The sequence below is a fragment of the Sciurus carolinensis genome, chromosome 12, assembly GCF_902686445.1.
Source record: "Sciurus carolinensis chromosome 12, mSciCar1.2, whole genome shotgun sequence".
In the NCBI taxonomy this organism is placed as follows: Eukaryota; Metazoa; Chordata; class Mammalia; order Rodentia; family Sciuridae; genus Sciurus; species Sciurus carolinensis.
In genome coordinates, this window is record NC_062224.1 from 66,278,741 (window position 1) to 66,350,829 (window position 72,089).

At 39.3% G+C, this 72,089-nt stretch overlaps 4 pseudogenes; all 4 read right to left on the reverse strand.

The window, feature by feature from the left end:
• Nucleotides 1–1,748: 1,748 nt before the first annotated feature.
• LOC124961471 (refilin-B-like) lies at nucleotides 1,749–2,382 on the reverse strand (annotated as a pseudogene).
• Nucleotides 2,383–15,949: 13,567 nt separating this feature from the next.
• Nucleotides 15,950–16,484, reverse strand: LOC124961051 (astrocytic phosphoprotein PEA-15-like; annotated as a pseudogene).
• Nucleotides 16,485–23,994: 7,510 nt separating this feature from the next.
• Nucleotides 23,995–24,283, reverse strand: LOC124961385 (DPH3 homolog; annotated as a pseudogene).
• Nucleotides 24,284–24,645: 362 nt separating this feature from the next.
• LOC124962273 (ribosome biogenesis protein BOP1-like) lies at nucleotides 24,646–26,880 on the reverse strand (annotated as a pseudogene).
• Nucleotides 26,881–72,089: the final 45,209 nt, after the last annotated feature.

Consider the following 72,089-nt stretch of genomic DNA (forward strand, 5'->3'; position numbering starts at 1 on the left):
ACACCAGACACAATGGCTCTAAGAAGGCCCCAGTGCCTTTAAATGAGAGCAATTATCATGGCACCTGCTTTCATCATAACAAAAACCCCTGCTGTGGCTCCAGGGTTCCCAGAGAGCTCTCAGTTCTGCTTTTTAGAACACAAGGAAGCCATCCATAAAAACCTGGATATAAGGGGGAAGCAGAGCTTGCGGAGCTCTGTAACCCTGGAGCACTTGACATAATTTGGATGTATTCAAAGGAAATCTGTGTGGTTTGTTTTTTCCAATATTGGGGGGGGAAATCCATCTGCCACTTTCTATTCTCCAGCCCTGCAGAGAATGGCAGGAGGTTCTAAGAAGCAAGGGCTGGGGCTGGGGGACAGTGGGGTGGTGGTGGTGGGAGGCAGGTGAGGAGGGGCCGCCTGGTGCCACTTTGCTCCACCCAGCACCATGCCTGCTGCAGCGGCTCAGCTGCGCTCTTGAGGTTGCCTTGGGAACATCTTCAGTTCACACCCAACCCCCATGGTGGTTACTTCCACGGACACAGTGGCAGGAAAGAAATATCCACTATGGCTACAGTAGCTGGGTTGTGACATTGTTCCTTACACTAAATTCACTGAAGCATAACCTCAGGGGATGTTAAGCAAGATTCCTCATTTTTTACAATTTCTCTGCAATTTGGATACCACCAAAGTCCTCAGCTTGAGTCCACTTAGACAATCATGATGACCCGGATCACCAGAAACATCTACATCTGTCTCCTCCTGGTGGCAGTGGGTCTTAGGCATGGCAGACCTGAGTGGAAACCTCCTACTTGGAGCCCCAAAACATTTTCCAAAGCATTCTTTTAAAATGCGTCTCTCTCAGAAGAGCCCTCTGCTATGTTTTCCTTTATGAAAAAATTTCCTTTATGAAAGTATTTTTGAAACCCCAAAATACCTACCAGGAGAGTTACACAAGATGTTAACCAGATGCCAAGTGTGCCAGGCCACTGCCAGAGCCTGTGCCTGCAACCAACCTGCAGGGAGCAGACGGAAGCCACTGTCCCCAAAGTGGGCCATCTGTCCACCTGACCTTCTGAAACAGGAAAGAATGCAGTGAAGTGGTTTTTTTTAAGGCATCTCTTATTTTGGTTTGGGGTTTTCCATATCCTGAAAAAGATCTAGAGGATTCCAAAAGTTTTGGTTAACAGGAAATACAAATGGAAGTGGCAATGAAGCATGGAATGGAACTCAACTCTCCACAGACTGAACACATATGAGTGTCACAATCTACTGAAACAGCTCCACTTTCAGAGCAGGGAAGACACCTGTGACTGAAAGGTCTTAAAACTCACTTTTTCTATCCCAGAGACTTTTCCAGTCTCTTTTTTTCAGACACACTGACAATGGAGGAAGAACTGTCCTCCTCCCCTACACTGGTTCAAATTGTTGCCACCGTTCCTCTGCTCTGGTTATCTTTCTATTTTCTCCTCAAATCAAGACTTTCGGGAAACTCTGGAAATAGACTCCTTCTAAAGCAGCAAACCAGGAAAAAAATAGTCCTTTGAAAGATAATTTGAAAATTAAAAAACCAAACCAAGTATCTCAATACTTGCAAGATGCAGTGATTTTTTTCCCCTCTTCTTCTTCCCCAGGCTGGGCCCAGAGGTATCCTCAGGTCAGCCTGGGGCTGGAATGATAAGCAAGGGCAACATTGTCCTGCTTGCCTGGAGTGGTCTGGGGACCAAGGCAGTGGAAGAGGTGGCTCAACCTGAGCCTCCTGCTCAGTCAGCACTCATCCAAGAGGCAATCGCTGCCCAGGAACTCTGTGGCCTCGAGCTCCACGCTGGACAGGAACCTTCTCAGCTTCTTGGGGCAGTTGTACTCCAGGGTTGTGGTGTAGATGGTCTTGGGGTACTTGGGGTAGACGAAGGTGGTGCTGAGGAAGCCTGTGGGCTTGTGGAGGGGCTCAAAGCGCACCTCAGCCTTGTAGGTGCGCCATGTGCAATTGGGGATGCAGGAGACCATCTGGCTGCAGGAGGCCACTGCCAGGCCCAGTGGCAGCGGCATGTCATCAATGAAGTGTCACTCTGAGTCGTACTGGACGGAAGAAGTGTACCTTACTTCCGTTGGTGGTAAGGGGTCAAACTCCACTCCTTCGCCAAAGGACAGCGGGCACAGCTTTGGTGAGCACTGATAGCCAGTGTGCTGGGGAGAGATGCTGGGTTCAGGGCGCTGGGGTCACCGCCTCATGGGACTCCAGCCTCCGGGACCGGCGCGCTCCCCGCCGCTGCCTCCACCCCGGCCGACGCCAGCCCCGGGCTGGGGGCAGCCCCGAGTCCAGGCTGTCCAGGACGCCATCGCCTTTCTTCTTCGTGTCCACGAGCTCGGGCACATCCTGCAGGCTCAGCCGACGCACCATGGCTCTGCGCGTGGCGGGCCCGGGAACCCGGCGCGGGGTCGCGGATGGGAGAGCGCGGAGAGGGGCGCGCAGGCCGGCAGGCGCCACTGCCCTCGGGGCCGCCCTCCCTGCCCGCCGCCCGCGCGCCGTCCAGGTCTCGCCGGCCTAAAGGATTTCTTATGAAAACTATTAAGAAGAGATTTTTTAATGTTAAATATAAATATAAGGGAGGTATAAAATGGATGAATGATACTCCTTTCCTAAGTTTATTACTTTCAAGGAAATTATTAGCATAGTGGCAAAAATTGTCAATTGTCTTAAATGAGATATTTACGAACATTTTAGTATATGGTAAGTGTTCAGTAAAGATTTGTTGAATCTCACTAAACTTTAATTTTTCAAAGCCTAAATTTAAAATATTTTCCTTAGAATAATTTTCTATGTACTTTTTTTATTTTCCAGTTTGTTCTTTTTTTATATATTAATGTTCCTTTTATTAAAAAAAAAAAAAACTAATTTCATTGGTACCATGTCTCCTTCGTTTACTCGTTTCCTCATGTTTAGATGTTTGTCTTCCTTTCATGTTGATTTTCCAATCACTAATCCACTCTTAAATTCATATTTAAAAGAGACTAAAAATCAAGCCAGGAACTGTACAAGAGTGGCTTTTTGACTCAGAGGCTTTATTGCACTGTGATATGACTTTTAATTAAGACGTCCTTGTAGGTTGAGACTTCAACTGATGTGTCTGGGAGTTCTTAAGTTTTCTTAATATACATAAGAAATCTATTATACATAATCTAACATACATAAGAAATCTAAATATCTATCTATTGATACAGTCAGTCCCCTGAAGCACGTTAGTGCAGCTGCCAGTTCATGCAAGAGATGACGGTGGGTAGTTAAAATCGTGTAATTCCATCTGTGCCTGCCATTGACTTTGTACTGTATCTGCTTTGCCTGAGACCTGAGTTCTTTTTGTAAACTCACGTGAGAATTGGCTCTTCTTATTGATACATAGACAGGGACAAGGACCTGGGAGTTTATTCCGGATATAAACTTTTCATCTCTTTCCCTCACTCTCACTTCTGCAGTAACTTAGCTTCCGTTCCCAAGCTTTTCTGAGGATCTGTAGGACACATTGCCTTTCTGGGACCTCTCTTTCCTTTGGTACTTAGCTTTCAGTTTTAACTCTTCTCTACCATTTAGGAATTTGCAATCTTCTTGCCACCTGCCAAAATTTTGCTGTTATTTTCACCTATTATTTCTTATCTTCTGCCTTATCAGATTTTTAAAATTCTTTTTATGTCAGTGGGTTCTGGGAGGGATTTACACAATTGACCAGGTTACACACACACACAAAAAATCACAATCATAGATGTTCTGTGAGAGTTTGTAGGATTTTAAAACCTTAATTTTTCCTTTATTTTGATTATACTAATACCTAAAGGTAATAATAATGATAATAAAAATAAGGATTGACATACATTTTACTTCTATTTTACTTCTACTTTTAGCAGCACCATTATTTATTGGACTCTTGTTCTTTTTCAGCTTCCATGTTTAATGTTTTATGTATATTAAGTTTTTCATCCCTTGTATCAACCCTGTATGGAAGTAATGATTCACAGAGATCAAGTAACAGTAAGGGTATAGAGCTAGCAAAGGTAGAGCTAATACATGAATATGTCTAGCTGACTCAAAAGCCCCATTATTCATCACCCTTGCCAAAAATGTCTCCATTTTGGTGGTGATTTAAGTTTTTAAGAAAATTTATTTTAATGAGAATTGTCTGTACTGGCTATTTCTTTTTTTGAAGGGGATCATCCCATTTTAGTATTAAGAGTGTTTTTACTTACATGATAGATTTTGAGTAATTTGGTGACTTTACTGATAAGTTCTTTACTTAACATTGTCTAAATTTGAAACTTTAAAAATTCCATGAGGAAAGTTTTACTTCATGGAAGTTAGTAACACTGATAGTCAAAGGCAGAGGTTGAAATGGAATCCAGGGATTCTGATCTCAAACTATGAATTATTTTTACTATACTATTCTAATGTTTTAGATCACATGTGTATAGAAATCAATTTAAGAATGTTCCTCAATATTCTTCCAGGTTTTTTTTCTGTTTTCTTCTTACCATCAAAAAGATGGTAAGTATACCCCATCGATTCATTCATCAAGCAAGTATGGCCCTGATTCTTATGGAGAAAAACAATTCCCAAGTGAAAATCCTAAAAAATGGATCTGTGACAAGGTGAATTAACAAAACATTAAAAAATGGAGTAAAAATTCACATTACCTAGAGCAAGTATGAATATTTTCATTACAATTAAGACCTTTATGGTTACAAAATTATTTATAGCTGTGTTATATAAAGATAGTACAGCTGACTTAAGTCACAAGATATTTAAATTATTTTTCACTATTGTGTTCTTATGTGTTTTATGGTCATATGCCCTATGATCAGTGACATGGAATATTGCCTTTGGCATATGACCAGGGTCAGGGCTTGAATGTGAAGTAACAGAAAGGAGTTAATTCTGGGGCATAGCAGCAAGTACTTATTTGTTTGCTTTCAATCTCTGTGTGTAGGCATACAGATGGGAGAGAGAAAGAAAGTTGTGAGATACCTATTTTTTCTTTTATTTTGATTATACTAATACTTAAAGGTATTAGGTATTAGTATTTTATATACATATACATATATGTGTATATATATGTGTATATATATATATAATGTATTCCATACATTTAATGTACATATATGTCTGTGTGCAAACACATTTATGATATGCACATGTATAACAGGTATATTTGTGGCCAGGCTGCAATAAAGAAATACCATAGATTTTATGACTTAATAATAGATATTTATTTTCTTATACATATGGAGGGTGGAAGTCTGGGATCACAGTACCAATGTAGTTAACTTCTGGTGAGACTTCTTTTTCTGGATTATAGGCATCTGTCATCTCCCTGTGTGATCATATGACCTCTTCTTTATAGTCAGAGAGAAAGAGGCTCTCTATGTCTCTCCTTATAAGTGTTTAAATCTCATCAGATCATGATCCTACCTTCATGACTTGACTTTAATCCCCTTCTGAAAGGCACTATTTCCAATATAGTCACATTGGGGGTTAGAGCTTCAATATATAAATTTCAAGGATACACAAGTCAGTCCATAGCATTCCATCTCTGCCCCACCCCACCATGTTCTCTTGCATGCCAAGTAATTCCTTCCATCCCAATAGTTCCAAGAGGTTTAAAACATACCAGTATCTACTCTCTCATGAAATATCATCTAAACCATAGGAACATGACATGGATGCCCACTATGACTACTACTCTTCAGTATGGTTCTATTGCAACTATTTAATTTCATGTTTTGAATGTGAATAAAATGATCTGTATCTCATTTTCTATTTGAAATAAACATTTTTGCTTTTGTGTCTCCTCACCATTCTATTTAATTCAAGGAAGTGGATCTTCCCTTAAAATATAAATGACATATCTGGAGTATTAAACTACTTAAAGGAAGAAATGTTCTTGTGCAGAATTTGTTTCCTTAAATAAAATAGTACTTCCTTTTGTTTTTCTGCAATAGATTCACTTTATATATTGTTTATGTATTCCAACAATATATTATATGGAAGAAGCAAATTAATGAAGCTTTTAGACACTCACTAAAAGGACAAATAGTTTATTTTGGAGGAATCATTGGGTTATTTCTGTATACCAAAATTAATACTAAATAATTGTTCTTCTATGCCTTGAAAAATGAAGTAAAGTGCAGGGATTCTTTAAATCTTAATAAATCATTGGCCTAACTAAACAAAATTGTATATAAAATAGTAAATTCAAGTTTACATTCCTGCCTCCCTCCTAACCTTCCTTCATCCTTCCTCCTTTCCTCTATCCCTTTCTTATTGCATCCCATCTTCCATCTTATCTCTTCAAATAACCATATTAAATAAACAAGTTAGCCCTCTGTGTGACTAAAGATAATCTTCACATAATACAGAAAGAGTCCATTTGTTGGTTGATTCTATGTAAAATCATAGAATTACTTAAAATACTATGTTTTGATTTGTTCTTAGGTGACTTGAGTGAAACTTGCAGCCAATAGGTTGCCAAAAGTAGGCTTATTTTTACTTACTTTTATAAAACTTTATTTTTTGATCCTGCAAGTTAGATGGTATAGCTTATTATTACTGGATTAAAGATAGTCTCAGGGAACCTAGAGCTGTTAATTTTGAAATGTTGAAGAAAGAAAGGACTGACATTGAATTATATGAAGATAGAGTACTCACACACGTTTAAATGCACATAAGTTTAGCTGAATTCAGTAGGATTGATTTCAGCTAAGAAATAGCTCAAGTAGGTATATTTGGGTCTTATTCTCCACCTTTCCATTAAGTTTTAAGATTGCCTGTATGAATAATTTGCTTTCTCTTATCATCATTAAACATGGAAGTTATACTTTTCAAATTATTTGTTAACTAATTGTGTTGAAGGATGTGGGTTGCCAGAAGAGAAAATATTTAATATTCTTTCTCTAATCACATTCATATTATATCAATTAATATATTTAGTATCATTTAATATTTTGTTTTATTTTTAATGATATTGATCTGAAAAGCACTGTACAAAGAAATTATTGAGTCAGCCCACCAAGAGCAGATAATACCATTTTCTTTCTGAATGTATGAAAATCAATAATGAAAAATAGCATGTACATAATTTTTCCAACAAGTGGAAATAATAATAAAATAACACACATATTATGTAATTACTCATAGTTCTCTGATCTACCCAAATTAAATTTAGACTCTAAGTTTGGGTTTTTCAGCGGTCAAACTTTTAAGTTTGGGTAAACACTTTGTATTTATAAATTCAGTATTTAAACTAGACATGAAATTAAATAAGGAGAGCCTATCAGTCAGTCACTATTAATTTAATCTATTTGGGTAGGTCTAAAAGAGTTGGACAGTAAAAATTCAGTGTACTAAAAACATTCTTTTGGTTGTCAAAACATTCACATATGTTCATATTTACTGAAGCAGAAATTATAGTCTTAGGCCTTTACCTGAATTGGAATGAGTTTCCATATGCATTTTCATCATCTGATTTTAATGGAACCATTTCATGTTTTTCCTTGTTTGCAAAAATCAGGAAGAGACTCTTTTAAGTTGGTTCATGTTGATAGCTCCTTTCCTCACATGCCTTATTATAGGCGAATTATAACAGTGGATCAGGACTTTTCCCTTATTTTCACAAGCATTTTTGGTCCTAAACAGGATTTTATAAGCTACAAAGCATAAAAATATCCAGTACTCCAAGAATCAATTTAGAGAACCTAAGCATTTTGCACAGAGCTTAAAGTTGACCTTTACTGTCTACGGCTTTTGGAATGGAGTGGGATGTGGAACACATCATAGATTTAATGTGGCACATCGTTGTCTGCATAAACTTGGGTGGGACTGTGACTGCTTACCCCTTGCACCCGGTGATTGAATCTGCTGTCACCAGCATCCTGATAATAATGAACATTCAGCTTAACAACCGTGATTATGATTATCATAATTGATGTGCAAGTGTAGTGTGTGGGGATCACTACAGCTGAACTGTATGGCAGAGAAACATGCCTCAGTTATGGATAATTTTACTTTTATGCATTAATTGGTATAAAATATGCTTTCTATTTAAACAGACCAGCTTCATACAATTTTAAGAATCTTTCTGTATGTGCTGATTGATGATTATGCATTTGCTGAAAAACAACCCCTTACATTTGTTTGTTTTGTGTTGTTTCATTTCATTAGTAGATGTAAACAATTAAATAATTAAGTGTAATTGAGGGAAAATAGTTTGCTTATGAGGATGGCCTTCAATAATCAAATATTCTGTTAAGTGTTTCTCTTTCTCCCTGTCTTTCTTCACTCCCTCTCACTCAGTAAAAAAGGGACTGAAATTCTTATTTCTCTCACTGACTACCATTGTTTAATCTTCTTAAGGTTGGTAGGCTTCCAGAAAATATAAATTTATATAAAGTTTTATTATGAAGCTAAAGATATTTATGCATGTATATGTATATGTATATATACTCTATTATGCATTTAAGATACTAGGGTAGAACTAATATTGCCTCATATTATTTGTTAAAATAATATTTAACCTATAGACAGTTTAAAGATGTAAAGTAAGGATATATAAATTTATGCAATCTTTGTTTTGTAATCACTGTTTTATTTCTGATCAATTTGTTACATTGTTCGGTAATTTTCAATTATAGTTCTAATAATGACTTCAACAGAGTTTCTGGTTTGAATTTTAACTTGTGAATAAAAATAAAATGTGCAGTAATGTATCCAAGATTTTCAAAACATTAGGGCTGACCTCGTTAATCTATGATCATTAACCTAAGGACTCGATTTGCATTTCCATGTATTTTATTTGAGCGATGAACGAACATAAAGAAAGCATTGTAAGCCACTTTAAAAAACTTTATAATTACAGTAAAGTCTAAAATTGAGAGATTCTCAATCTGATTATTAATAACTGAATATCTCTAAAGAGATTCTGCTACATGTTTCCTTTCAAGATCTGTAAAATTTACATCACCCCAGGTGAAATGCTTGCCCTAGATGTGCAGCTGGACGCTGTGGTGGAGGACAAAAGCTTGGTTTGACAGTGAGAGGTTTATAGCTTACCTGTAAAATTTTCCATCTGAGATTTTTAGACAAATGTGACTCGTAAACTTTATTAAAAAGTTTCCCTTGAAGGTTTTAAGTCTCTAAAAATTCAACATGTGAGAGTTTTCCCTGCATTATTGATTATCTAGAGTAGCAAGAATTAAATTCTTCATCTGACAAAGATCAAAGAATATGTTATTTCTGCACTTCTCTGCAATTAAACTCTTGACCTTATTGTTTTTAAATGTAAGGGCCTCAGTTTGCTTTCTTGTGTTGTTGGAAACTAGGTCCAGCCCTCTGTGGGGATTTTGGTCTCTGTACCTTAGTGCTCTCATCTACATGTAAGGATCATTGCTTCAATTTCTTTCTGTGCTGTCCTTTTCTTGATTTGACTTGGCAAAAGAGCAAGTTTACCAGATTTGCAGGGCCCTAAATGACTAGAAATATAACTAGGAAATAGACATGCTGCTGTAGAAAGAGACTCGCTTTGATCTAAAGAACCTTGGAAGCACTCCATGCATTTTGTGAATAGAGTAGTTAGCATTAACTGCACTTAGCTGACTATCGCTCTGGCTATGCTGGAGGTTCCATGTGGAGAAGTAAAAGGAATGTGGGTGTGTCCTTATAGGAAGGTTCCTAAAAAACTGCTTAGCACCAATGTTTCGGTGTTGCCACTGAGATGAACATTCTGACACGTATGTTTTTGCCTTACTTAATTTCTTTTTTTTTTAACTTTTTTTTATTATTATTGTATACAAATGGGATACATGTTGTTTCTCTATTTGTACATGGAGAAAAGGCATACCATTTGTGTAATCATGCGTTTACAGAGGGCAATGATGTTTGATTCATTATTTTTTTTCCTTCCCCCCACCCCTCCCACCCCTCTTTTTCCTCTACACAGTCCTTCTTTCCTTCATTCTTACCACACTCCTTATCCCTAACCCTAAAACTAACCCTAAACCTAATGATAACCCCTCCCACCCCCCATTATATGTCCTCATCCGCTTATCAGCGAGATCATTTTTCCTTTAGTTTTTTGAGATTCACTTATCTCACTTAGCATGATATTCTCCAATTTCATCCATTTGCCTGCAAATGTCATAATTTTATCATTCTTCATTGCAGAGTAATATTCCATTGTATATATATGCCACAGTTTCTTTATCCATTCATCAACTGAAGGGCATCTAGGTTGGTTCCACAATCTGGCTATGGTGAATTGAGCAGCAATGAACATTGATGTGGCTGTACCTCTGTAGTATGCTGATTTTAAGTCCTTTGGGTATAGGCCAAGGAGTGGGATAGCTGGGTCAAATGGTGTTTCCATTCCAAGCTTTCTGAGGAATCTCCACACTGCTTTCCAGAGTGGCTGCACTAATTTGCAACCCCACCAGCAATGTATGAGTGTTCCTTTTTCACCACATCCTCGCCAACACCTATTGTTGCTTGTGTTCTTGATAATCGCCATTCTAATTGGGGTGAGATGAAATCTTAGGGTAGTTTTGATTTGCATTTCCCTTATTACTAGGAATGTTGAACATTTTTTCATATATCTGTTGATTGCTTGTACATCTTCTTCTGTGAAGTGTCTGTTCATTTCCTTAGCCCATTTGTTGATTGGATTATTTGTATTCTTGGTGTAGAGTTTTTTGAGTTCTTTATAGATTCTGGAAATTAGCGCTCTATCTGAGGTATGGTTGGCAAAGATATTCTCCCACTCTGTAGGCTCTCTCTTCACATTGCTGATAGTTTCCTTTGCTGAGAGAAAGCTTTTTAGTTTGAATCTATCCCAGTTGTTGATTCTTGCTTTTATTTCTTGTGCTATGGGAGTCCTGTTAAGGAAGTCTGATCCTAAGTCAACAAGTTGAAGATTTGGACCTACTTTTTCTTCTATAAGATGCAGGGTCTGTGGTCTGATTCCGAGGTCCTTGATCCATTTTGAGTTGAGTTTTGTGTAGGGTGAGAGATAGGGGTTTAATTTCATTCTATTGCATATGGTTTTCCAGTTTTCCCAGCACCATTTGTTGAAGAGGTTATCTTTTCTCCATTGCATATTTTTGGAACCTTTGTCTAGTATGAGAAAATTGTATTTATTTGGGTTTGTGTCCATGTCCTCTATTCTGTACCATTGATCTACCTGTCTATTTTGGTACCAATACCATGCCGTTTTTGTTACTATTGCTTTGTAGTAGAGTTGAAGATCTGGTATTGCAATACCCCCTGCTTCGCTCTTGCTACTGAGGATTGCTTTAGCTATTCTAGGTTTTTTATTCTTCCAGATGAATTTCATAATTGCTTGCTCTATTTCTGCAAGGTACATCATTGGGATTTTAATTGGAATTGCATTGAATCTGTATAGCACTTTAGGTAGTATGGCCATTTTGACAATATTAATTCTGCCTATCCAGGAACATGGGAGATCTTTCCATCTTCTAAGGTTTTCTTGAATTTCTTTCTTTAGTGTTCTGTAGTTCTCATTGTAGAGGTCCTTCACCTCTTTTGTGAGATTGATACCAAGTATTTTATTTTCTTCGATGCTATTGTGAATGGGATTGTTTTCCTAATTTCTCTTTCTGAAGATTCATCACTTATGTATAAAAATGCATTGGATTTATGAGCATTGATCTTGTAACCTGCTACTTTACTGAATTCACTTATGAGTTCTAAAAATTTTCTGGTGGAATTTCCAGGTTCCTCTAAATATATAATCATGTCATCAGCGAACAGGGATACTTTGAGTTCTTCTTTTCCAATTCGTATCCCTTTAATTTCTTTGGTTTGTCTAATTGCTCTGGCTAGAGTCTCAAGGACGATGTTGAATAGAAGTGGTGAAAGAGGGCATCCCTGCCTTGTTCCAGTTTTTAGGGGGAACGCTTTCAGTTTTTCACCATTTACAATGATATTGTCCATGGGCTTAGCGTAGATTGCCTTTATAATGTTAAGGAATGTTCCCACTACCCCAATTTTTTCTAGTGTTTTGAGCATGAAGGGATGTTGTATTTTATGGAATGCTATTTCTGCATCTATTGAAATAATCATGTGATTCTTAACTTTAAGTCTGTTGATATGGTGAATGACATTTATTGATTTCCGAATGTTGAACCAACCTTGCATCCCTGGGATAAAACCCACTTGATCATGGTGCACTATCTTTTTAATATATATTTGTATGCGATTTGCTAAAATTTTGTTGAGAATTTTTGCGTCGATGTTCATTAAGGATATTGGTCTGAAATTTTCTTTCCTCCATGTGTCTCTGTCTGGTTTAGGTATCAGGGTGATATTGGCTTCATAGAACGAGTTTGGGAGGGTTCCCTCCTCTTCTATTTCATAGAATACTTTGAGGAGTATTGGAATGAGTTCTTCTTTAAAGGTTTTGTAGAACTCGGCTGAGAACCCATCTGGTCCCGGACTTTTCTTTGTTGGTAGGCTTTTGATGACCTCTTCTATTTCATTGCTTGAAATTGGTTTATTTAAGTTGTGTATGTCCTCCTCGTTCAGTTTAGGTAATTCATATGTCTCTAGAAATTTGTTGATGTCTTCGAGGTTTTCTCTTTTTTGGAGTATAGACTTTCAAAATATCTTCTAATTATGTTTTGTATTTCACTTGTGTCTGTTGTGATGTTTCCTTGTTCATTTCGAATTTTAGTAATTTGAGTTTTCTCCCTCTTCTCTTTGTTAGTGTGGCTATGGGTTTATCAATTTTGTTTATTTTTTCAAAGAACCAACTATTTATTTTGTTAATTTTCCCAATTGTTTCTTTTGTTTCAATTTTGTTGATTTTGGCTCTGATTTTAACTATTTCCTGTCTTCTACTACTTTTGGTATTGGTCTGCTCTTCTTTTTCTAGTGCTTTGAGCTGTAGTGTTAAGTTGTTTATTTGTTGATTTCTACTTCTTTTTTTGAATGTGCCCCATGAAATAAATCTTCTTCTAAGTACTGCTTTCATAGTGTCCCAGAGATTTTGATATGATGTGTCTTTCTTCTTGTTTACTTCTAAGAATTTTTTAATTTCCCTCCTGATGTCTTCTGTTATCCATTCATCATATAATAGTGTATTATTTAATCTCCAGGTATTGGAGAAGTTTCTGTTTTTTATTCTGTCATTTATTTCTAATTTCAATCCATTATGATCTGATAGAGTACAAGGTAGTATCTCTATCTTCTTGTATTTGCTAACAGTAGCTTTGTGGCATAAAATATGGTCTATTTTAGAGGAGGATCCATGTGCTGCTGAGAAGAAAGTGTATTCATTCTTTGTTGAATGGTATATTCTATATATGTCTGTTAAGTCTAAATTGTTGATTGTGTTATTGAGATCTATGGTTTCTTTATTCAGTTTTTGTTTGGACGATCTATCCAGTGGTGAGAGAGGTGTGTTAAAATCGCCTAGTATTATTGTGTTGTGGTCTATTTGATTTCTGGAATTGAGAAGGATTTATTTGACGTACGTGGATGAGCCAATGTTCGGGGCATAGATATTTATGATTGTTATGTCTTGCTGATTTATGCTTCCCTTAAGCAGCATGTAATGTCCTTCTTTATCCGTTCTGACTAGTTTTGGCTTGAAGTTCACATTATCTTAAATGAGGATGGATACTCCAGCTTTTTTGCTGTGTCCGTGTGCATGGTATGTTTTTCCCCATCCTTTCACCTTTAGTCTATGGGTATCTCTTTCTATGAGATGAGTCTCTTGCAGGCAGCATAATGTTGGATTTTTCTTTTTAATCCAATCTGCCAGTCTATGTCTTTTGATTGATGAGTTTAGGCTATTAACATTCAGGGTTATTATTGTGATATGATTTGTATTACAGTCATTTGACTCATATTTGTTTTTTGACATGATTTGGATTCTCCTTTATTTGGCTATTCCTTTAGACTAGTGCCTCCTGTTGCTGATTTGCATCGCTGTTTTTCATCTTTTCCTCATGGAATATTTTGCTGAGAATGTTCTGTAATGCCAGCTTTCTTTTTGTAAGTTGTTTTAGCTTTTGTTTATCATGGAAGGATCTTATTTCATCGTCAAATTTGAAGGTAAGTTTTGCTGGGTATAAGATTCTTGGTTGGCATCCGTTTTCTTTCAGGGCTTGATATATGTTGTTCCAGGCCCTTCTAGCTTTTAGGGTCTGGATTGAAAAATCTGCTGATATTCTTATTGGTTTCCTTCTGAATGTAATTTGATTCTTTTCTCTCGCGGCCTTTAAAATTCTGTCTTTATTTTGTATGTTAGGTATTTTCATAATAATGAGCCTTGGTGTGGGTCTGTTGTAATTTTGTATGTTTGGAGTTCTATAAGCCTCTTGTACTTGGTTTTCCATTTCATTCTTCAGATTTGGGAAATTTTCTGATATTATTTCATTGAATAAATTGTTCATTCCTTTGGTTTGTTTCTCTAAGCCTTCCTCAATCCCAATAATTCTTAAATTTGGCCTTTTCATGATATCGCATAATTCTTGTAGATTCTGTTCATGATTTCTTACCATCTTTTCTGTTTGGCCAACTTTATTTTCAAGATTAAATAATTTGTCTTCAATGTCTGAGGTTCTGTCTTCCAGGTGTTCTATCCTATTGGTTATGCTTTCTATGGAGTTTTTAACTTGGTTTTTTGTTTCCTTCATTTCAAGTATTTCAGTTTGTTTTTTTTTTTTCAGTGTCTCTAACTCTTTATTGAAATGATCTCTTGCTTCCCGTATTTGGTCTTTTAACTGTTGATTGGTGCGATCATTTAATGCCTGCAATTGCATTTTATATGACTGGATTACAGTAATAATTTCATCACAGGTTTAGAAAATTTAACAGGAAACACTTTTTTTTTGACATGGCAGTACGGGTTTAATACACATATATGTAGAATATATATGTACACACAGTACAGTCAGGTTGGGGAAGGGCATCTTGGGACAGGCAAGAGGCTGGGGTCACTCGCTGTACTCCAGTGATTTGGCTAGGAGTCATCCACAAGCCCAAGGTGGCTAGGGTGTCAGTGATAAGGGTTACTGAGTCCCCTCCAAGAGACTGAATTGGGGTGGGGATCAGTTGCAAAGGAAAACACTTCTTTCTGGCTTGGGGTGTTCAAGATTGAGTAGAGAGAGAGTAGGTTGCCTGCAATATCCACACTGGGACCCTGTAGAAGGGGCAGGTTGAGTTTAAAACCTCAGGATCTGATTTCTTAACCTCTCTTAGTTTGGGGTCAGTGTGGGCAGCAGTCTGAGTAGGAATAAAGGAGTGGGAAAGGGGTCCATCCCTCTTGTCTGTGTCCCCATTTCAGGCTCAGTGGTGCATGTTCCAAGCCTAGTCTTTCCAGAGCACAAATGTTGGTGGGAGATGGGGATGGGGGTTGCCTGAATGCTGGCTGCTCCATAGGATTTGCTCTTTGGGACCAGGAAAGGATTCAGTGGTGTTCTTCCATTAGATCCCTGGCTTATACCTATGGTAGGCCCATGAAAGGGGCATAAAAAGGGACCTGCTGGCACCTAGGCCCTCCAGCCTGAGGAACAGCAGGAAACTGAACTTTTTAGCTAATTCAGCATCAGGGTACGAACACTGAACTCCAGCTTTTCTTCGCCCCTTCCAGGTAGAGACTGGCCTCTTTGTCTTCCCTCCTTTCCTTCCTGCTTTTCTTTAGATTTACCCACCATTCCCATACCTCACCATCTCAGGTCCCAGATATAGGAAAATGCAGGTCCTTTCTGCTTCCACATTTTAAAGATGTGGTGGGGGAAAGTGGAAGAAAGGGAAGTAGCTAGGAATGTGCAAATTTCTATTTGCATAGAAATAGCTCCCACCTCCCCCTAGAGTGGGGAAACTAACCCCCCCATCCCGACACCACCCTCCTCACAAGGAGGAGGAACTAGATGAGTTAGACAAATAGCCAGAGCGTGTGCACACGCGCGCACACGCGCACAGTAAGGGAGTTAGGACCAGGTTAGTAAGTGGGTGCATGAGGGTGCTGCCCTTGCCCCCTCCCATGGAGGCTAGGGAAAGGGAGTGGTCTGATGAAGGTCCAGCCTTCCTCTTCTTCCTCCCCCTTGCTCAGGCCTTCTTCAGTGGGGGAGCAGTTTGATGATCTCTTCCTCAGAGGGCTGCCCAATAATGTCTTTGTACTTCTTGGCACTAGGAATGCGGGTTAGCTTGGTGTCTAGCTCATCCTCCGCAGAGATCTTCAGGACACGAGTTCTGTAGTCAACCACCATAGTGAGCAGGTCAGGACGGCGGGAGATCTCAAAAATGTGCTCAATATAGGAGAGGCTGTCTCTGTCCAGCTTGTCGTGGCTCTCCAGGAAGCTAAAGCAGGCACCGCCCCTGGTGACCTCCTCACCCTTCTCACTGGGAATGTCCTCCTTGCCGGCTGACTTCAGCTGTTCCAGATCTTCAAGGGTGGTGTTGTTAGCCAGGTCCTGGAGGAGGGTCCCTTATTCGTCCATGAGGCCTCCGGAGCTGAGAGCCCAGGGCGCGGGCACTCCCAGGTCGCCGGTTCCTGAGCAGCGTCTGGAGCCTCCTCCTTGGCTCTCGCTGCCGCCGCCCAGCAGGAAACACTTAAAAAAATAAAAGCACTTATATTTATTCTCTAGTCCTATTGCTAACATTGATGCATATTATTTATCACACAGACACATACAGAAAGTGAAATTGTACTCGATATATTCTTGTGTAGCCTGTTTTATTCACTTGCCATTTTCAGACATAATAACTTGCCTGGAGACCCTTGACAGTTTCTTCTTTAAAAATTAGTAGTTATATTAGGATATGACTTACAGTTTATAATTTTGATTTAATTTCCCCAGGTACACAGTGGTACCTTTCAACCATATAGATTTAGGCTATTCTATTACTGTTAAAATTTTCCCTTATGTTATAGTTTTAAATATTCTTTTTTTAGTGTTGTATCATCTCAGGAACTGTAATTATATTGAAGGTTGGATTTTCTTTGCCCATCTTCAGTGTTAAATACTTTCTCTTTGAACCTTTTTTACTTATTTATCTTTTTCCTTTTCTTTGTTGTTTTTCTTCTTTTCTTTAGTGAAACATTATTAAATTTTCATTCAAATCTATTTCCCTTGGGCCAAGTATAATTTAATCTTCATATCTGATATGGTTTTGTCTTTGTCCTTGATTTCTTTCCTGGGTTCAAGTAAGTTTTCTTGCACATTATTTTATTTATTTATGTTTGATTCATTTAAATTTGTTTTGCACATATGATTATAAGGATTTTATACAAAAATATTTCCTAAATCTGTACTAGAGGATATTTAATTCAATTTGGAGTTGAATTCATATCTAATTTATTTCTTATCTATTTATTTGACCTCTTTCATGAGTTTTTTTATTTTTCTTGTTCTTTTATATTTTATGGAAAGAGTTCCTAGGATAAGTGCACACATTTCTGCCAGTATAGTAAGTTCAGTATTTTAGTGAAATGATGTTGTAAAGGAGAGAATTGATGTCTTGTGGTTTTGTTTCTACAGGATTCTTATTTTTCCACTCGTACTTCCTTTCCTGTTATTGTGATTCCAGAGGGGTATCTGTCTCCTCTTTTCCTAGAAGTAATCTCCTCTCTTTTTTATAGCTGATGCCACAAGCAATCAAGTCCCAGGACTGTGTGCAGCATTTTGACATTTCAGTTTTGCACTTTCTCTTTCTGGAGGTGATTCTGTTCCTGCTTTGTCTGTGACTTCTATGCCCCTGGGCTCTTTCAGTGCATTCAGTAATCCTTCTTTCACCTCGTTTTCCACACACTCAGGTTTGCACCAGTGGGGGTATATACATATTCACTTTGATGAAATTTAGTATTTATTTCTTTAAGTACAAGTAATGTGTGTTCTCTGTCTCCTTGTTAATACTGAAGGAATTATTGCATATGGTTTCTCATGTGCTCCTTGATATTAGTATGTGATTTTGGTGGCAGAGTGGATGCTTGATATTATTAAGTGCTTTTGATGGGAGGTGCTCGATATTCTTGGGCGATTGGGGTAAGAGAGTGAGTGGGGGCTGATATATAGAGAGATTTGGATTTAGGCAACTTCCATTTTCTTGGGATCAGCTAAACCTCCTTGAAGATCCTATTTAGTGACAGTTGTCTTCAACCATTCAACACATATTCATTGAGCACCTTCTGTGGATCGGGCCCAACAGGCTAGGTATCAAGGACAAAGGAGGTAGTGAAAAATAAAAAAGGAAATATTGAGGTTTAGTTAATAACTGGTATGAGTAGGGATATGAACGGAAAAAGAGCTCCAGGTATAGGGAGATATTTGATGGAAGACATTACCATGAATAAATTATGTTATGCTGTGGACTTGCCATTGTTTTTTGTCTGAAAGTTATCTTTCCACATTTTCACATTTGGAATACTGAGGTAAACACTTCTGTAGCTCCATCTGTACCCAGATACGTATTTCCTTAGAAATAAGTTCCTAGCGATGGGAACAGCAGGTTAAAGCAGTGCTTCTGTTCACCGGGTGATTTGGCGATTTTGCCAGTGTACTTTTAATTGTCACAGCAGTGTAGAGGACACTGCAGGAATCTAATAGGTGGTAACCAGGCATTCTTAAAAAACACAGGTTAGCCCCTCACAATAAAGAATCATCTGCTTAAAGTGTCAGTCGTGCCATTGTTGGGAAACCTTTGGGAAAAGTTATTGGAAAAATTAATTTATATTTCCAGAAGTTTGTGTGAGTTTTCATTTTCCTGCTTTCTCATTAGCACTGAATATTGTTATATCATCATTAATTTTATAGGTGAAAATGGAAACATTAAAAACTTACATTGTTTTCATAACTTATGCTAAAAACATTTTAAGATATTTACTGGCATCTCACTAGTTTGTAAATTATGTTTCTTTGTATGAGCTTGTCATTTTCTTATCACTTTTCCAATTATGTACTTTATGAACGTTTGTTTAAGTATAGATTTCTTCATATATTTCATGCTTAGAATTCCTCAGGTTCCTTAATCTATAGTGTCTTTCACAAAATCAGAAAAATTTCAGTCACTCTGTCTTCAAATAATGCCCTTTCCACCTCTTCTGTTGTATTTCCTGGAATTCTAAATACATACATATATATATATATATATATATATATATGTAAATATGTTGTACATATTAATATTATAGCCATTATTCATAATTTTTATTACTTTGTGTTTTCCTGCTTGACTTTATATTTAAGAATTCCTAAGACTTGTCTGATTCTAAAATTTGATTTAGTCAAGTCTCATTCATGATTGGTTTTTCATTTACTGTCTGTTATTTTTAAATTTAAAAAAATGTTTCTTATTTGTTTCAATTAGTTACATATAACAGTAGAATGCACTTTGATACATCATATATAATGGAGCATAATTTATCATTTTTCTGGTTGTACATGATATAGAAATTGCACAGGTCATGTAATGATACATGCACATATAAGGTAATAAGGTCTGATCGATTCACTATCTTTCCTATCCCCATACTCCCTCCTCTCACTTCAGTCCCTCTACCTAATCTAAAGTACTCTATTATTCCCTAGGTCTCCCCCACATTGTGAATTAGCATCTGCATATCAAAGAAAATATTCTGCTTTTGGTTTTGGGGGGTAGGTTTATTTTGCTTAGCATGATATTCTCCAGCTCCATCCATTTACCAACAAATGCCATAATTTCATTCTTTTTTTAGTTGAGTAATATTCCATCACATGTATCCATTCATCTGTTGAGGGGCACCTAGATTGGTTCCTTAGTTTATCTATTGTGAATTGAGCTGCTATAAACATTGATGTGCCTGTGTCACTGTAATATGCTGATTTTAATTCCTTTGGGTAGAAACCAAGAAGTGAAATAACTGGGTCAAATGGTGGTTCGGTTCCAAGTTTTCTGAGGGATCTCCGTACTGCTTTCCATAATGGTTGCACCAATTTGCATTCCCACCAGCAATGTATATCTTCGCCAACATTTACTGTTGATTGTATTCTTGATAATTGCCATTCTGACTGGGGTGAGATAAAATCTTAGAGTAGTTTTGATTTGCATTTCTCTAATTGCTGAAGATGTTGAACATGTTTTTCTTATATTTGTTGATTGATTGTATTTCTTCTGTGAAGTGTCCATTCACTTCCTTAACCCATTTATTGATTGGGTTATTTGGTTTTTTGGTGTTAAGTTTTTTGAGTTCTTTATATATCCTGGAGATTAATGCTCTGAGGTGCACGTGGCAAAGATTTTCTCCCATTCTGTAGGCTCTCTCTTCATGTTATTGATTGTTTCCTTTGCTGAGAAGAAGCTTTTTAGTTTGAATCTGTCCCTTTATTGATTCTTGATTTTACTTCTTGCGCTTTAGGAGTCTTGTTAAGGAAGTCAGATCCTAAGCCACCATGGTGAAGATTTGGGCCTACATTTTCTTCTATTAAGCACAGGGTTTCTGGTCTAGTGCCTAAGTCTTTGATCCACTTTGAGTTGAGTTTCTTGCAGGGTAAAAATAGGGGTTTAATTTCATTTTGTTAATATGGATTTCCAGTTTTCCCAGCATCATTTATTAAAAAGGCTATCTTTTCTCCAGAGAGTGTCTTGGCTCCTTTTTCTAGTATGCGATAACTGTATTTATGTGGATTCGTCTCTGTGTCTTCTATCTTGCACCATTGGTCTACGGGTTTGTTCTGGTGCCAACACCATGCTGTTTTTGTTACTAGTAGATATGGAGAATTGTGGAAGTAAAATCTTCCACAAGCTGCAGTAACCTAGCAGAAATAATCTTTATAATATTTTTGAATAACAAATAACAAATGGCTTGGCAGACTTGGCCCATAGTTTCTATGTGACTTGTATATGGCTGATCAGAGCTACTCAATTTAGATCTTTTACTTATCAGTCTTTTTGCTGATTGTAGGAAGAAACAATTTGATGAAAAGATCAAGACACAACAATATGACTAAATTAACTAGATTTGCTAGATAATTAACTGTGGTCATTATGAACAGCTAATTTTGTATAGACATGAGTGATAGAAAAATATTTACTAAATACACTACACAAGCACTAAACAATCAGAATGGATAGCAATCCTGGGCTCCCCGCTGGAATAGAAAGTAACTCTTCAATTGCTGGACATAGGGGCATTTAGGGTTGGTAACTGAGTTAACAGTTATTTACTAACAAATAAGGAAAGCATTTTCATGTGATAATATCCTTTTTAACCAAACTGGTGCATGCTGGCTGAATCTCAGCTCTGATTACAGCTAAGGAAAATGGTCTTGTTTTAATCACACATCTCTGTCCTAGGATTTGGCACTATCTTTCTGGCCCAGTGTGTGGCTCCATTCAGTCCCGGCAGTGTGCACAGTTCTCTGTCATCTGCACTTTCCCTCTTTGTCTGTTGATTTCTTTCCTTTTGAAAAAAAAATTATTAGAGCTTTATGATTGTATATAGTATGTGGGTTCATCCCTACAAACTCATACATGCATGGAAATGGGTTTCAGTTCATGATACACCCCCTCCATTCCCTCCTTCCTTTCTTTCACATCCTATCCTCTTCCCCTTCCTTTACTCTACTAGACTTCCTTTTGCTCATCTATTAATTTGTATTTGATTGGTTCTTTATGTTATCTTTTTTTTTGAAATTATCAGATTTTATTTAGCATGCCAATACAATTTATCCTGGTAATAAATTAATATGTACAGTTATAAAAATGTTTGGTGCTAAGAAAAATGCTTCTGAATATATACGCAGAATCCTTTAAACAGTCAACTTAATTTTCAAACTCAGAAGTGTGATAACATCAAGTCACTGATGAAAACTGGAGTTCCCATTTCCTGTAATTCATGATTCAGACAGTTTTGAGTTTATAAAGGTTTTAATTACCCATTCTGTTCCAGTAAGCTCCCACACCTGAAATGAGAACTGACAGTTGAAAACCTTGTGACCCCATCTCCTATACCCGTACAGGTAGGGGATCCACTGGCCTGGCTGGCCTCAGGCTCCAGAACTAACCAGAGACTGGGTTAAATCAGTTCACAGAGGTGCTCCACAAATGTCTGTGGGGCTAAATAAGGCACAAGCATCACTCAGAACTCCAGTCAGACCTGAAAAACCTTGGTTTTACTTTCTGCTTACTATAGGATTAATTCCTGGTATGTTCTTTCTCAAACTTAACATAGTTGCTTTAAAACAAAATCATTCTATTATTGCAGTATATCAACAACCACTGACTGCTAAAGCTGTTTATATTTCTTTTCTCCTGGGATATTTGAACTTGGGCAACTTTTCTTCCTGTTCTATGCTCACATCAAGGTTATCTGTTCATCAGCAGCAGAGAAAGTTTATATGTTAGCACCATCTATGATGAGCATGGGACAGTTCATTTCTCTTTGCAGGTCACTGCCACCAGAATCAACCTGTACCCTGCTCTGTTCATCTGAGCAGTCACTTTGCTTTTCAAAGAGTGTGGATTATTTCTGGGCTAACAGTGTTCCAAAGAGCCAATGAGATTTCTCATTGTATCACGAATACACCATATAATGTACCAATTACGTCTAGCATACAATTTTGATTTATTACGTCTCAACCTAATGCCTGCATATAGCCATGCTGCTGCAGGATTAAAGAAAAAAAGTCCACTTGTTTTAATTTAAACTTCCAAAGAATGTGTAGTTCATTTACCAATCAGTGCAGAACACTGATACTCTAGTATGCTTTTCTAATTGCAGGAGCCACCCAAAACAACTTGCCAGTTATCAGTGCATTTTCATATATGCAGCAAAGTTGTGTTTATAATGGAAATTTTCCAATTTTCTCCTGATTCTAATTTCTTGCTAGTCTCAGCACTCTAGCAAAGGAAGACTAGTAGTCTATCTTCATATATTTCTCTTCTCCATGGCAACACTTCTCTGTAGGAGTGCATGTTTGGTTTGGTTGCATGCTATAGAGACTTATTAGATGTGTCCATATGGATGTATTTACTCAGAACAGGCCTCCCATTTTCAAGTTCATTCTCCACTGTAGATGCTTTACTTTTTAGTAGTGACACAATACTGTGATGGGTTAAAAGCACTCGCACCAGTCACAGAGACTTGGCATTAACCCCTCTATGAACTACAATTTCATTAGCTTTAACAGAAAATAAACCAAAATCCAGACACAAAAATATTTGCTCTGATCTGGTAAAATAATTAAAGCATTCATTTACTAAGTTGGCACGTTTAACTCCTGTCAGTAACAACTTTGCTTCCTTTTTTGTTTTTTTTAAATCTTGTCATGATTTTTAAGGAACATAAGGAATTACCACTTCTTTGAGCATTTCACTTTAGACTTTTCTTCCTTATTCACTAAGTTGTAGTGATGGCGAAACTGTAGCCCATCTTTTCTCTTTACTGGAACTCTGTGCATGAAGTGTAACACAAATGACATGCTAAACAGAACATGAACATTCTAATAATGGCAAGACTGGAGAGATTGACTTGGTGAGGGAATCCGGAGTGCAGTACTGATAAAGCAATGGATTTTCTTTAAGTTAGAATAATAAAGCTGATTCAAATTTCAAAGAAAGGGCTAATTTTAACCATCTTAGAAACTGATTAAAAATATAATCTCATTTTAACTAAGAAATTCTAATGACTGAGGTAGATGATGCTGTTATCAGATACAGAATTAGGTTTAAGGTATAAAAATGATAACTAAGGGAAAGAAAGCACTGATTTAAAATTATCTTCCTTTAAATTCAGGTGGATAATTAAGTATGCTTCCAATTCAATGTTCTAAACACAAAATCTGGGTATGACATGTCTGGGGCTCACTTCTCTATCTGGAGATGAACTCATCAGTTGGTGAAAAGATACACATGAAAACAGAATGGCAATCCACGAAACAGCTGTCCCCTTGAAAAAAATCAGTTTCTCTGCATTTGATATTTCCATCTGGGCTCATTCTTAACTGTTCAGGATGTGGATTCCTGAAGGTTTCTTCAGCATTTTACTAATTCTTTGTTGGTTGAAGGGGCTGGTTCTGTTTCTCCACACATAAATTAATCTTTGTCATAAATCACTTTTATAATGAGAGAGCAGCTAGGACAGGTTGCGACATCTTCCCCATTCTCCAAATCTTCCTTGGTGATGGAAAAGTTATCCCCACACGGGCAGGGGTAGAAATACGTTTCCGGAGTCCTCGTCACATTGGAAGTCCTCGATCTCCACCTCCTCGTGAAACACCACCACGGTCGTCGGGGCTGGCGAAACACTGTCGCCCCGGCCGTCCTACAGCTCCTCTAGTTAGTCTAACTTTCTCAAGGCCGGCCCGGGAACCGGCCTCTTTATGTTATGTTATCCTTCCCTCCCTCTTTCCATTATTTTACTCTAGCTACTGCCTATGAGAGAGAACATTATTTGACCTTTGAGTTTCTGACTTTGGTTAATTTCACTTAGCCTGATGTTCTCCATTTCCATCCATTTACTGGCAAATGCCATAATATCATTCTTTTTAATGACTGAGTAGAACTCCACTGTATGTATGTGTGTGTGTATATATATATATATATATATATATAACAATTTTTTTTTTCACAGTAAGAAAGCCTCTATTGAGAAGGTCAGCCCCCACCCCGCAGCAGGGCAGTAGCCTAGGTGAAGAGGCGGACAGTGCCATCAGCCCCCGAGGAGAAGACCCGAGGCTGCATGGGGTGGAAGACCACATCCAGCACACCCAGGTCCCGGGTCAGCACGTGCCCCTTCAGCACCTTGACTGGCACCAGGAGTGGGTTCTGCAGCAGGTCATTGTACACCATGCCATGGCAGATAATAATGATGCTGCCGTAGTCCGAGCCCGACGCAGAGAGTGGGTGTCGGGGATGGAAGGCCACAGCCCGCAGAGGCTTCCTGTGGTGCCTCAGCACTTTGTAGGGCTTGTTGGAAAGGTCCAGGTCAAACCACGCCAGCTTGCTGTCATAGCTGCCGCAGATGATGTTGTCACCTGCAGGGTGCACAGCCAGGCTGGACACCCACTTGCAGTTGGGCATCAGTTTTTTGGTGAACTCCTGGTGTAACAGGTGGTAGACTAGGATGCTGCACTGAGAAGCCACGATCAGGAAGGGCCAGGTGGGGTGAAAAGCCACGCACTGTACCTGTCCATGGCTACGGTGGAAGGGTCTCTGGCTGTGACACCGGCTCAGCTGGTGAATCAGCACCTGGGTGTGGTCCGGGGTGGCCAGCACCACAGCCAGGTAGTCCCCGCGCCCATGCCTTGTCACTTGTGTCATGGGCTTTCCGTGGTAGATGCACAGCCGCAGGCCCTGCTGGCACTCCTCCTCCAAGGCCTCCATCCAGCGTGCAGGCTGCAGGGCAGGCTCCTCTGGCAGGGCGAAGGTGCTCAGCAGCTGGTCTGTGCTGCCACCAGAAGCCGATCCCCCAAGGCTGGGTTCAGCAGCAGCACTGCATCGTCCATGGCTGCGGCCACCATGCAGACACTGGGGTTGGGGTTCCAGGCAACACTCTTCACCACGCCAACCATGGGCACCACTCTCATGCAGCGGGCAGTGGCCACCTCCCAGAGCCACAGCAAGCCATTGTCGGAGCCTGAAACCAGTCACTGGCCCCCTGGGGAGACACTGAAGCAGAGGACAAGGTCACCGTGGCCCCTATAGTCCAGGGCCTGGCACGTGGGGAAGAGCTGCAGGTCCCTGGGCCGAGGCACTTTGGGGATGAGGTCTTCAGGATCCACGTTCGCCCTCATCTTGCGCTGCCTTGGGCACAGGTAGAGATCAAGACAGCGCTCAAAGCGCTCCTGGCTAAAGCGCCCTACGCAGGAACAGCCCGCAGGCTTGGGAACTTCCGTGGCAGGAAATTGAGCTTCCTCTCTCCCGCTCCTGCTGTGCCCACACCAACTGCTCCTCCTCGCTGGGCAGGAACTCGGGAGGGGGAGTTGTATGATTCCGCGTGGCCAGGCAGGGCCAGCTTGGGTGCAGGCTCATGCATCTTGTGGCGCCCCAGCACAGCGTTGGGGTCCTCCTGCGCCCACAAGTCATAAAATCTGGGTGTGGGGTCCCGGGGCCTGGGAGGCTGGATCCAGCCCATCTTGATGGCATGCACCATGCGAGTCACCTTCTCCTTCTCCACCAGGGACGGGATGAAGCTGCGTTTGTCTTCAGGGCGGTTGGTCACTGGGTGGATCATGATGTCCCCGCTGAAGAAGTTCACAACCGGCTCATAAGGGTTGAAGCTCACATCCCCAAACTGGCCCTGCTGTAGTCGCTGCAGCAGGGCCACCTGCTCATCAGTCAGCCGCAGGTCCTGCCCCGTCATCCTGTCCTTCACTGTGCGCCAGAAGTCAGGATCGTCCATCTTATCCAGAAACTGGTCCAGTTCATCCCGGGTCCGCAGGGGCTTGTAGATGCGCCTGCCATCCAGGTCGTAGCCCACGTGTGGGAAGTCCTCGTACCACTCCAGAGGCACGTTGCCCACCGTGTTCCGGACGTCCTCCTCATCAGAGCTGTCTTCTGCGTACTCGTCCCTGCTCTGCACTCTCGCCATCTCTGTCGTTGGGCGAGAGGCTTGCGCCTGTGCCTGCTCCTTAGAGGTCTCCTCTGTGCTACCGTCGTCTTTGTCACAGTTGCTTCCATCTTCTTTATCCTCAGTGTCCTCACTACTGTCACTGCCAGAATCTTCCAGACCTGAGAATGCACTCTCCTTGCTGTCAGAAAGGCCAGAATCACTGTCATCATTGTGGTTGGGAGCAGGGTTGCAGAGAAGGGAGGGCTTCTCCGGTTCCGGTTCCAGTTGGCGCTCTGGCTCTGGCTCCAGACGCCGCTTTCCGGCCGCACTCTTAGCGCCTCGCGCCCTGCACCCCTCTCGGCAGCCATGCTGAGTGGCTCCAGGCTCCCGACGGACGGCCGCTTCCGGCCTATAACACAATTTTTTAATCCCTTCACACATTGACAGGCATCTGGGTTGATTCCATAATTTATCTATTGTGAATTGTGCTGCTATGAATATTGATATGGATGTGTCACTGTAGTATGCTGATTTTAGATCTTTGGGGAAAATATCAAGGAGTAGGAGCTGGGTTATATGGTGGTTCCATCCATAGTTTTCTGAGGAATCTCCAAACTGCTCTCCAGAGTGGTTGTATTAGTCTGCAATCTCACCAACAATGTGGAGGTGTTCCGTTTCCCCACAACCTCGCCAGCATTGATTGTCGTTTGTATTCTTGATCATTGTCTTTCTGACTGGAGTGAAATGAAATCTTAGTGTAGTTTTATTAAGTCTTCCATTTCACACTGATTTGGGGTGTATTTATAAATTATGTGTACATTTGTGAGGATGGAAGCACTTTTTACTCTTCATTGTCCTCTTCATTGTCCACTTCGTTGAGTGACTTCACAGAACTCTGAAATTGTTCTGTCCCCTAAATAGTTGCAACTACTTTCTGGGAAAGAAGCCTACACATTCTCTAAATCTGTGTTGTCTGATATGATAGCCAGGAAGGTATCGGACACTTGAAATGTGGCTTCTCTGAATTATATGCTATAATGTAAAGTATGTTGAATCTTGAAGACCTATTTGGTTAGCATATCCTAAGTATTTCTGTATTAAGGACATGTGATGCTGGTATTTTAAATAACTTGGGTTAAAACACTTTCTTAACATATTATTAATTTCATCTGTTTCTGGTTATTCATTATGTAGCTACTAGATAAATAAAAGTCTATTTGTGGCCTACATTATGTGTCTATTGGACAGTGCTGGTGTTAAGTGATGTATTTGCCAAATTGGGATAGAAGCAACTTGATTTTAACAGAATCCGTGGAAAATTTCCCTCTGGAAGCTCAGACAAGCCCTTTTCTCTAATCTTATTTTTCTTGACTTTAAAACTTTTCCGCTCAGGTGTTGTGGTAGAATTGAAAACATTGCCAATTTCTTCAGCTATGGCTATTTCCTCCACAACTAAATTACTTCTTCCAGTTCCTTTATGATAGGCCTATTAAAGAAATAAGTTTTCAAAAAAGACAGATAGGGTGTACTTTTTCCCTTTAAAGTAACAGTGAAAACAATTAAATGATAGTCAATCCAGGGGATTTAAAATTAAGGTTTTTATGTAATTTTAATGATGTTGTCCACTAATACATGCTTTCAATTTGAGATCAATTTTACCTGAAGATTAAGTGCAATAGTTCTAAATATATGTACAATTAACGTAGCTTTCTAGGTTGGTTTAAATCTTTGTAGTCTTAGCATATTTATAAAATTATTTGAAAGATGTCATTATGCAATCACAAAAATATATGAAATTGCTATTTTAGCTAATATGTAGTAAGAAGGAAGCTATGACTTGAGGCAAAGTACATGAACAAAATCTCTCAATATTTTAGAGACAGTTTAAAAATTCTAATATAAATAAATAGTTGTGACTCATGGACCCAGAAAACAGGAAGAAAAATCAATCAAAAACACCCTGGATATTAAAACCAACTTTGTGCTCTAATGTGAAGCTGCTTGATTGACTAGTGCAGTGTCAACCATACCTTTCTTCTAATGCTAAAAGTAATGCACATAGACAGAGTGACAATCACAGCACAGCCTCCCATCAGCAACTAATTAATCTTTTAGTTAACAGAGACCAGAAAAGCCTCTCATCAGCCTCTTCTGAAGTCTGAGGGATCCTGGTTTTTGATGTTTGCATTCTGAGGAAAATTGTCCCCATCAGTTCTAACAAATTGAAACACCAGGCTAATTATGGCAGCTATTGAAGTGTATGGAATGGTCACAGCTTGTTGTGAAACTGTTCCTTCAGCTTGGATTAGAGTTTCATCAATCACTTTTTAAAACTGATCCAGAATTGCTTCTGCCCAGTGTTTGGCATTTTTAATGCTGTTTCTGTAATTGGTTTTTTTCCCTAAAGCTTAGACTGTTTTTTGAAATATTACAGTCTCAGGACAGAACTTGCAAACCCCAGTTTATTAAAAAAAAATTATTATTAGTGATATCAGCTGATCAAGTGGTAGAAAGCTAATAAAAGGACCACCAAAATAAAATTTGATATAGTGTTACAGTCCTGCTAAGGGAAGTAACAATGCATATCCATCTATATTTTTTTTTCATATGCATGTAAAACACAACATAGGAAAATTATACTTGTGGTTAGGTAACTAAAATTCCACCAAGAGTTTCTATGAAATTAGTACATAGGTGTTACCTTAATTTTAGCTCTACATTTATAAGATTTGTAAGATGTCTGCATTTTTCATTGAGCCAAACGTTTTGAAGCACTAATATTGAAAGTGTATGTATGTGTGTGTGTGTGTGTGTGTGTGTCTGTTATATAGATTGATTTTTCTCCTTATTTTCTGCGTTCAGTTTAATCATGCTGCATAATCCTGAAGTTCAATGCATAAAACTACATTTACTTAAAAGTTTGGTCTTAGAGGGAACCAGTCATTTTGCACACGACAACAATTTCCGTGTACTAAAATCTTATTTTTTTTGTTAGTTAAGAGTATCAACTACTGAGCACTCTCTGTGTGCAAAGTACTGTCTTAATTTGTAAGACAATTCAATAAAACATATTATATTTTATTTCTATAGGCATATCCTTTAAAATGATACGAAAAAGGTTTTTAGATGTTTTTGCTAGTTCTCTTTCCTTTGGAGGCAACAAAGTTTCTGCACATTTCAACTCTTCTCTTTTTATTGATGAATGATCTCAGTTACAATTGTGTTCATTAAATTAATATGTATTTAGAAAGAGTTTTAGATATAATATCACTTTTAATCCTCTGAACTAATCTAGAATGCTTATTCCATCGCTTACTCTCATTTCATAGATTTAAAATTAGGAATAAATAAAAGTAATCATTGCCAAAGTCTCACCTGTTAACTAATATACTGTATTATCTCAACTAACACATTACCTCTACTTTCTCCTATCATAGGTAGATTCTAAAATTTCATAAATTCTCTTCAGGAATTTGGAAGATTTACTGGTAATTATACTATGTCAGAGCTAAAACCATATTAAAAATAATTTAGCTCTGCTTTATACATATTTATATATAGACATGCATATTTAGAAACGCATGTGATATATAGAAATGTATATTTTATATGCATATAGACATGCATATATATTCAAAAGTATGAAAGTGTGTTACTATTTTTTTTCTTTTGGGGTTTCTTTTCTTTCTTTCTTTTTTTTTTTTTTTTGGGTCGGGCTGGGGATCAAACCCAGGACTTCTCCCAAGCTTTAAGCAAGCACTGTACCAGTGAGCTAGCTTCCCAGCCCCTACTATTTATTTTTGAACTAAATTATCTTTGACATTTTATGATTCTTTGCATTGGGATACTTATTTTTACATTAAAGTGATGAAGTTTTTCATTAAATCATATGGTTTTTATTATGAGGCATCTATTAAATAATATACAAACCTTGAATTGGAAAATGTGTAACATAAAGTTTCTAAATGTAGTTTGTTATTTTTGTTCTTTTTGTTTTTGTGTTTTGGTTTTTTTTAGTTAAACATTAAGGTTTTTTCAGGAATGAAAAAAGGGAAATCTTGGTACATGAAGAGGAAGTGATAAAAAATTTATGAATATAAAAATACCTCTGAGAAGACATTTGACCATATTTGATAAATTTAGGTATTTATTTATTTTTCTCATTAGAATCATATACCATTTTTAGTCATGGAAAATATGTATGTATGTAGAAAGTGACAGAAAATATATCAGTTAAAGCTAGATAGTGGGTGCATTACATGTATATTTATAGCTATATATGTAATTATATATTATTTAGGATTAGATTCATATATTTACAGTTTAAAATACACAGAAATGATATACTTTGTTTTGTAACATTTTTTCTCAGCTTTAATTTTGTGTCCAATGAGTTTGCTAAAGTCACTAATAATAATTTCTTACATTTTTCTACTTACAAAATCATGTTTTCCATAAATTTTTATATCATCCTTTCTGATCATATTTGTTCTCAAGTGAAATATTTTTACTCTTTCCCATTAAGTGTGATGTTTTATGGTTTTTTTTCTATTTTTCTGGATTATTTTTAAAAATATCGAATGCCTCTTTTATATCTCTGAGATGATCATGTGATTTATTATTGTAGTGAACTAAGAGGATTTGATTTTTTAAAATATTAATGCAACTTTCTGTTCCCAGAATAGACTCAGCTTGCTTATGTGATATAATTTTTATATATTATTGCATTGGATTTGCTAATATATTTAAATTTTTTCATGTCTATATTTATTAGACAGATTGCTTTTTAATTTTCCTCTCTTAAAATGTCCTTGTCAGGATTTTGGTAACAAGGTTACTCTGACATCTTAAAATAATTTGGTTAGTATTCTCTCCTTTCTAATCTTGAAAAGAGTTTATATAAATTGTTATTTCTTCCTTGAATATTTAGAAGAATTCACAAGTTCTTGGAATACTCCTTGCAGAGTAGGTTTTTTTTATTGATTCAATTCTTTAATATATATAGGATAATTCAGATTTCTGTTTCCCATGTGTCTGTTGTATTTTATTCCTTTCAGAATTTGATCTATGCATATGAATTTTCTAATTTATTGACAAGGAAATTATTCATTATTTTCTTTTGTTATTTATTTTATAGTATATGTAGTTATGTTACCTTTTTCATTCATGAATATTGATCAATGTTTTCCTATCAATTTTTCTAAGGATTTTTCAATTCCATCAATCCTTGTAAAGCTAATTTTGGCTTTGTTGATTTTCTTAATTTAGTGATTATTTACTGTTTCTTTAATATCTGTTCTTTTGAGGGTTTTTCTTCCTTAAGTTTTTGAATTTATTTTATTACCTCCTTTCCACCCTTCTTTCTGTCCCTCTTTTCTCTTCTTTCCTTCCCTTTCTTTCCCTTTCCTTTCCTTCCTTATCTTTCTTTTTTTGCAGTCCTGGAATTCAAAACCAGGTCCTTATGCATGCTAGGCAAGTGCTCTACTACTGAACAAACCCCTCATTTTGTTATTCTTGATATTTATACTTAGATAATTCATTTAAATAATTATCTCTTACGTATGCCCTTAAGTCTCTAAGTTTCTCTGTCCAACATGGAATAAGGACAACCCACAAGTTTTTATCTTAAATTTCCAAATGCTTTCTATTTTTTATTTCTGTATTGACTCATGTTATATATACTAAACTATATTATTGAACTTTATTTTGTTTGGGGATTTTCTAGTTGTATTTTTATTAACTTACTAGTTTAAAAGTCCTCTGTGATCAATGACTATACTCGGTGATTTTTATCCTCTGAAATTTCTTGAGTATTACTTTATGGCCCAGAATCTGGTTAGTTTTGGTAAATGTTTCAAGAACATCAAAATAATGTATATTCTGCAGATGTTGGGTACAATATTCCCTATCAATTTCCTGAATTTTACTAATTGTCAAAATCCTCTTCATTCTCACTTATTGTTTGAGATTGTATTATTGATGTAAATATTATTGATATTAAAACAAATCATTTTTTGGTGCATGGGATATGGCTTTATTTAAAAAGGGTATCAAGAGTACATTTTCTGAGACCTTGAATATCAATGGCAGAGTTCATTAACCCTCAGTATCAGTTTTCCTCTTCTGTGCCACAAGTTAGAAACATTTTCCTTAAAGGAAAGATAGTAGATATTTTAGGTTTTTATGGCCACAGGGTGTATATTCCACTACTCTGCTCTGCCATTGTAGCATGAAGCAACCATAGGCAATACATCAAAGGCATGATTATATTCCAATGAAACTTGATTTCCAAATTAGGAAGTAAACTCATTTGAGCCTCAGGTCTATATAACTTGCCAACACCTATTCTGTATTCATAGAACCTCTGATTTATGTCTGGGTGCATGGCTGCCTAAAATAAAAGCTACATTTTCCAACCACTTTTTAAAACTAGGTGTAGCTCTGTGATTAAGTGCTACAAAGTGGAATATAAGTGAAAGCTTGGGTCCACCTCCTGGTAAGTATTTATTGAAATCTTCCTTATATTAATAAGTCTGATAGGGTGACCAACAGCTAAAAGAAGGACTTTTTACCAAAAAATCTATACAAATTAGTAAATTAGTTTAACAGCTCCATAGATGCCAGTCAGTAAAAGATGGAAGTCTCCTAGGTCAGAGCCTTTATTCCTCACAGTATAAACAAGAAGTTTCAGCATTGTGGTGCTAGTTTCCTGAGCCTCAAATTCTACAGTGGTGCAGAGAGCCTGCACATATGAGTGTGTGTCATAGGTGAATTTACTAAGTGTAAGAAGTCTATTACTTCTATAGGAAGCGATTAGCAAGCCCACTCTGCTCAGAGAATAACAGGTATATCACAGAACTATGTGATATGTGCCTGTAATGACTTCAAGATTTCCAGTTGCATAAAGAAATTTGAGAAGTGGTCCCAGGTAAAAGAATAATAAAGACTTTATGATTTGGGTACCTTCATCAACACGTGTACTAAATCAAGAGTTATATGGTAGACTTCCTTTCAAAAATGCATTTCAAGAAAAGTTATTTGTTGTTTTTTTTTCATTTCCTCCTTTGGATGTCTGGAATTGGGGATTTGATAGCTAGAGAGATTGATGGACTTCAGTCAGAATGTAATTCTTGACTCCATGTAGGGTACAAAAGATAAAGCAATAATATAGAAAAATGATGAGTCCCTTACACTGTGGAATATCATCCTATCCATGAACTTTAATGTAAAACAGAAATAAACTTTTTTCTTTGCTTAAGTCAATGTTAATTTGGACTTTCTGTTAGTTATAGCTGAATCTAATTCACACTTATTTAATGTCTAAGAATGTCTTTCTGTTGCTTTCATAAGTAAGTGATAACTAATGTGTGCACAAAATACTAGGCTCAGATTCTTTTCTCTTAATTTTATAGATATTAGGTTGTAATCATCTCTCTATTACAAAGGAACTGCTTAGGACTGATTGTTTTTGATAGGGAGAGAATGGAAGTACATTTTAAAATTATTTTATTTATTCTAAAATAGGACTGTCTTTGCTACTTCAATTTTGAATAGCTAATTATTATCTCTAAAGAAAATTTTAATTCTACCTTATAATATTAGTTTATTTACTCTTTTTTTTCCCCTAACACATATGACCTACTTTTCATGAATAACCTTTTTCTTTGAGCTTCTCATCTATTAGTCTTTGATTTGGTCTAGAGAAACCATGATTTTAGGAGTTGGTTGAAATTGCATATGCTCTTTACAATTACATTTTATTTAGTCTCCTGTGAAGAATGATGCTCACATGTGTGCTTTTCATATGGCTTTTCAACATGTGGGTCTGCATTGCTTTCCTGGGCCTACATGATTCTATCCTCTTACCTTCTTTCTCATTTGAAGAACACTAGACATATTGGCTGTGATTTGCATACAATTCATTTAACTAAGACTATAACATGACCACTGGTAGAGGACCTGTGGATGTTGGCTCAAGATCTGTTTTCAGGTTCAATTTGGAAGGCAACCAAATTTAACTGTCCCTATTTCCAAGTTGTATAACACTAATAACTGATGGGAGAGATGAAAGATTATAGCTCTAACTAGCACTGCCTCTTGCTTGGCACAGAGACCCTACATGTAATGAGTCTCAGAGCAAGTGAGTTGCTTGACCTATGTACAGCCCAGCCTACAGCTTGACTTCTACAGCTCCTCAATGTTGTATTTTTCAACTCCTGATACTGGACTTTCTCTCTAAGGGAAAATGCCTTTAATGAGTCAAATGTAAGGTGAAATTCCAGAGCAGTTGGACTGAGCATTATCTGCTCTTTGAAAGTTTCTAAAGACCTCCTGGTTGAACTGTCTCAGTATCAATCCTTTTGTGTTGATTCTTTTTTAACTCCTCCAGATCTACCAAGAACACATAGACATCAGTAGTAGTTGTTGGTAATTTCCCTTCCCACATCTTCAGCTGGTCCTTCCATGTGCTTATTGGAGAAGGATGACAGTGTTTATAAGGCTCCCAATATAAGATTTCTTGGAGGAGGAAGTTCTTCCTCCTCTAGGCTAATTAAGTAGCAACCATGATGGAGAAAAACTTAATGGAATACTGTGAGATTAATATACACTAAATCACATTAACAGCTTTGAAAATTTGGGTAGACCTTAACTATGTAGTTAAAGACCAGACAAAGCTAATTAAAATACTTTGCCATTAATATCCAAGCTCTTGGAAACTAATGGGGTCTTAGAAATGTCACTAATGGTGGTTAATGCCTATATCATAATCTGTCTTAGTTAATCATATGCCAACATAAGAGACAGATAAATTATTATGCATTAATATCCTAAACTACATTGCTAAATAATGTTTACATAAAAGAAACCTGCAACTCATAATTATTTGTCTAGCATATTATGTTCATGATAAAGCAGATTAATGTAACTTTTCAATATGAAATAATTCTTACCCATATTTCTCTTCCTTAAGTGAATACCTGTTCAAATTTTGCTTATTAAAATTGAATAAAGTCAAGAACATTCTGCCTCTTATTATTAAAGGGACATTGTGATTTACCTCTGAAAGATTTTTAAAAAACACTTATAACCTATCAAGCTTAATTCAGAGACTTTTCCTCTAGTAATTCATATTAATCTTCAAGTGACTAGTGACTATAAGATCTGTTAATATCCTGGTAAAATATTTTAGCCTGTTTACATTCAAACTTAATACTATGTTTGCTTGATACTTTTTATTTGATTTATTTATCCTTATATTGAATTACTTTTATGTTTTTATAAAAATGACTTTATTAAGTAAAATATTATTCTATGTAACATTATAAGAGTGATTAGCCTACTTAAGTGAACATTTCTCAAGTGTTTCTAAGTAGTTATTTGCATATAACTCATTTAACTAAGAATATAACATATTAGTTATTTAGTTTTAAAATTACAATTTAAAAAGATTTCTGCTAACTAGCAGTTATTATATATTGGGCATGGTGAGACATACTTGTTTTACTTAATTTCTGATAAATGCTTATTTGAAGAAAAAAGTATAAATATATACATATATTTGATAAGTCAAGAAATATATACACAGTTGAATGAGGGTTTTTTTCTCCTGCAGTGTATGACTATGCCAACTATAGTTTTAAAAGACAATAATCATTTAAGTTGTTCCATTTTTATGTACTCCCAAATTTTACATAATTTCTATATTGTTAAAAATATTAAAGAAATATATTTAATATTGAGACTAAATTCTTATATGTATCAGGTATTAGTGTCCTTATATTTGACAGTTTTTCATTTATAAAGTCCAAATAAATTAGTAGTTATATTTATGTGTTCTTCACTAAGTTGCACTTTGAAAGGTAATAGCAAATAAACATTCTTTAGTTTATTAAATACCAAAGTATTTTACCTACACGTGCTTTTTAGTTCAAGCTCAGTAAAGTTCAAGGGCATCCAAGTATGAAATAGCTTGTGAGGAAATTAGCATTGCTTTCTTAATTTGATTTAATTAGAGAAAAGGACACTAGTTCAGAAAATAGATCTCTAATAATTTTGGTTCAAATAGACACTAAATATTGTATGTAAACCTGTAAATGTGTATGTAATGTTCCCAAAGCTTACAGAGGGAGTTGGCATTATAAAATAATAGATTCATTTCTGTTGACTATCATATCTGCATTTTAATATGTCTTAATATCTGCACTAGCTTGTGGGAAACATTATTAAAATGTTCAGAAAGGAAAATATGATGTAGATTTAAAAAATCACATAATAAATCACATATTTAAGTATTTAGTTATATGTAAGTATTTTGTATAAATGATTTTAAAGGGCATCAATTATTAAGAGGAATGTGGTTGTTTCATGATTAAGTGTTCAAGTAGAAATAAAATTTAATTCTAAGAAATGTAAACATTTGATGCACTAGTTATTTTCTTTTTCTTTATATTAAAGTAAAATATGTGCATAAAGTATGTTCAAAGAATGATGACAAAAGATAAAAGACCCCTGACCTACTTATCCCCATTCTACTTATTCAGTCTTCCTATTCAGAAGCGGCAATGTTCAACTCTTTTGTCTTCTAGTAGGTAAAATGCTCTCTCTTGATTTATCAATTTTCAGTGTTAGCCATTGACCTTCAGCTATGGTAAATTAGGATTTGGCTCTCTTAAACCATTATCTCCATGTTTTCTGTGGAATATAGTCATAGCTCTTGAGTAAACAAATAGAAATTGACATTTTTCAATATATAAAAATTGTTTCTTTTTTTGTTGTTGTTTTTTGGTACCAGGGATTGAACTCAGGGACACTGGACCACTGAGCCACATTCCCAGCCCTATTTTGTATTTTATTTAGAGGCAGGGTCTAACTGAGTTGCTTAGTGCCTTGCTAAGTTGGAGGCTGGCTTTGAACTTGCAATCCTCCTGCCTCAGCCTCCTGAGGTGCTAGGATTACAGGTGTGCACCACAGTGCCTGACTTAGAAATTGTTTCTTATTAAACCAAGACATGTTCTATGATGTTTCCTTCTGTATCTTTTTCTATATTTCCTGCCATTACTTACCTTTTCTCCATTTGCTTAATTTTCTTTATACCTCTTGTCCTTTCTCCATACCCCATAACAGTCTTGCAGTAAAATTTTTATATTTAAAAATTTCATCTCAAACATAATTGATAGAATTTTAGGTTGAAAGTTGTTTCTGTTATGTTTTAAGCCATTATGGACTGTTGTTTGATTTGGGGAAATTTGCTTGCTTTATTTTTTTTCCAATTTATTTGCATTTTGTTTTCTCAGATCCTTTCTACTAGAACTTCTACAGTCAGATGTCAAATCTGTACTTGACCCTCATTTGTTTGTTTTCATCTTGTATCTTCTATTTCTATTTCCTTGTCCTTTTGTTTTACCCTGCAAGAAAACTCCTTGGTGTTAAATTTCAATTTTTCTCTCATGTTGTGTTTTCTGCTCTCATATTATTACTTCACTAAAGTTCTTTTTTTTTCAATTTTTTTTATTGTATACAAATGAGATACATGTTGTTTCTCTATTTGTACATGGAGTCAAGGCATACCATTTGTGTAATCATAAATTTACATAGGGCAATGATGTTTGATTCATTATTTTTTCCCTTCCCCCCACCCTTCCCACTGCTCTTTTCCCCTATACAGTCCTTCTTTCCTCCATTCTTACCACCCTCCTTATCCCTAACCCTAAACCTAACCCTAACCCTAACGCTAACCACTCCCACTCCCCATTATATGTCCTCATCCACTTATCAGCGAGATCATTCATCCTTTAGTTTTTTGAGATTGGCTTATCTCACTTAGCATGATACTCTCCAATTTCATCCATTTGCCTGCAAATGCCATAATTTTATCCTTCTTCATTGCGGAGTAATATTCCATTGTATATATATGCCACAGTTTCTTTATCCATTCATCAACTGAAGGGCATCTAGGTTGGTTCCACAATCTGGCTATGGCACTAAAGTTCTTTTATTCTCTTGTTTTCTCAAATTGCAGCCCATACTTATTTGATTTCCAATATCTTCTTAGAATGGGTGTCATAGATTTTTAGTGAAACTTTGTTCTGTTTCATGCATACTCTCAAATTCATCTAAATTGTTTCTTTTTCTAAGCATGAGAGTTTTTATTTATCTATTTACTTTATTTTTTACAGGCTGCATTTTGATTCATTGTACACAAATGGGGTACATTTCATCTCTATGGTTGTGCCGGATGTAGATTCATACCGTTCGTGTAATCATACATGTACATTGGATAATGATGTCTGTCTCATTCCAAAATTGTTTTTTTGTTGTTGTTTGTTTGTTAGCTTATCTCTGTCTTTTAAATTGGAGACTTTCTTTGACAGCTGTTGATCTTTTCTCTTCATTTATTTAATAATGAGACACAGAAATGCTGTTGAAATCATCATATGCTTGGGCAGGATTTATTGACTGGTGATTTTTACTGTAGAGGCAGCTTACTATTGGAGGAGTCACTGCTATTCAGTTCTTCCAACAAAGAAATTCTCTAATCTCTTGCCAAGTGTGCTAGTATTCTGGGGAATGGGATGAGCAATTGGAAGGTGTTCTCTATATTCAGTATGAGGACTTTTACCTTTTACTTCATTCTTACCACATTGATCCACTTAGCCGTGGGATAGTACAATAGTATATTATAGACCCCTCCACAGGGTATACTTGAAAAGATAGATAGTACCAAATCCTAGATATACTTTTTTTTTTTTTTTTTGCTTATTCATATGTTGATAAGTTCAAACTCTTCCTCTGAAGGTTTGATAACCAAGTCTGGTGAAACAAGCTAATAGTTTAATGGGAGAAAAGGTGTAAATTTATTAACATACATGCACAGGCCACAGGAGCTATACAAAATATGAAATTAAAGGAAAGACCAGATGGTTGACACTTAAATTCCCTCTTCTCTAAGAATGGGAACGATATAGGTAATTTCAGAGGGTCATGAAATTTTGGGGGAATTCAAATGGGCTTAAAGAATAGATGATGCCAACAGAGGGACAGTTCCTTTGGGCTCCTCATGTGGTGTTTTGGTTTTCAGGCTCTTCTGTGATATGAGTTTAATTTTCCTGGGTTAATGAAATTTTACCAAAAAAATTGGAGGAAACTCTGTTCCCCTTTGGCAATTTGGTCTTTCGGTAAATAGGTGAACTTCAGAGAAAGCTTTTTCCTGCAATTTCTGTTTCTCAGGTGCTCTCAGTTCAAAGTTCAAAGTGGATATTTAGGATTATAGTTTTCTGAGTCCAACACATACATACTTTTGATAAAAGTTTAATTTATAAATTGGTCACAATGAAAAGTCAACAATATTAACTAATAAAATAAAACATTCAGAACCACATTATAATAAAAGTTATTTGAAAATTATCAAATAACTTTTAATTTCTGGAATTTTTATTTCTGGAATTTTCTTTGTAATTGTTTTAGACTGTGGCTTGCCATAGGTAACTGAAACTGTAGAAATCAAAACCTCCAATTAGGGGATACTACTGTAAAGTGCTTCACCCATGCCATCTCCTTGCCTGGTGCCTCTTGTCCTCCCTCAGAGAACACCCCACAAACTGGGGGGAGGAAGTGGGCAAAGATCCCTGGGGAGAACCTGGGAAGGAGCTCGGGTGTTCAGGGATCCTCATAGAGTCTTTCAGCCAAGTCCTCTGCCTACTTCTGCCCTCTGGGATATCTGAAGCTGCCAGAGTCTAAGGTTCTGTGTTCAATTAGGAAGAACAGGATGGGATCCTGTTTATATCCCCCTCCATGTGTCCTCTGCTGTATTTGTTTTAAATCTGTGGTCACTCCTGTTTCTCAACATATTATGATTTGGGGTCACGTCTGTCTTCTAGTATCATGGAAGATGAAGTTCATGGGATGATTATAATTCTCCATGTTTGAAGTGAGGAGCATTTCTGAGAGTATAAAATAGGGCAAGAAATTCACTGCTCTGCCATCTCAACATTTAAAGTCTTCTAATAAAAAATTTTGATACATAGAAATTTTTTTCAATTTTTTTTATAAAAACAACACCTAGAACATATTAATCATACTTGGGTTTTCATTTTTAAATGTATTTGAATGTGTTAGATGATGAGATGAACTTGTAGGGGAATTATTTAGATGTAAAACAATAAATAAATACATAAAAGGGATGTGAGCAAGATATAACTATGTACCATAGGCATTCAGTGCAGGAAAATTTAATTTACATCTGAAGAGAGAATTTCCTGGAGGAAGTATCATTTTTAATGAAACCTAATGTTCAGGTAGGATTTGTGCCTACTGAAAGTTTAATAAATATTTGCTAAATATAATTGATACTGTTCAGCGTTGGTGGTTTGACTTTTCTTTAGTGCATTGTGTTAGCAGCAATCAGCTTCATTTATTCTTGTCTTTGTTTTTCAGAAAGAAATTAACAGAAACATTTCTATGGAGAACATTCACCATTCAATGACAGTTAATGATATATCCTATAAAACAGAAAAATCCTTCCTGTGAGAATTCCATTATATTAATGATGCATGTATATTATTAAGACTTATACATACTGAGTAATAAAGCTCCAAGTTCACATGTTCCCAGATGTTATTTTGGGGCTACCACATTAGCAATTTTTCAAAAACATAAGCTGTAATTAGAAATCTTTAATAATAATTTCTTTCAGAAACAGCACTTGATTTTAATTCTTTCATTTAAAAAAACTTGTGAGAAAAAACTGTCAGAACTATTGACATTTTTATAGTTTGACAAAAATCAAGCATAATTAAAATGAAATATTTGTTGCATAAAATAAACTGCAATTAATATGTTTTCTGCTGCTGCTTCAAGGATAAGATTAAACTGGTGTTGTTAGCAGACTCCCTGCTGTCAGACTAATTTCTTGATTTTTATACCACACATTATCACATGTTCTTATAGTAAAAGAGTAAACCAACAAGTAGAAAACACTGATGAAAATGGTCTACAGGAGATAAACTGACTTTTATGAAGGCAAGGCAATATTGCTTTTCATTTTAAGATCTGATGACTAGTTGATTCCAAGGGTAAGATTTTCAGTATTAAAGCCATTAAAATAAGTAGAAAATTGCCCTTCATTTTAGTTGGCTATGCCTTTTAAATTAGCCAGTTTATTGTTTCAGCGGTGTTTGCCTTTTCAGGCAATATTTAGAAAATGAACAAGACATGTTGTGCATAGGGCTCCCCTCCAGCTAACCCAGAAATAATAATAAATCTCATCACAAAAGCTTAGGTGTGGACAATTCAAGAAAGTGGAAGAAAAAGACATCCTGTTAACATTTCTCTTAGAGGAGGATTGCTTTTTCTCACCAAAGTCCACTGTTACAAAAAGAACACCTAACCTTGACAAAAGTCATTGCTATGAAAAAATTCCCAACTGCCACCTGCCCAGACCACGCATCGAGTATTATTTCTCTGTGAACTTTTTTCTGGCTAATTACTTTTTGACATTCATTAGACACCATTTGTGGTACCATGAAAGAAATAGATAACTATTATTAATAGTCCTCTTCATTTCTCCAAATGTCTCTCTTGGGCATTGCTGCTTAAGGGATATAAATACACCTTTGGGATTAGAAATTATGGGGTAGGGCCATTCACCTGCTGAACTATTACACACCTCTTTCTCATGGGCTGCAATGGAGGTGATGCACATTGTGTGATGACTGCATTAGGATTGACAGTGCCTATCGAAGGAAGTGAAATTAGCATAACTCTTCTCTTGTACAAGGCCAGCGTGCCCCTCTCTTGCTGCCTATGGTGAATAGACGGTATTATTTATTGCTTGGTGCTGACCTGCATTATGCATTGCAAGTGTCAAATGTACCAACAGGTTTCAGATGGTGGAAAATTTTACCCTCCAAACTTCTTAGAGCAGGTAAATCATTCATTTTGGGATGGCTTAGTTAGTTTTGGTCACTTGAAGTGATACTTGTGATATAGTGACAAAATTGGTGGTTGTGCTTGTGCTCTTAGATTGCATGTGTTCATTTCAAGACATCTTTTTATGACCACCTTATTTAAAACTGCCAGCCCTTTCCCTAACTTTATTAGTCTTATTTTTCTTTATAGCATTATCATATGACTTTTTTATTTCTTTGTTGCCTGTCTTACTAGAAATTTAATTTTCATGAAATCAGGAATTTTTGCCTCACTTGGTCATTGCTGTATTTTTACTGCCTCCAATAGTACTTGGTTTAATTAGGCACTCGAGTCTTCTTAAAAGAAAGATTGGGTGAGTAAATAAAGGAATGTTTAAAAGTCAATCCTTCAAAAAAAAAGAATCAATCAGTTTAACAAACATAATTCATAATGTTAATATGAAAAACTACATTTAGTAAATAAGCACCAGAATATTCTTTATTAATACTTCATTTAGGGGTGGGGGTTGTGACTCAGTGGTAGAGCACTTGTGTAGCATGTTAGGCCCTGGGTTTCATCCTCAGCAACAAATAAAAATAAAATAAAGGTATTGTGTCCACCTACAACCAAAAACAAAAAAAAAAATTAAAAATACTTCATTTATACATTATTTTGTTCACTGTAGAGAAACTTAACATAAATGAAAATTATTTCTCATGAACTAAGTTTCAGGTAATAATCTATACATTTGTGTATTCCTAATCTGAATATCCAAAATCCCAAATCCCCCAAATTCAAAAGATATCTTGTGCTCCAATATGATGCCACAAGTGGAAAATTCTACTCCGTGCAACTTTTGTTTCATGCACAAAAACATGGAGGAAGGTTAGAGTAATCGTATGGTTTGGATGTGAGCTGACCCCCAAAAGCTCACGTGTGAGACAAAGCAAGAAGATTCAGAGGAGAAATGATTGGGTTGTGAGAGTCTTAACCTAATCAGTGAATTAATCCCCTGATAGTGCTTACCTGAGTAGTAACTGAAGTTTTAGGGTGTGGCTGAAGGAGGTGGGAATTGGGGGTGAGGCTTTGGGGTATATATTTGTATCTGGCAAGTAGAGACCTCTCTTCTCTGCTTCCTGATCACCATAATGTGAACTGATTCCCTCTGCCACACTCTTCCACCATGATGTCCTGCCTCACCTTGAGCCCTCTGGAATGGAGCCTGCCTCTTATGGATTGAGGCTTCTGAAACTGTGAGCTCCTAAATAAACCTTTCCTCTAAGATTGTGCTGATTGGGTCCTTCAGTCACAGCAGAGAAAAAACTGACTAACACAGTAAGATTTCTAGGTTTTATGACTGACTTTGGGGAGAGGAATTCTACCTTCTAACACTGCTTGGGGAAGAGGAATTCTAGTGTCTATGATCTTCTTGGGGTTAAAAGTGGATCAGAATAAGTGGATGATGACACATAATGGGGGGTGGGAGGGGTTAGTGTTAGGGTTAGAGTTAGGGTTAGGGAGGGGAGCAAGAATGGAGGAAGGAAGGAATGTATAGAGGGAAAAGAGGGGTGGGAGGGGTGGGAGGGAAGGGAAAAAATAACAGAATGAATCAAACAACATTACCCTATGTAAATTTATGATTACACAAATGGTATGCCTTTACGCCATGTACAAACAGAGAAACAACATGTATCCCATTTGTTTACAATAAAAAAAAAAGTGGATCAGGAGAAAGAATGGCAGGAGGTCTGAAAGGTCTTACTTCTGAGCCCCTCTCCTTCAGCTAAGAGTAGTCAGCTATCAAGGTGCCAGACTTTGGGGTATCAGTCCTGGCACTGCAAATACTATGACAGCACTGTGAGTATTGATTTTGTGGTTACAAATAAATTTTAGCAAGTAAGCAAATTTACAATTAGGCAATCTGTGAATAATGAGGCTTGATGTTAACTGTGTTCAAGTATTGCCACAGTTTGGATATGAGTTGTACATCAAAATCTCATGTGAGACAATGCAAGAATGTTCAGAGGTGAAAAGATTAGATTGAGACTGTAACCTAATCAGTGAATTAATCCACTAAATGGATTAATTGGGTAGTAACTACAGACAGGTAGGATGTGGCTGGGAGAAGTAGATCACTGGGGTCATGCCTTTGGGGTTTATATTGTGTCCCTGGCATCTCTCTCTCTCTCTCTCTCTCTCTCTCTCTCTCTCTCTCTCTCTCTCTCTCCTCCCTCCCTCCCTCCCTCCCCACCCCCTCCTCCTGGCTGCCATGAACTGAGCAGCTTTCCTCCTACGCTCTTCCATGCCCTTCCACCATGATGCTCTGCCTCACTCACTAAGGCCCAGAGCTCAGAGTTACCCAGCCATGGACTGAACCTCTGAAACTGAGACAAAATAAACTTTTCCTCCTCAAAGTTGTTCGTGTTGGATCTCTTGGTCTTTTGGTCACAGTGACGATAAGCTGACAAACATAAATATTCTTGTCAAAAATATTTGAGCAGAATCTAATCACACCTTTGAATCTGCTTCTACTTTCTACATTTTTTTAAGATACATAATCTTCTTAAACAGGCTTACCAAGTTGGCAGGATAAAGAATATAAGGTAAATACACAAAAATCAATTTTATTTCTGTATATTGACAGTGAACAATTGGAAATTTAAAAAAAAAATTAAACTACCATTCACAATAACATCAAGAAAAGAATGAAAGGAAGGGAGGGAAGAAGGAAGAAAGGAAGAGAGAGCTGGGTGTGGTGGCACACACCTGTAATCCTAGCAACTCTGGAGGCTGAGGCAGGAAAATGGCAAGTTTGAGGTCAACTCTGGCCACTTATTGAGACCCTGGCTTAAAATAAATTGTAATAATGGATGGAGATGTAGCTCAATGGTAGAGTTGCTCTGGATTCTATCCCCAATGGGCTATACATCTAGCAAAATATATGTAAACATGCATGCTGAAAAATCTCATGTTATTACAAGACTTCTTAAAAGACCTAAATAAATGAAGATACATACAACATTTATGAACTGTAAAATCCAATATTATTAAGATATCAATTCTTCTCAAACTGATTTAAAGATTCAATACAATTCCATCTAAATCCTAACAGTATATTTTGTAGATATTGGCAAATTGATTCTAAAATGTTTATGGAAAGGTAAAGGAACAAAATAGCCAAACAATTCTGAAAAACAAAAATGATGTTGGTGGACCAACACTACCTGATTTCAAGGCTTACTTTAAGGCTGCAGTGATCAAAAAAGTGTAGCATTTGTAAACAGGTGCATAGATCAGTGGAATGGAGTCCCAAAATAGGCCCATGCAATATGGAAAATTGATTATTTTTTTCAAAGGTGTAAAGACAAAAAGCATGGTCTTTTCAACAAATTGTGCTGTAATGACCACATGCAAAGAATAATGACTACTTATTATAATAAGTATAAGTACTAGTTATTATTATAAAGAATAATAAGTACTACTTATTATTATAAAGAATAATGCAAACTTTGCCTAGTCCTCACATCTTATACTAATTTAATCTTAAAAAGTGGGCAGAAATAAAAAATTTGGAGGAAAATAATGAAGAAAATCTTTGTGAACTTGTTAGGCCAACATGCTTAGCTACAACACAAGAAGTAATAATCTGTAAAAGAAAAATATTTACAACTGGACTTTATCATTATTAAACATTTTCACTGTGCAAATGATACTGTTAATAATAAAATGAAATTATAAGTCATACATAGACTTGGAGACAATATTTTGAAATATCCTGACAAAGACCTTCAATTCACAATATATAAGAAACTCAAAATTCAAAAATAAGAAAAAAATATACTTAAAAACCAGACAAAAGATTTGGACAGTTTAGTAAAGAAGATACACAGATAGCAAAAAAGCACATGGAAATACATTCAGCATCACTGATCATTAGGAATAGGCAAATTAAAACTACCATTTGGAAACACTACTCATAGATTAGAGAGGCTAAAATCAGACTGCCCAGTCATGTGCACAGGGAGGTGAGGGCAACCAGAGCTCTTGTACATGGTTGGGGAGAATACTACTAGTAACTTTGGAAAGACAATTTGGTAGTTATTTATAAAGTTAAACATTCACTATATTACAACCCAACAGCCCACTCATAGGCATTTATTAGCTAAGTGAAATAAAAACCTATGTTTACATAAAAACCTGTAGGTGAATGTTTTAGCAGCTTTATCCCTAAGCACCAACAACCACAAATAATCCAAATGTCCCTCAGCTGGAGAATGGATAAACAAATGGTGCATCCACACACTGAAGTATGATTCATCAATTAAAGTAAGGAACCACTGATCCATGTAGTGACATGAATTAAAGTCATTATGGTAAGTGAAAGAAGTCAGGCAGTTTCAGAAGGTCCTGCTCCATGTGATTCCATTTATATCTGGCTTCCGCTTTGTAGCAAATGCAGGGAAGGAGGAACAAGGTAAGTGCACCAAGAGGAAATAATCAGACTATTCCAGGAGGTGGGACAGTCTAGAATTAACACAGGGTGCGGTGGTGGCAGGGGCAGGCACTCTGTATGAAGACACTGGAGGCAAAACAACAAAAGGTAACTTGGAAACCTTCATTGTATCTGGTTTGGAGGAAAAAAAAGACACTTTGGCAACCACTGAGGAAGTCTGAATGTGGACTGAATTCAGATATTAGGAAATTATTAAATCTTTGATGTGATCATAATATTGAGATTATAAAGAAGAGGGTCTGTACTTTTAAGAGATTTTTTTTTTCTTGGCACAAGTGATTGAACCTAGGAGTGCTTAACCACTGAGTCACATCCCCAGCCCTTTTTATTTTTTATTTTGAGACAGGCTGTTGCTAAGCTGCTTAGGGCCTTGCTAGTTTCTGAGACTGGTTTTGAATTTGTGATCCTCCTGCCTCTGCCTCCCAAGCTGCTGGGATTCCAGGTGTGTACACCATGCCCAACATAAGTATTATTATTTCACATTTTTACTTAATAATATTTTGTAGTGATATGTTGGGAATGTACAAAGTGCAATTAACCATCCTCTACTAAACCATTAATGGAGAGAACAAATTTGAGACACACTCTAGAAAGTAAAAGAACAAATACTATGAGAAAGACAACAGCAGATATGCAGGCAGATGTCAAGAGAGCTTGAGACAGTGTGAGTGAGAAAGTAAGACAAAAATGAATTTTATTTTGTTAAGGCACTATTCCAATATCCCAAATAAGAACTCCAGGTTCTTCTGAAGCAAAAGACAAAGGATTTATTCTGGCCAGGGCTGGGGAAGCAGAAAGCAAAAAGTTCTGCAGTCTCTGACAACCCCTGGGGGTCAACTGCTGCTTAAAAACTGGAAAACTACAAAGAAAGGGGGAGAGAGGGTGGCAGTTACAACCACAGGTTACATAAACAAGTTGCTCAGAATTATTAGTGCATGCTCAGAGGGACAAACTTACATTCTAAAAGTTCAGGGTGACAGAGGGGAAAGGCAGAGGTGTTAGCTGCTATGCAAGTGTACTCACAAAGAAAGAAAAGGGGGCTGGTTTTTACACAGGGTGAAGTATCTGAACAAAATGGAGTTAGCTGAGTTCAATCTTTAAATCAGTCCATAGCAATTTTCCAAGCAGCAGAGTTGAAAGAGAACGGTACAACATTCCCATGTGATCTGACATAGGAATTACTGGTGTTCCTAAAGAAGGCCTTACAACAAATAGAAGAAATATTCAAAGATATAACTAAAGAACATGTTATATAACTGATAATAAACCTGAGTAAGAAGAATAAAACCATGGTCCTGGATTTCAGGGGAAAAAAAGATCAATGAGTTGATTCATTTCCAGAAACCTTTTCTAAATTAGTTTTTAATTATAAAGAACTACAAGAAAGTCCCAGGAGGATCTACATAAAGTAAATTTTATTTTCATTATAAATGAAGGAACTGATTTTATGTTGCATACTCTTCAGTGGGACTAAATATTAGGGGCAAAAAAGCTCAGATGGAGACAGTATTGAGTGAAGAAAGTAAGGATTCAATAACTTTATTCCTAGCAAATTGTTTGTGATATGTAGATATAGAATAAAAATATTCTTATATATGGGCATGGAAAAAAATAACTTTTATAGAAAAAATTACATGAACATATGTTTCATTCAACCAAGAGATAAATTTAAAACACAAGACTGGTGAAATCACATCTTAAAGTATTTGCAGATCTTTTCTTGCTGGGTTTACATCCCAATCTTAGGAATCCAATCTAATGATGTGTCTACCCGGGGCAAAGCTTGGCCATGTAGTCACCTCACTATGTTCTCTTCTGCTAAAGGATCTTTCCCAGCACCAGGAGGTGTGGCTTTGAGCCATATGCATCACTCCATAATTGCAGTGGTATCTCTTGCCATGCTTGACAGACAAGGAAAACAATAACTGCTGTTGTTCTGTTCCAGCATTACAAACAATAGCACACAATTAACATGGTAGAAGGGAGAAGGCTATGCCAGGAGAATTACTAAACTAACAATCTTTTCTTCCTTCTTATCATTTTTAAAAAGATGTTAAATATGGCCACATGATAATAAAAATAATGAATTTGAATCATGATTCTTCTACATCTTCAGTGGTATAAAATTTTGGTTTTGAATATTTTTTTAAGTACTGAAGAGCAAACCTAGGTCCTTGTGCATACTCTCCTGAGTTACACCTCTAGCTCCATTTTTTTAAAGTAATAAAATACCAAAAAGGAAATATATTATCAAGCTCTATTCATCTTATCAGCCAAGATGAGTGAATATTCTTATGTTAACTATTCTTTAAAAGTAATGTGTATAGTAAGTAGTGTATATAGTGTGATATTGAGAGTGTAATTTATACATACACACACAAAGTACCTGTATGCCATGTAAAGAGAACTTGAGAGAGTAGGAGAAAGCAAGACAAAAATGAATTTTACTTTCCAAGCAACAGAATCCTCTGTTGTCATGAGGAAACATTTCTGCATAATAGACATTTACCTTGATGAGCCTTAGAGTGGATGGTGAGAATACAAATGGTAATTTTTTCAAATGTCTGCCTTTAGTTTACTGAGTGGGGGATACAAAATGAGGTGGTAGTGGAATTGCTCCAAGGCATGAAATGAAACCGAAGAGTAATAATAGCTAACACTTCTTAAGTGTTGGACACTGCACATAAGGACTGCTGACAACTCTGTGAGGTAAGTACTATAACCCCCCACTTAACAGATGAGGAAACTGAAGCCCTGAGAGGCTAAGTAACTCATCAAAGTCTTACAGCTAGTAAGTAGCATAACTTGGTAATCAAATCAAGCAATTCTGGCACCAGAATCTGTTTTAAGAGCCAACACTGTAGTGCCCACCATAGTCTGCTGTCCAGAAAGAGAGGTAGGGCAAACAGAGTGAAATAGACTTGGGTACCTTTCTGATGGATAGGATGCTGTGGATGGACTATATCAGAACCAATGTCAGAAAAACAGAAAACAAGAATATAGAAGAATCTTGGTAAATTTTTTTCTTTATATTTTCATTTCCTGTAATATTTTACAGTTGAATGTATGCTTTTATAATCAGAAAAGAATCATTTCTTAATGTGATGATTACATTTAAAATATTCACAGCACGTAGCTTGGAAAGATTCTCAGAGAGAAGGTAGCAATGCTTATAACTACATGGAAAAACTATGGGTGATTTCTTTCCCTTTCTTCCTTTTCTAAATTTTGCAATCTCTCTACAATAAACAGTTATCATCTTTGAAATGGAGAATGAGTTATTTTAAATAAAATAAAAAGGAGTAATTTTAGACGCAATGGAGAATGGGACATTATCCAAGAGAAGTGACGTGAAGACAGGGGGTCTTAAGAAAGTTTGATTGTTTCAGAGTTGGACCAGAGCAAGGTAAGAGGCCAATGATTGAGGTGTGAAAGGTCCATGACTCCAACCTTGTTGAATATCAATGAACTCAACAAGTGTTTATTGAACATCAACCAAGGACCAGACACAATGGACAAGGAGTTTAAAGACTGAGTGGGAAAAATATGCACCAAACAAATAAACCCAGGAATACACAGTTAATTTCAGATAGTAATAAGTGACAGGAAAGGGGAATAAATAAGGTACTGATTAGAAAATAAGGCAAGGGGAGAAAGGTGAAGGACTCTGCTTTAGGGAAGTGGGCAGGACAGGACTCCAAGAGGAGTTAAGGTTTGAGCTGGGGCCTGAGGGTGGGAAGGAGCTGCCCTGGGGAAGGCATCTGGGTAGAGGATACTGCAGAGGCAAAGGCTGTGAAGAGGAACAGAGAGGACTCCAGTGTGGCTGGAGCACACTGTGGTTGTGGGTGGGGAGAAGCAGGAGGTGAGCTTGGAGAAAGCAGGGGCCATTTGCATAGGGCCCTGTGTGCTATGCAAAGGAGATTTAATTGTATCCCACATGCTAGTTGAAGCCATTGGAAGGCTTTAAATAGTAGGATAACATGATGTGAATTATGTTTTAAAAGGTCACCCTGACTGCTCATGAAGAACAAGTTGAAGAGGAGAAACAATGTAGAGACCGATTAGGAGTGTGATGGGCTGACAGATCTGGCTCCATGAGAATGTTGTAGGCAGACTCTAAGGGAAATGACTAAACAGACTCCATTTTGATCTGAGACTCCATGTTATGTAGGAAATAAACTTCTCCCATGGGAACACCATGCCTCTGTGTCCATCATCAGTTACTTGGTGTGACATGTTTAATAATTTATGGCAACTCCTATGTAGTAAAGAATTGCTCTCTTTTGATTCCTATTGCTCCTAAACAATGTACCATGTAAACAGTGATTGTGTGGATGTTAGTAACCATTCTTTAGTTTGTAAGAATGACCCTAGGTAAGGGTCATTTTGACCCACTTCCCCCTCTGTCAATGATCTCATGATGTTAATGTGTAATTTTGAATCATAACAACAGACACTTGTGATTAATGTAATTTTTGGTATAAGAACCCCTACAACCCTGTGGTTGGGCTGTTCTCCCAATAGCCATTTTTGGGGAGCATTGTGTGAGACAGTCAGTTGGCCAGCTTAATAAAGACTCTCAAATTTGGACTTCTCAGTGGTGATCGGTCTGTTCTTAAGTTGCGCCCCATAACAAGGAGGTCTGCGCACTCTCCAGTGGGGAAAGATGGGACTTGGCTGTGGTGGAGTCAGGAAAATGTGGCTCAGCCTGCTATCTTTCAGGAAGCAACACAACTGCTGCTCCTATAGGAGGCTTTTCCTGACTCTTCCCAGGAGGGTGCTGGGGGCTCCAGGTATCCCCTGCACATGACTCCTGCTGCAGCTATAGCATTTAATCAAACTTTCTTCTGTGTATGTCCATCTCATTCTTGTAATGGTCAGGCTCTTTGCACTCCTAACCAGCAGCTGGCCCTTGGCAACAGCAACAACTAGGCCTTGAGTGCAGACCTCTGCTAGGTGAGGTACACAGAGATGGTTAATCTCAGGTGTCAGTTTGAGTGGACTAAGGGACACCCATATAACTGGCAAAGCATTGTTTCTGGGTATATCTGGAGGAGAATGACATTTAAATTAGTGGACTGAATGAGGAAAATCCATCTTTGCCTAATATAGATGGGCTCCATCCAACTGTCTGAAGACTCAGAAAACTCAGAACAAAAAGTTAAAAAAAAGGCAAATTCTCTTTCTATTCTCTCTCTCTCTCTCCTTTCTCTCTTTCTCTATGCCCCCCCTCCACTTCTCCCTCTCTCCTGCAGCCTGGGACACCCATCTTCTTCTCTTCTTGGATATCAGACCTCCAGGTTCTTGGCACCTTGAACTCCAGTACTTGCAGTGGCCCCTTAGGTTCTCAGGCCTTCAGCCTCAGACTGAGAGTTACACCATCTGCTCCCTGGTCTCTAGGCATTTGACCTTGAGCTAAATCATACTATCAGTTTCCCTGGTTTTGCAGGCCACACATGTTGCATTGTGGAATTTACCAGCATCCCTAATCACATGAGCCTATTTCCCTAGTAAATTCCCTCTTATCTATCTATCTATCTATCTATCTATCATCTATCATCTATCATCTATCCTGTTTCTCTGGAGAACTCTAATACACATGTGTTGTTTTTGTTTAATCCTGATGACAGCCTGAGAAGGTAGAAATTATTCATTCCATCTTATAGATCTGAAAATAAGTTTTAGAGTGATTGAAAATCACTCTAATGAATTATTCTTTTCTTTATCTTGGTCTTCAGTAAACTTGCTGCTTTTGTGTCGGACAACATGCCTCTGAAAATCCTGAGGAAGGCCTCGTGAGACCCTTGAAACACACACCACCAACCCTCACATTCCCCTCAAGGAGTGGTAATGAGGTTAAAATATGGCTCCCTGTGGGCAGAGGCAGAGTTTGAGAAACATAATTGAACTGCAGATGGGATTCTAAGGTCACAAGGCTAAGAAATAAGAGAATCTGGGCTTGGAATGCAGATCTAATAGGCTCTCCAACTCACATTGCCAGTGAGTGGAGATTCAACAAATAGATGATAAAAGAGTGAACAAAGAGAGGAGGACCTGAGAGGAGGACCTGGACAGGGCAGCATTGATGAGACAAGAGATAAAGAACTGGCCTGAGAGAAATCTCAGAGGAAGTCTAGATCAACCCCTGCACCTGCTCACTGCAGGAGGTGCAGCACTCACTCCAGGTGGCCTCAACAAGGCCCAACTGCAAGACTGCAGCACACAGGGACCACCTGGTCATGGCGGTGGGGAGGGAAGCTTAAGAACCGGAGAGCCAGTCACAGTGTCACACATCTAGAATCCCAGAGACTCAGGAGGCTGAGTCAGGAGGATTGCAAGTTGAAGGCCAGCAACTTAGCAAGACCCTGTCTCAAAATAAAAAATAAAAACAGCTGGGGGGTGTACTTCAGTGGTAAAGTGCCCTGGGTTCAATTCCCAACCCACTCCCAACACAAACCTGAAGAGAAAGAATAAGATTTCTGGGGCTCATGAGGAGCTGTGATGAAAAGGTCAGGAGTGACCATTGTGTCACAGAAACCAGGAGAGGAGACGACTTGGTGGAGATGGCCAGCAATGGAGTCAGACTGTTTCTAGTCCAAAAGGATTAAAAACAAACAAACAAACAAACAAAACAATTCCCACAGTGTGGTCTTTGAGGAACCCAAATTGCAATACCTCCTAAGGCTATTTTGCAAACCCAAATTGCAATACCTCCTAAGGTTATTTTGCAATTTGATTATTGAGAAGAGAGTCAAGTGTGAGTGAAGTGAGTATCATCAAGTCTATTTCCACCCTCTTCACCCACCACGTCCCCATTAGCCACGGTAAAGGAGATGGTGCACAGCCATGAGGCCACTGGTCATGGTGGGCAGATTATCCCCAAGACCCAGACAACCTAAGGCTCCTGAGCCTGATAATAGCTCATCTAAGGGAGAGGCTCCTTCTAACACCCTTCCAGAGCTCACCTGCAGTCCAATCATGTTTTCCAAACTCTGCCTTTGCCCTGCAGGGAGCCATACTTTAACCTTATTACCACTCCTTGAGGGGAACATGATGGTTGGTGGTGTGTGTTTCAAGGATCTCACCAGGACTTCCTCAGGATTTTCAGAGGCATGTTGTCTGACACAAAAGCAGCAAGTTTACTGAAGATCAAAATAAAGAAAGAATGATTCATGTTCGTGGCATGAACAGAAGAGGAAGGAAAAGGAGAACATCTCAGGTTTCTCATTGGAGTTACCAGGAAGCACAATTAAACCTTGCTGGAAGAAAAGTGCCTGCACTCCCTGCTAACACGTGCCTCCCTCTGGCCCACAACCTTGACCAGCTGAGAAGTCTAAAGAATGCACAACCCTACAGTGCCATCTTAGCAGTCTTGTAGCTGTGCCCAAAACTGACTTCAGATAGGAGGACCCTGGGGGTGAACTTCCATTACTCCAATTGCTAGGCATTGTTTAACAAGGAGAAGGTGGTCCACCTTGACTGGGACTTTGGAGCGGGTGAGGTAGGCAGAATGGAAACAGAAGTGTCCAGGAAGAAACAGCCAGAGTGTATCTAGAACCAAAGGGGAGGACACAGATCAAAGAATGCCTCTGGTAACTCAGGTGTGCCTGCAGCAATCTCCTGGAAATAAAAAAACTTTGTTTCAGTAGAAAGAGAAAGGAAGTGGAGAAACAGAAAAAGAAAAGGATGAGAAGGAAGAGCAGGAGAGAAGGAAGAGGAGGAGGAGAGAAGGAAAAGACAACAATTAAGATAAAATGAAAGGCATTTCCAAAAGGACAGAAAGCTGAAATCTAGCACTGAATGAAATGGATAAATTTGATTCACCTTTGCAGAGTGTGAGCAAGCAGTGATTGTCCTTCTTAACCTAAAGTGTTGGCCAAAGGTGAACTTCCTCTGCAGTTCAGTAATAAAACTGGAATTACACAGGTTTTATCATATCCCTGAGTCCTTCAACTGTTTCATGCCCTCAAAGAATTGACAATCCTGAAGAGCTATAAAACACCCAGACCAAGAGACTACTGAAAACATTTACTCCTGAGATCTCTGAGACTGTCCCTAGACAGAGCCATCTCAGCTGCCCTCCCCATAGCTCCTTTTCAATGGTATGTAGCCAATTGGCCCTGGAGAAGGGAAAACCCATGGGGACTTCTAGGACTTTCTAATTACCTGAAAGGACAGTGGCAGCACAGAACTCCATAAGCCCAAAGATGCCACAGAGGAAGTCCACTCCCTATATCCACAAAGCTTGGCTCTAGTGGGCATAAAGAAGGGACACAAGGTTTCACCATTGTTTGGTTCATGCCTTCAGCCAACATTCTTGAGTGTTCACCATGTGTCATCACCAGAGTCAAGGGCTGAGGGCATAAAGGTGGAGATAAGGAAACTGTGGAAAGAGTCCTGCCTTCTCGGAGCTCACGGCCTGGCACGGGCAATGCACAAGATCAAATTGGACTCCAGGTGGAAAGTGCGACCAAGGCAGAAATTACATGCTATGGGCAGCACAGGGTGGACATAATGACTGAGTTGGAATCTGGATTTTATCATCTGGAATCTGGATTTTATCAGTGTATAAGGAAGTCGCTTAAAACAGGAGACTGACATGAACCTCTGGGAGGGATCTTCCTGTGAGCACCATGTTGTGCACTGCAGATGTGGGAGCAACTCTGGATTTTAGTGGTGAAAAAAAGCAAGAACCCCTCTGTTCCTGATCAGCAAAGCTTTAGTCATCAGCTCCCACCCCTGAACCCACAGGAGAAAGATAATGGAAGCTCATTTCCAGGGTCACACATGAGAAGACCTTAAGCTGTCGTGGCTATTCAGGTGGAAGCTGTCATCTCCCTGGGATGATATCTCATCCATCATGACATGAGACATGCTAGGTAGACAGGATCTAAGGGTCCTTCCAATTCTAACATGAATCTAGGAAGCCCAGTAACTGGAATCAGTATCCAAAGCCAGGTGCCACACTTGGCAAGGGCTTTGGGTGGTCCTGGGAGGCCACAGCACTCCTATGATAAGCCTGGCCATGCTGATCTGGCAGTGTCCTCCTAAGAAGGGAGAAAACGGTGGCCTGCATGAAACTCTCTCCCATATTTATCTTTGGTTCTACTGACAAAAACAGGAACATTGGGTTTGCCCAGCAAGGTGTCATTTAGGTCATGTCCTGGCAGCCTGTGACTCACAGCTTTCTCTATCCCTGGTGCCCTTACAGACCTCAGCCCTCTACCCTGCATAACACCAGAATGTAAGCACCCTCTTCATCCCACAGCTCCCCACACGAGGTTGGGGGAGGCAGGAGGTAGTTTCATCCTCTCTGCATACAGACCTTTGAGAGCTACTTGAGGCAATTTGTCACTGCGCTTCAAGCTGCCAGCCAAGAGGGGAGCTGAGAAGACTCTATAATGAGATCCGTGCGCTGTAATTAACTGCCAGGCTTTGTTTTACACCTGTCTTTCCCACCGTGCTGATCATATCACCAAGATCCCCCAGGCAGTGAATGGGGAGTGGGAGTCACTCTGTGATTCCACCCCAGTTCCCAAAGGCAGGTTGAGGGAAGGGTCCTATCTGTGTCCCACCCGGCTTCCCATACCATCTCTTGCTCTTTGCAGGGATTGAGTTTTTCCCAGACTTTCCCAGACTTACTCAAGACAGTGCCATGTCTGCCCTTAACTGAACTTCGCCCCAGAAAGCCATTCCACCCTTTCTGATTAATCTCCTCTTTCTAACCTTTGGGTTGTACCAGCCTCCAGGGAGTCGTTTCTTTTCTTTGACTTGCCCCTTTTCCTGAAAGTGCGGCAAATCCCAGCATCAGAGGGAGGGTAGGAGAAGAAAAGAGAAGTTGGGACAGAAGGAACCCCAGGCTCATAGGACTCAAAGGGTCTGTTCTCTCTTGCGTTCTCCAAACAAAATGAGAACTTCCTTCCTCAAAACACCCCAGCTCCCAAACACAGTAGCATCTGCTGACCGGAGTCTGTTCTGAAGATCTTCACATTTTACCCTGAAGCGGCGCAGTGGAAGGAGCACCGCCCTGGGAGTCAGCACGGACGGAGTTCCTCCTCCACTTGGCTGTGCCTTTGGACACTTGAGGTCTTCCGACAACGCTTCGGGGTCTGCTGAAGTGTTGGGTTGCTTCTCCGTACTCAGGAAGACGAAGGAAAGGGCAGTGCCGGTCTGGAGGATCTCGGTGGGCATATCTGGGGTCTACAGGGGCCGCCGCAGGACCTCCGCCTGCTCCCCGCGGCCCTTCCCCTGGATGCAGGGCGCCAGCTCCCCGCGCCACAAACTTCCGAGCTTTCTGCGTTCTCCCTCGACACGTGGACCCTTGCCCACGTCCGCAGGGTCACTGCCGCAGGAGCCCGAGGTCTCCCATTTAAGGAGAAAACTCAGAGGGTACCGGGTAGAGGGGGCGAGGCCAGGCCAGAGGGCGGGCTGGGTCGCTGGGCGTGGCTTTGGTGGTGGGCGGGGCCTCCCGGGACCTGGAGGCCTTCGGGAGCCCTGAGAGGTGGCCCGGTTTTGCCGCAGGGAGGAGCGAGCCAAGGTCGACTCGCGCGGGGATTGTCCAGGGAGTTGAGCCTCCGCAGCTGCAGGAGACCCGGGTGGCCGAGTCGCGCGGGGTTGGGACACGGATGCCTTTGGCGGTCGGGCGCCTCTGCCCCTCCTCTGGCCTCCTCCTGGAGCTGGCCTGGGCTGTTCCCAACTCTGTTCCCTCCGCGGAACATCCCATCCCTGAATGGCACTCTCTGCACCGCGATACTGAGGGAAGTGGGGGTCCCTTGACCCAAAGTGGAGAGGGGAAAGTGACACGTGGATACCCTGTGCCCAACAGGCAGAACAGGAAGAAACCTCGGCAGTACAAGCAGATAATTCCCATGCTTTGGAACAGAGCCATTCTTTCTTTCTTCACATTTTCACCTTAGTCCCCACCCTGTGGAAGGGGCCCTGCGACTTGTCCAGAGGCAGCTTTCTCCCTGTCCACTTGTAAAGGAAAGACACACAGCCTCTGCTAACAGGGCCATGGAAATCCCAGAAAGTCACTGAGAGGTTCAACAAAAGGCCTTAAACACCCAGCCCCAAAGTGCCAGGTGGAGCAGCCTGGCAAAGACTCCACAGTAAAAATTGTTGGCATTTATGTTGCAAGAAAGAAAAATGTCAACCTGTGAAGATAATGGCCCAGTGGCTCTGCATCTGTAAAACCACAATTGAGAAGACATTTTCTGAGGTGGGTTTAAGACCACATTCTGGTTTGGTTGATTGACTGTACTGTGGGTGAGGTACTTCCAAAGAAGACTGCTTGAGGCCACGTTGAGTGGAAATCCATGACGGTGGCTTTCTCCCAGGAATGGATTAGCTATGTAGTTACTTAGTATTTGGGACACCTCGGCCCAAAATAGTTAATTGTGTACTCCTTAACCCCAGTGACCTTCAGATACTGTTGCTGAGCAATGACCCAATCAGTGCAATGCCTTGTTTGGACATAGAGTGCATCTGAAGTCTGTAACACTGTCCTCCTGCTCAGTGCCTGGAAGAGGGTGTTGATTACTGCTGGGCAGGCACAGTCGGGCTCTTGCAAGATGCATTTAGTTTGATCACTTTTCTCTGCATTTACTCAGGATCTGAACAGCCCATCCAAGATCTCCTGAACTCTTTGACTCACTTCAGCTTATTCTCTGGGAAAGAAAAAACAATGACCAGGAATTTCCCAGAGCATCATGCGCAGCCAGTCAGAAGGAAAGCCCTGGAGCAGAGCCAGGACTCCAGTTCTGTGGAGCTAGATGCTAATGTTCCACTTTCCACACTGTGCAGAGGATCCAGGGGGGTCCCAGAGGAAGGGCCCAGGCCAAAGCTAATTACCAAGCAGTACAAATCCAGTTCATATTTTAAACAATGTGGAGACCATGCCCACAGGCTTCATTATCATCCCAACAGGCACTTACTTCCATCCTAAACGATGGCACAGGATCACCCCTTTGGACATTTATTCTTTGAGCAAAGCAAGCTTTCTGATTCCATTTTCTGAATGCAAAACCAATCCTGTCAGTTCTTGAGTTTTGTTTGAGGAAGGAAGACACCTGGGGAAGGCATGTGCAGCACAGATCCTTCTTCGTTGATTTCCACACATCTGGAAATGTGACTGTGTTCAGTGTTAAATCAGAATAGTTCTGTTTGCTCACGTACTTGGATAGCAAGATACCCTGGGACATCCAGTAACTGATTCCAAATGTGTTTATTTCATACTTAATCTTGGAAAAGAATGCAGAAGGTAGATCTCTGAATCCGCCTGAATCTCTGACTCTTTAGTCAGGTCTCTGAATTTTTGGTGATTTGAAGTTCTGGCTTCATAGTCCCCTAATGTGTAAACCACAATCTATAATGTGCTCAGCTCTGTGGGGAAAACACAAGTTGAATTATGTTTCCTATTGTTCTGAAAGCTCCAGGTGTAGGTAGGAAGGTAAATTCAGCACCCACAAGACAATTAGAGAGCAATTAAGTACAAAATTATGTGGTATCATCTTCAAGTTCAAAGATAAAGGTAGTGTAGGCTAGAAAATGCAGAGAAGACTTCTAGGAGCTAGTTGGTCTTGAGCCCAGTTTAGAAACCACAGCCAAAGACTAGACCAGAGAGAAAAATGGAAACCCCAGAGTAACAGGAAACTCAGGACAAGCAAAGGCACTTGCTGTCCACAAGATACAAAGATACATTCAAAACTCCATGGCTCCCTTCCCAACTCCATCTCCGGTCACCCTTTTCAGGTACCCATCCTGCTGTACTGACCTTCCTGTAGGATTCTGACCACACCATTTTCCTGCCCCCCGCCCCTTTTTTTCCTTTATGCTTGCTGTCCTGTGTTCAGGATGCTGTGCTGGGGGAGCCTCTAGAGTTTTAAAGCATGTCAAATACTAACTTCTGTAGTGAAGACTTCCCTGGCTGGCCCCTACTCCAGATTTCATGCAGAGCTGGAGAGTGTCTCCCTCGTCCTTCATTGCTCCTTGCATTCTTATCATCCTGTTGAATTTCTTATCACCTTGTACTGCCCATTGGAGTTGAGGGTTCTTTGCCCCACTAAGGCTGTTACCGGAGTCCTAGGCTAGAGGTCTGGCTTTGAGGGTCCCAACAAACCAGGTCCAGGCACATGCCCCCAAAAATAAGCAGAGAAGATAATAATGAAAAACTGGGGGAGATCTTTAACCAATATGACCATATTCAGAAGGCAAAGTGAGATTCAGCATCTCAGCCCTGACTTTGGTGTATTGACAGGAGCATTAAGTTTAAACAGATGAACTGGGGCAGTGGGTGAGAGGTATGCAGAAATAAGCAGTCTTGGCCAAATTGTGGTCTGGTTGATTATTCTGTCGGTTCTTAGTCTGTGAAGTGGCTCCAGAGAAGTCATTATCGCGTGATAGGGCAATTGTCACTTGCCGCTCAGGATGTCTATCAGTCCTGTGATCTTGGAAGGAGGAATTCAGTTTCCATGAGATGATTGCCTCTGCTTGGGGAGAAGACAGTCTCATTCTGGGGTGAGTTGGAAGATGTGAGGCAACTACTGAAGACTTGTAGGCACTACACCAGGGGTCTGAAACAGGATGCTGCAAATCTTGCCCCAGTCTTAAAGGAGAATGAAGTAAGTTAGGTAAATTTATGGTCAATAAACCTTATATTACTGTTTCTTTTTTTTTTAAAGATGAACACTCCTTAAATGATTATCTTCCCAGTGTGCAGACCTGAGCAGATCATAAAGTTGAAGGTAATAAAGGAGACAGATACAAAATGAAGCCCATGCCAAGATTTATCCTGTTTTTAGTTACCCATAGAGTATCTGAAGGAAGAAAAAAGCCACTGCTTTTAGCAAAATCAGCCTCTGCAAGTCCCTGTTATAAGGCAGGGCTGTGTCACATCTGGGGAACCCCTGAGCCTAAGGTAGTGTCTGACACATAGGAGGCATTTGGTAAATGAGCCTTGATTGAACTCCAGCCATATAAAGGGAAGATCAAAGCTCCCACTTACTTGGGAGCAGAAGGTGTGAGATGTGTTATTGAAGATCTAAGACTGGATAAATTAGGTGGAGCCCATTCCCAGAGCCCTTGAGGAGTGTGAGTTTGACGCAGTAGCAGTACTCAAAACCCCCTATTACCCTCAGAATGGAATTCTAGAGGGTTTTTGTTTTTGATTTGACCTCAACATATCCTGTCCAGCCTCAACTCCCACCTTGAACACACACATTGGCCTTCTGAGCTACCCCAGCACCAAGCAATACCTTCTTGTGCTACAGTGACATGGCTGTCTCCCTGCTGGTGACTGTGGGCTCCTTCAAGACAGCTAAGGGTTTAAACCTGGGTGTTGCACCATCAGCCAGCTTCAGTCCCAAGAGATGATTTCCAATAAACAAGTGTCACCCTGGGGTGACAAAAATACAAAAGGAAGGACAAATCTAGAGACATAGAAAGGGGCAGGTCAGGGGAGTAGGATTTGGTGATTAATTAATTAATTCTGTAAAAAGATTAAAGGACATGGCAGGTAGATGCAGAATCCCACAGGGATCAGATCCCTGGTCTGGGGGAAGTCCACTTATCTGTTTCTGAGTTCCATGCAAAAAAGTTTTTATTTCCTGTAGGATTTTCAGAATGCAAAATGTTTTATCACTTTGAGACATAGTGAGTTTGACTGTACAACAAGACATTCAAATGGATGTCCTTTGAGACCAGGAGAGGTCAAGGCTGAGAGAGATCTTGGGGAAGGAGTGTGCAAGGTCCAACTTGGAGAGCATATGTGGTCACTGAGGGAAGAAACCTACAGCTGAGAAACCCTTGGAGAGGAAAAATGTCCAAGCTAGAGGGAGAGGAGATGGGAAAATAACTCATGAGAAATAGAATGGTGGAACGATAAAAGGGAAATCATGGAAGCCAAGAGAAGATATTCTGAGAGTAGTTGGCCAAAGCTGTCTGATGGTTAAAAAAAAGAAAGAAAGAAAGAATGAATGAGAATGAATAAATGAATGAACAAGGGAGTTCCCAAAAGGAAAGACAGAAACAAATTTCAAGAGAGCACCCCTGTAGGAAGCCAGAGCTCAGGAGTTAAAAAGAGGCTAGTTAGTAGGAAATGGAAACACTGGGAAGAGGTTTTGGGCTTCATATCTGAGGAATCTGGCCATGAAAGAAAGGATAGATTATTTCTCAGAATGGAGGGGAAGTAGCTGGGTCAAGAGAAGACTTTCTGTTCATTTTATAAGAGACTGATGTCTAAGTTTGCATGCAGAAGGAAAGGAGTCCATTTATTTTGAAGGAATGTGAGTAAATTCTCCTTTTCATATCGATTATATTTCATTTAATTTCTTTTGTTTCCCTTGCAAGTATCCCATAGAACATTCTGGTATATTTCCAAAGTCATGGTATCACTAAATCTAACCATTGGATGTTGCAATACCAAAATGAAAATATTCCTGACCTGTGTTAAACTTCTCTCAGATGTCCAATGCTTGGCTTTCTCTCATCATGGTGGTGGTCATTTTTTCCTTTACTGTACACAAATTAATAAGAGCAGTAATAGCAGCAAATACACACATAGCATTTACTCTCAGCTGGACACTGTCCCAAGTACCTGTGGGGGGCCAATGGTAAACCAGTGTTCAGATTGAACATGTCCGTCTTCACGACCATGCACTTAAATCACTACTATAAATTCAAAATAAGTACGTTGGTATTTTACTGTAAATTCACGTTCATGCTCCTGACAGTTCTACAGATTCATAATCCCAGTGCTGCCAACAACATGACTTGTCCAGAGTTGCCAAACCATTAACTCTCCAGACCCACTTTCATTGTTGAACCAGCTTTAGTAGTCAATAAGTAATTTAACAACCAACTAATAATCTATCATGTGCAAGGTATTGCAAGAGACCTGGAAATCTGAGCTGTATCCTCCATCTCATTTGCTCTTCCTAGTCACTCCAATTTGGAGACAGGGAAACCCTGCAAGGATTTGAACTCAAAGAGTCACAAATGAAGGCAAAATCTAATGCCACTTTCTTCCCGATTGTTTTGTGATCTGAGATTCCTCCTCATCTTGCTCAGAGGTGAGTCCTTGTAGTTTCAAGGCTACCTTTTATTTTCTATGCCAACATATTAAACTAATAGATGGTGAGTATTCATCTCTAACATGAACATGCTCAGATGTGCAAAAAAAAAAAAAAAAAAAAAAAAAAAAACCAAAAACTGATCCTAGATACTGACTTAATATTTGTTTGGAGTCTTCAACTCACTGGACTGGGATCCATACAACTACCTCAGTTTGTATCACAATTGCTGGTTCTCACATATTGCCAAGATCTCAGGGGCAGGGCTGGGAGGTGTTTCCTGCCCTGTTCTCCAGTCCACACAAGAGGGCGCTCTTGCCCTAGCCCCTTCAGTTCCAGCAGGTCTGTTGCTCCAAGACCACAGTCTAACTTTCTGAGATCAAACACAGTCCTATCCTCCTGGGACTTATAAACCTACTTTGTTCTTCTGTTTCTCCCTTGTCTCTCTGTTTCTGTCCAACAACTCCCCTTCTCCTGTACCTCCTGGCAAAGGCTGTGTGTCCTCTCCCTACAGCTTTGTTTAGGAAATCAAAGCCAGAAGAATCTGCAAGGTATTTCTGGGTATGGTCCTGCCACTTACCTGAAGGTGAAAATACAAGAAGAGGAAAAACAAGTTTTCTAATCTCAAAATATTTTCTAGCCACAGATGTAGTCCCCTTTCAGAGTAAATTCTTAAGGAAGGAAGAAGTTGCTATTTAAGGCTGGGGTATATGTTATAGGTACGTTGATAATGCTATTTTCCACTATATTTTTCAAGATCCTTGGTAACAGGCTTGCAAATTTGCCAACATGGAGATGAATGTTGTGCTCCAGGAAGGATTGACTGGTCTGTGATTTCTGTCATGATACTCACCAAGTCTCCTTAGGTAATTTTAGAGTTCACAAGGATGTGAAAATGCTGCCAGTTCAGATTTGCCATTATACACAGGCAGAACCTGAGGACAAGAAAAGTTAAATTTGTCTGAGAGGCCCTGACGGTGTCCAGAGGAGGACCCGGATTTACTACTACCCAGCCCGGCGCTTCTGCCAGGATCACATGTATCTTGGGAGTAAACACCACCAGCAAGTTGCAGCCAAGTCACTGGCTGACTCCCCACCTTCCGTCAGAGTGCAGCACAGCCACCCGACAACCTGCCCAGGCAGATTTCACACATGATAAACCTGCTAGGGAGAGCAGTGCCCTGGGCACATGATAGGGACCTGTGCTTCCTCAGGGGCCTTCGCCTTCTCCTGCTCACAGTCACTCAGGCACAACCACTGAAATCATCTTTCCTCTTCTGCACCTGGAAGTTCTCAGAGGTCCTCTTCCTCCTTAACCTCTTTGAGGCTCACCTTGCAACTGAGGCATCTGTGTCAGCTGCAAAGCCAACATGATTTCATGTGCCTACGGAGCTTAAGAGAAATACAGACTGCAGATCCTTCCCAGGATGCTTCTCAAGTGCTTTATAATTTCCCTTCCCACTTCCATTCTCTGCATATCACTGAGCACAGTTGAAAAGAGATTCTATTCTCTGTTCACACTCCCCACCCTGCCCCAACCTCTTTCAATTTACATCACAGTCCGGATTATTTCTGCTGCTCCTAGCAGGTTGTCTGTGTCGTTACTTTCAGGGGTGCTACATTGGACTTCCCAGCTCCCGTCTCTCCAGCTCCCTGACCTTGCAGTTGCCCAGCTTTCCTGGCAATTCACTTTGCCCATCAACACACCAGGTTTAGCTAGGTGCATTTGGGAGGCTGTCAGAGCCTGCAATGTTAATTTTCTAATTGAGAAGACAAGCACAGACTGAACCTGAAGACAGGTAGAGATGTTCAATTCCTAGGTGAACTGTCTTTCCCTGAGGATTTTGAATGTGTTATGCTAGTTGTTCACTTTTCATAATCACTCAGATGAAAGTATTTATTTAATCAGATACTTTAACACTGTGCTAATGAGTTTGTAATAAGCAGACAAAAGAGAAGCCACTCTGTGCCTAACCCATTTCAGTTCTCAACATACTGTTTTCAGATTATCACTGCCTTGGTTGCTGCTGTTTTTGTTGTTTTATGATGCTGGGGACCACCACCAGACAATATTAAAGAAAACAAAGGAAGCTAGCACATAATTTCCCATGAGTACTTAAAAGACAAACACCAAATCACCCCAGCGTGTCAAGAAACCCACTTGCTTCTCTCACTGTCCCCCTTCAGTGGTTTTAAAAGGAATGCCTTTCTGGTGAGGCATAGTTGCATAAATGATGGCTTTCTACTTAAACAAGCAAGAAATATGAGAGGATTATGTGGCTAACTGGGTTCTCCAGTTTGGACACTGAAGGGTCCTCAGTAGCTTCTCTTTGTGTTGCTGGAGGAAGTAGAAACTATTATTGTTGCCATTTTACAGATGATTTAGACTTATGCACCGAGGGCTTCAGTACTGCCCAATCTCACACATCTGTTACATTGTGGAGCTAGGATTTGAATCCAACTATGAGCAGCTTAGGTGTCATTTTCATCTCTAAACTCACCCCATTATGCAAGCAATACAAGCCTCCCAGTGGAGCCCAGCACAGCCTCTCCCACCCCAATTCTGCCCTCTGTGCACCCCCTGCTGATCTCCAGGAGAAGCGCTTCTGAACCAGAGGAAATGACCCCAAGCCCTCCCGTTTTCTTAGTTCCTAGTAAAATGGTAGGACCCTTCTAGCTCCCCATCTTCTGAAATCCCAAGTGAGTCCTGAGGTACGACCTGATGTTTCACTCTCCCAGGCTAAGAAGAACTGGGGAGTGAATTCAGTTCCTCTCAGAGCTGATCGTGCAGCATGAGGCAGCCCAGATGAGCAGAGGAGCAGTGAGCACCAGCAGAGAGCACATCTCTAGGCCCTGTCCACTCGGTGTGTGGTCAGTGGAGTGGCAGCATGGTCACCATGTGGGAGCTTGTTAGAAATGCAGGTTCTATGGCCCCACCCAGAAATGATGGATCAACATTTCTCCTTTGAAAAGATCTCTAGGTGATTCCCATGCAAAGCGCCCTCTGAAGCTCTGTATGTGTTTTGCCGTGTATTCAATATTGATTTTGTTTAAAAATCAAAATGACAAGTTTTCAACTGGATTCAAATCCTAACTCCATGATTTAATAGATGGAAGACCTTAGGCAAGAGCTTAACCTTGGTGAGTATCCATTAAATCATGTATGAAATATGAAAAGCAAAAGTGTTCCAATCTTCAACTCTTGGGACACTCTCATCCTAAATCTGAGACCCAATAATTGCATGGTGTCTCCTAACATCGCTGTGATTTACCTAGTCCTACTGCTTAGAAATGCCAAACTCTTGTGGTGACCTTAGCTCTATTATCCCCCAGAAACTCACAAGATCCTTGAGTCAGCACGTTCTCTGCTTGCTGAAGAGTAGAGACAGTGGAATTGTCTTGTCCTTGTGCTTGAGCCTCAGAAACCAAATGACCATGGAAATGTCATGAAAGAGACTTCTGGGTCCTGGGGGGCAACTTCCTCACCACCACAGTGAATTTTTTCCTCTCCCTGGAGTTATAAGAAAGAAAGTTGCCCATCAGACTGAACGACTTAGCCACCTCCTGAACCAGAGGTTGGACCAGAGATTGTTCAAAATCTCTTCAACCCTGATGTTCTATGTGCCTCAACTTACAAAATGGTCTTGATCTTTTCTGATTAAAGTTCCATTTAATAGAAAATATGTCGGGGTTCCCGGGACCCCCAGCCTTGGGCACGGTCAAGATGGTGCCTGGCTCTGAGCCAAAAGCGGCCAGCTATACAGTAAACAACCAGCGAATTCCAATGATTGGCTAGTTAACGATGTGATTAGAGCATGCCCCCCTCGTTTACCTATTCTATGCTTGCAGCTGTCCGCACGTTTACCTCGTGTGCTCTCCCCTGATTGGTTGAAGTGTATATAAGCTTGGTGGGTGGGGGAGTAGGCGGCGGCTGAAGCTGAAGCTGGGAGTAAGAAGAAACTGAGAGAAGAAGAAGCTGAGAGTAGGAGAAGAAGCGAGGAAGAAGAGTGCGAGCAAGGGCAAGAGCCGAGCGGGAGAAGCGGAGCGACCGGAGCAGGCGAGAGTTAAGCAGAGGGAAAGAGAGTGAGAGAAAGAAAAGAGAGAAAGGGATTAGAAAAGAGGGAAAGAAAGGAAGACTGTGCACAATAAACTTCCAAAGCTTCAGACGTTTGTCGTGTCTCTCTCTGCGGCCAGAGGGAACGCGATAACTGGTGCCGAAACCCGGGAAGATGAAAATTTTATAAAGAAAACAAGGTAAGATATCTAAAAAAATTTTTTTAATAAGTTAAACCGGTTATAAAAAAGTTAAAGGGTATCAGGATATGCCATCAGCGGTCCTGGGGATACGCGGAATGCGATCCAGTTAAAGGGTATCAGGATACGCCATCAGTGGTCCTGGGGGCACGCGGGATGTGGCCCGATTAAAATAAAAATAAGGACACACCGAAGGTGGTCCAGTATCGGGATACGCCAGCAGCGGTCCTGACGCGTGGAACGCGGTCTAATTAAAAGTGAAAGTAGAAACACGCTTGAAGCGGTCCAATTAGGGTATAGGTAGCACGTGAAAAGCCGCTATAAAAATTTTAATGCATACTTGATAGATAGTTTTCCTTTCAGTAATCTCGTTGCTCCTGGCAGCTTGGCCACTGTTTGTTATTGTAACTGCCATAACTGAAGCTATTCAAATTAGTAACAATGGGGTCTGAAACGTCTAAATTCAGAATGCAGCAACCCCTCAGGGAGCTATTAAAAAACCATGGGATGCCATTAAAGGAAAAAACAGCTAAAGTATTTCTCGATACTGTGGAAAGAGTTTCCCCTTGGTTTTTGGATGAGGGCCTTTTGAATACCCTACAGTGGGAACAGCTGGGGGAGGACCTTCGTATAGCGGATAGGCAAAACCCTTTGCCAGTAGGCACTATGGCTATTTGGTCTCTTATTAAATCTTGTCTGCGAGATAAAAACAAAAAACCTTCACTCACCGAGCCTTTAGCTGAGGGAAGACAGGTTTTGGAAGAAATAAAAGAGGAACGCTCATATCTTTCCCAAAATTCAGAAAAAGAAACTAATTCAGATGAGGAACTAGCAGAACAGGAACTATCAGGAGAGGAACTGGAAAAAAGAGTACAAAGATTAAGACTAGATGAAAAGCCCCCTCTAGTGCCCGTGTTGCCTAGTGCACCTCCCATAAATAGGGAACCCCCTCTTGAAGCGTCCGGTTTCGGATTACGCTCAGAATGGAGTCATCTTGGATCTGTAGCGTATCCTGTTTTTGAGGATGCTCAAAATCAAAGATTCCACCAACCCTTAGACTTCAAAATAGTGAAACAGTTAAAAGAAGCAGTTAGCACATATGGTCCTCAGTCAGCTTTTACTATAGCCTTAGTAGATACCTTGACATCATTAAACTTAGTGCCCCAGGACTGGACTAATCTTGCTAGGGCCGCTCTGTCTGGGGGACAGTACCTTATGTGGAAAACATCATGGCAAGAAATATCTACGGATACCGCCCGCCGAAATGCAGCAGCGGGGAATCCCCAAGTCGATAGGGACATGCTTATGGGCGTAGGACCTTATGAAACCCTTCAGGCACAGCTTAATTATCATCCAGCAGTCTATGCGCAAATTGCCGTGGCTGCAACCAAGGCCTGGAAAACATTACAAGGAGCAGGAGATTTGCAGGGCCAGTTGTCAAAGGTAACTCAAGGGAGTAGTGAGCCCTACGTGGACTTCGTTGATAGGCTAATTCAGACAGCATCACGCATCTTCGGAGATGCAGAGCAAGCCATGCCCCTAGTAAAACAATTGGCTTACGAACAAGCCAACAAATGGTGTAGGGAGGCCATAAGACCATGGAGAAACAAAGACTTGTCCACCTACTTAAAAGTGTGTAGAGATGTAAATGATACTTCGGCGCAGAGCAGTGCCTTTGTAGCAGCCATAGACAGACAAACCACCTTGTTGTCTGCCGCACTTGCACAAGCCCAGGGGAGGTTCCCTTCAAGAACTAATAAAGAATCTTTAGGATCATGCTTTGTGTGCGGACAGAAGGGACATCTAAAAGCCACTTGTCCAAACAAAAGGCCACCCTTTGCCCAAGGTGGGAACATCTATACAAAGAATAACTTGGGAACCGGACCTGGGCTATGTCCAAGATGCAGAAGAGGAAGTCATTGGAGTAGTGCCTGTCAGTCTATTAGAGATAGGGAGGATAATTTCCTAGGGTTGAATCCTAAACTTCAAAAAAACGGGAGACAGGGCCCTCCCCGGGGCCCGCAACAAATATACGGGGTAATTCAACAAGTTCCCTGACGGTGGTCTCCTCCCACAGAGAAGGGGAGCGCAGAGCCACCTCAGGAAGTGCCGGATTGGACATCTGTGCCACCTCCAGACTCATACTAACCCCAGATATGGGGGTGCAGATGATTGATACTGATTGGCATGAAAAAATCCCACAGAACAGTGTAGGACTATTACTAGGTAGAGGTTCCTCAACACTAAAAGGACTTATAGTACACCCAGGGGTTATTGATCCTGATTTCACTGGACAAATAAAAGCCTTGGTCTCTTCACCAAAAGGAATTACGGTCATCTCTCCAGGGGATCGCATTGCACAAATGCTTATATTACCCAGTCGACATTCTTTGTGGCCCAGTAAAAATACAAATAAAAGACAAGGAGGTTTTGGATCAACAGGAACCACTTTAATAAACCTTACTATGGATATGGGACAGAGGCCCCTCCTAAAATTAAAAGTGGGAAATATGGAATTTACAGGTTTATTAGATACGGGAGCAGACAAAAGTATTATTAGTGCAATGGTCTGGCCAAAGCACTGGCCATTGATCACAGCAGCTCAGAGCTTGAGAGGCTTAGGAGTAGCAGAAAGCCCCAATCAAAGTGCTTCCTCATTATCATGGAAAGATACAGAGGGACACACAGGAATATTTCAGCCATATGTCTGTAATGTTCCTATTAGTCTATGGGGATGAGACGTCCTGCAGCAAATGGATATGAAACTCACCACTGATCAGACTTACCAAGGGACTCCTGTAAGAAATATGTTACAAAATATGAACTATGATGATAAAAAAGGATTAGGAAGACATAGTCAAGGATCTACCCAACCACTGCCTTTACTTCCACCAAAAAATGATTCTCATGGATTGGGTTTTTCCTAGGGGCCACTGATAAACCATCAATCCCTATAATATGGAAAGATGATAAGCCTCGCTGGATTCCACAGTGGCCCCTAACAAAAGAGAAGCTAGAGGCAGCTCATAAGTTAGTACAAGAGCAGGTACAAGCAGGTCATTTACAACATTCTACCTCTCCTTGGAATACTCCAATATTCTTAACAAAGAAAAAATCAGGAAAATGGAGGTTATTACATGATTTAAGAGCCATAAACGAACAAATGTACCCTATGGGACCCATCCAATGCGGACTCCCTCTTGTCACCGCGCTACCAAAAAATTGGCCTACTATTATTCTGGATTTAAAAGATTGCTTTTTCTCTATACCCTTACACAAAAATGATTGTTGGAGATTTGCCTTTACTTTGCCCTCTCTTAATCACACTCAGCCTGATCAGAGATTTGAATGGACCGTGTTGCCTCAAGGTATGGCTAACAGTCCTACTATATGTCAAATATACGTAGATAAAGCGTTAACAACTACTAGACAAAAGTTTAAGAGATTGTTGATTTATCATTATATGGATGACATACTTATTTGCCATCCAGAAAAAGAAGTTTTGTTAGAAGCATTACAATTTATAACTCAAGCATTAGAAAAAAGAGGACTAACGATAGCCCCTGAAAAATTACAATTAGAGGAGATCCAAGAATATCTGGGTACAAGGCTCACTGCTACTACAGTCAGACCATCAAGGTTGACCATCAGGACAGATCAATTGAATACCTTGAACGATTTTCAGAAACTCTTAGGTGACATTAACTGGATCAGATCCTAGTTAAAATTATCCACAGGGGAATTAAAACCTTTATTCGATATATTAAAAGGTAATCCTGACTTGAATTCCCCTAGGAAACTTACTCCCGAAGCACGGATATCCTTACAGCTAGTAGAGAATAGACTTCAGCAACGTTACGTTGATCGTTGTGATCCTACTCAACCATTAAGTTTAATCATAATCTCAGAGAAACATACCCCTTTTGGCATAGTTTGGCAAGGAGGACCTCTGCAAAGTATAAATCTCCCTAGCTCTCCAGCTAAAACATTACAATCATATCCCCAAGCTATTGCTCAGGTAATATTCAAGGGAATAGAATCTTGCATTACTGTTTTTGGAATCCATCCGTCTATTATTATAACTCCTTATTCCACTCAGCAAATTAAATGGCTAATTAATAATGATGATGATTGGTCAGTATTATATTGTTCTACTTCAGCTCAGTTCGATAACCATTATCCCCAACATCCCTGGATTCAATTCTGTAAAAATACTCCCATAGTTTTTCCAAAAGTGACTAGTGTCCAGCCTCTTAAAGACTGTGTAACCATTTTTACTGATGGCTCCAAAAATGGAGTAGGTGCAGTACTTATCAGTAAACAACTTCACACCATAATAGTTCCACCCAACTCCGCACAGGTTACTGAACTTGCAGCTGTAATATTAGCCTTTAAATTAGCAGATAATCAGCCATTCAATCTTCTATCTGATAGCTTATATATCGTCAACGCTTTACAGGTTCTTGAAACGGTACCCCATATTTCTTCCATGTCCACGGTAGCTTCTTATTTTACCACGCTACAAAACCTTATCCTATAGCGTAAACATCTATTCTATGTAGGACATATTAGAGCTCATTCTAATTTACCAGGACCTTTGGCCAATGCTAATGACTTGGTAGATATGGCCACCAAATCAATTTTTGTTTTTTCCATAGAGGAACAAGCAAAACTTTTTCATGAAAAATTCCATGTAAATTCCACTACTTTGAGCAGAAAATTTCCTATATCTAAATGTATGGCTCGACAAATAGTAAAAAATTGTCAACATTGTGCTCCTTTAATCCCAGTACAATCCTTTGGAGTTAACCCCAGGGGACTGCTGCCTGGTCATATT